This window comes from Parasteatoda tepidariorum, chromosome 5, assembly GCF_982258835.1.
Source record: "Parasteatoda tepidariorum strain Cologne lab strain chromosome 5, Ptep-v5.0, whole genome shotgun sequence".
Taxonomy (NCBI): domain Eukaryota; kingdom Metazoa; phylum Arthropoda; class Arachnida; order Araneae; family Theridiidae; genus Parasteatoda; species Parasteatoda tepidariorum.
This window is the reverse complement of record NC_141759.1, coordinates 3746250-3803101: the sequence shown is the minus strand read 5'-3', so window position 1 is coordinate 3803101 and position 56852 is coordinate 3746250. Positions and strand designations below refer to the sequence as shown.

General features: G+C 29.0%; 1 protein-coding gene across 1 annotated transcript; it reads left to right on the top strand.

Annotated features, from left to right (window-relative positions):
- Nucleotides 1–30628: 30628 nt before the first annotated feature.
- On the top strand, nt 30629–50008 carry schlank (ceramide synthase schlank). The gene is made up of 10 exons (XM_016070780.4): nt 30629–30988; nt 32750–32867; nt 34273–34385; nt 34472–34529; nt 37479–37529; nt 38397–38489; nt 39472–39600; nt 40913–41019; nt 45161–45323; nt 46368–50008. Exons 1-10 carry the CDS (start codon nt 30810–30812, stop codon nt 46479–46481), a joined length of 1125 nt encoding a protein of 374 aa, XP_015926266.1. The 5' UTR covers nt 30629–30809; the 3' UTR covers nt 46482–50008.
- The last annotated feature ends 6844 nt before the right edge of the window (nt 50009–56852 follow it).

Sequence of the window (56852 nt, the reverse complement as noted above, 5' to 3'; positions counted from 1 at the left end):
AATCAAAGGTTTTTGAGGGTAATAGTATCTATTTCACTGCAGCATTTGTTATGCAAAAAAATTTGGTTGGATAATCGAGATTCTGCAATTTTATCTTTAATACCAGCTCACATGAAATAATATTTATCACCTATACTCTAGTATAGTACTACTGTGTTTTTTGAACAAAATCTTTGTTTATATAAAATATATAAACCTGGCTTCTGTTGCGTACAAACATGTTTGTCCAATAGTTTTACAAGAAATATGATAGCTTTAAAAAAGAAAACTTGGTTTGCATGTTAAAAGTAGTCAGTTTAAATGCTCTTTAACATGCTTGTGTCACATGACACAATAAATAATGCAATAATGGCGTCGTTTGCAGCGAACAAAATATTTAATCATATTTTTTATTACATCTATTTTATTATCTAATATAGTTTTTTTTTATTGGTTTCTGTTTTCACTATGAAGCTCATTTCTATGCTATGAATGAATCAACATTTTGTTTGTTGTGTTATACTCTTTCTAACCTTATATTAATTTAGGAAATTTAATATAGTTTTTTTAAAAATTATCTTTTTTTCAAATTTAAAAAAAAAAATTATGTAAATTTGAAATTATCCAATACAAACTTATTTAATTATAAAATACTCCCTTTCTAAAAATTTGTGAAAAATTGGTGCAATTTTTTTATCATACATTTAAATTTTTGCATAATATATATATATATATATATATATATATATATATATATATATATATATATGTTACTGTGGATGTGGATGACCGAAATTGTTGGTTGTTAACAATCACATAATCTCTTTGGTAAATGTCCGAAATATATACTAGGTCTAGTTAAGTACCACTGACCAGTATGCATTTAACCGGTACTCCGAACACTGATGTTTCTCCTAATCTATTCTCAACAGATATTAAAATATCGAATGAATATAATAATATCAACGAATAAATTATTATCAAAACGGACATAATAAATAATTTCAGACATTCACCAAAGCGACTATGTGATTGGTGACTTTTACTGGTGAAAGTCGACATTTTCTTGATTTTGGCCATTCACGGTAACATGTATATATCTATAATATATGTCAAGACCAAACACATAGTTTTTTTTATTTCACTTAAATAACAATTTTTTTCTTACTTAAATATTAACTTATAAATCCCATTTTAATAATTTTATTTTTGCTTTAATTCTTTACGAAGACTCAAAACTATATAATAAGGGTAGTTATTAGGGAACACCTTGTGCTTATGATTAAGCCTTTGAATTACTTTGTAGACCTAAAATTATGTAACTTATTTCTTTACAAATTATTATTATTTTATGAAACGTACACTTTAAGTTGGCATACATACTTTAATTACGCGCTTTGCGTTGTATATAGAAAGAAAAAGAAAAGCAATACTCTGCATGTTTTATCTTGAATTATTATATTAGTCTCTTTATTTGCTCAATGTTGTCACAAATTTTATTTTCAAAGCAAAATGGTTGTGTCTGTTGTTGTTCATTTTTACAATTGGTTATTCTTTATACTCTTTGCAAATAGAACACCAAGTTTACGCGATTTTCCCACTCTTCACACTTTCCTCATTGTCATGGCTTCCTCTTCTTGCTGCCATAAGGGAAAAAAGAGAGAGAAATTTCGCTTGAGGGAGGAAATGGCGTAACCTTGGGTAATCTTACAAAGAGTATAATTGTGTATCTATATAGCTATTATACTTTTATGCTGTGATTGTTTAGCAATCAAATGTATGTATGTATCGATGCTCATCACACTTTTTTCACGTTGATGTACGTCTTTTTTTATTCATATGTAGAAAAAAGTTCTATTTTGATGCAAAAATAGAACGTTCTATGCAATGTAGACTATTTGTCACTTATATAATGTACATGCTTTATGTATGGTTAAAAATTTTATATATGTTCCCATTCCTCTTCTGCATATCCTATATGATGTAAGTTTACTTTAAAACAATATCCCCATATCACTTGAATCTAGTACCATCCATTATATACTGCTTTATATAGGAGAAAATAGAATAAGTGGGACTCGTAAAAATTATTCTTTATAGTACAGTGAAAAGTGGAATAGCGAGAGATATTAGTTTATTTCACTTGAAAAACTAAAAAAATAATATTCAAATAATAATGCAGCTTATTTAAGTTGTTTTGTTTATACATTTATTGCATTTATTATTATTTTTTTGGGGGGAGGGGTATAAAAACATTTCTATTAAAAAAAAAAGTTGGAAATATTTTTTAGAAAATTCAAAATAATAACTTAGTAATACTCACGGAGATTTGAAAAATGATGAAGTAAAATAAAAAATATATTATATTCAAAAGAAGTAATAAAAAGCAATATTTTGTAAGGTAGAATCGGTCATGTCTTAATGAATTTTTTGTTTCAATGTTTATGAATTTTATGATCCCACATGTTATCCACATATGTGGCTCTACAATTATACTTTCATGATGATGTGTTTATATTGTTTGTGTGTAAACTTACATTATTGTGTATTCACACTGCCTTTAATGTTCAGTATTATTTGCATACCTATATTTTTGCTTTCATTGTATTATTTTCTTTTCTTTGCAGTTCTTATTTGAAGTAAAAACTTTTAGTCTGAACAAAATGAATCTTTCAACAACGTTTATTTAAATTTTTTTTTTTACATCTATCCCGTGGCGAATGCCCTTCATCATTATTTTCTAACCCTTTGTAAAAAAATATATTTATATATAATGATTCATTTAAAGAGTTGAGAAAACGGACTTTATTAAACTCTGGTAATTTAATATCTAAATCAATAATGTACGTTTACTCTCAACTGAGACATTTTTACTTCCATCTCATTTGGAAGAATAAAAGCTGTATTCAAAAACCGTCAATTATATATATATATGTTAATATACTTTTTAAAAACAGCCGCACGTCAATATTTTGGCCATCAAGAAGTAAATCCGCTGAAAAAATGTCGCAAATCAAGGAAAATGCAAAAATAAAACAGATTGCCTGATTAAACCTAAAATCGAAATGAACTGTGGTCCATTACAACTAAATTTGACTCGGACTGAAAAAGGAGTTAATAATGCTCCTCAGCCCAGAAATCGATGTAGAAGGCTGATATCGCGGTAGAATCTCAATTATCCGAATTGCTTTAATCCGAAAATCTCAGTTAACCAAAGCTAATTCTGAAGATTTTTTTAAACTCTTACTTAGAATGATAGGCTGTCATTGTCTGTTTGAAATATTTTTTTTTAATTTTATAACCGTCGTTGAACAGCCGACCCAATTTTTTGGGTTTACGACTATTAATGTTCAGCTCCGTATCCTTGTCATTTTGAACCCAATCCAGAAGACAAGGGAATTTCTTAATCAAGTATTGGGAGATATTTGCTTTCTTGGAGGGCTGTCTTGATGGAACTAACCCGCTTTTGCGTTCCGTGGAGAGGAAAACCTCCCACGGTAAGCCTGACGGCAAGGGGACTGTAGCCCATGATCCGTCAACCACTGAGGGTATTTTAAGTTAGCACTAGGGTCGGTGCGAAGTTCGAATCGACCAGCTGTTGCTGGGATCGAACCCGGGTCACCTCATTGGGAGGCGAGCGCTCTATCCCCTGAACCACCATGGCTTGTTTGAATTATTTGTCTTTTGAACTAGTGACTAAATTTTTTTAAGTTCTACCCCTTCTAAGGGTGTTCTAATTATCGAATTTCGACTCCGTTGTTTTTGTTGGAAATCAAGTTGGTTGTTTTCAGTATGATTTCCTCAGTAGTTTTTTGTTAGATTGTGTTGGATCTTTCTATTAGCTTAAACATTAATTTGTGGCCTCGAATTATTTACTCTGTTATCTTCACTTTTGAATAGGATTTTAAAAAGATAAATTAATGGCTTTTTTTGCAGAACACTTTATAATCTATGCGCATTTGAAACGAGCCGGCATCTCACGTTGCTTAACTTTGTTCATAAATAAAAGAAGTTAACCTTTTTTTCACATGGATTCGATTTCGGGTGTTCCTAAAATAAGTTACAATTAATATTTGGTTAAAAACACTCTTTAACTGGCACTTTTAAAGTCATACTATGACGATCGCCATTCCCAATAATACTACTGTCTCAGACAACGAATTGAATAAAGATCACAACGAAATTTTACTTATAAAGATATCCCCGAATTATCCGAACTTGCCCCGATACTTGCAACTAACTGGTCACATGGTTATGTCAACTCACGTAGTTGTGCAAGACTCTACAATTTCTTATCACGTTGAATCATTTTTCAATAGATCTTCCTTATTCCTTAGTGTGTGTTCATTTTAAAGGCTTTTATTTCAAAACTGCATTGCATATCACACTTGTCGCCAAAGCTTATTTCTGTATTAAAACGAAATTTCATATCACTTCTAAAAAAGAATGTTCTATTGATATTGTGTTAAATATTTGCAAATCTTTATTTAAATCATAGATTCATTCCGATTCAGTTGTAAATTTATTCTTGTGTAGTGAGCAGTTCCTCTTACAATATCAAATAAAATAAAATTATATCGATTTGTGTTTTCTATCCTAGATTCTTTTCATGACATCAGAGCTATAAGCAAGACAAGCCTATTATTTGTTGATATTGCTTTTCAGAAACGCTTTGTTGTCATTTCAGTTCGGCAGTAGACTAATCGTAAAGACACGCTTCCCAGTAGAACACCGAAGTCAAGCATCACTGGCTGCTGTCAGTGACACTTTGTCAGTGACCGAAGGTGTGCGGTACCGGTCCTCGTCAAACTGTTCTACCCGTAAAGTGCACAACTTAGCGGGGAGGCCGTCGAGCTACCAAAGCAGGGAAGCCATCCCCTTTTTGCAGAGGATCAAAATTGATAGGCCAGCTTTATTTACGTCGCACTACAGCTGCACAACGGGCTATTGGCGACGGTCTGGGAAACATCCTTGAGGATGATCCGAAGACATGCCATCGCAATTTTGAAGAGATGGCTGCGCTGCTTTGGTTGCCCGACAACTGGCGCGCGAAGTTGAGCACTTGACGGTAGAACAGTTTAACGAGGATCGATGCCGCTCACCCTCGGTCCTTACGCAGGCTGATCAGCCAGTGATGCCTGACTTCGGTAATTTATTGGGAATTGAGAGGAAAACTACGAAAACCTAACACTGTTAGCCTGACGGCAAGAGGACTCTAACCCATGATCCGTTTACTATTGAGGATATTTTAAGTGAACCGGGGTAGTCGTATCGACCAGCCATCGCTGGGATTCGAACCAAGACTACCTCATTGGGAGGTGAACGCTCTATACCCTGAACCACCGCAGCTCTTTAAGAGTTGTTTAACTTTTCTTGAAAATAGCCAACTTGGCAACATTATAAATTATAAAAAATTATGAAACTCACTGCCTTATTCTTAGTTTTTACAAACTTGCAGATAATGCAGCATTGGAGTAAGGTTTTAATTACTAAAAAATTAGACCACAAACACTTTTCATTTCCCCCAAACTCTGGCTTTTCTCCATATTGACGTTTTGTTCCATTTTCTAAATAATAGACAACGCTAGCTTTAGATAGGCTAAGCTTGTTCTAACATTCATGAGTAACTATCGTAAACTCACAGCAATTATGAAATTTGGCAAAAAAAACAGCCTTCAAAACGGGCACACGCTGCCTTGTTTCAAATACAAGTATAAATATTTATACTATTAATATATCATAGAAATTTTATTTTTGAAAAATAAATTATAGATCATTTAGACTACCACTTCATTTTTTGGAAAAAAAACAAATATGTTTTTAAATTTTTTTTGTTTTTAAGATTTCATCACATATTGCTCCACAATAAACTGTTAGTGAGCGACAAGGCCAATGCAAATTCTGAGAGAATATTTTCTCTGTTTAGTGAATATACGATAGTCAGCATTTGTTTGTTGGAGTGAGTCAATGTCACCAATTTAAAGAGATTTTCGTTATTTTTTGTGTCCCAATATTATAATGGATGTTTTGCAAAATATGTTATCAAGTGGTAGAAAAAACAAAATTAGCAGAATTTAGAGTAGGCCGATTTTTTTTAACGTTCTTGACGAAATGGCTGGTACAAAAGGGAGTTAATGAAATTCTAAATTATTTACACGTAGTGTCGAACTATCTAATTTCGTAAAGCTTGAATCATATATTAAAACAGAAATTTTGCTACCATTAGAAAAAAAAATTTTCTCATAGCGAAGCAAATTGACTTGGTAGATGATAATCAAAACTGAAGTATAATAGCACAAAAAACAAGAAAAAAATGTATACATTTTTAAAATAATTTCAAAAACAAACTTAGTATTATTTACGTGACCTTTAAAAATGGAGAAATTATTGCTCATATACTGTATATATGCATGGTCTCATATCTATACAATATCATTAGTATTAACGTAAACTATTCAAACTCGGTTAGGTGTTATGTTATACTCTAGTACCATACGAAAAGAATTTATTATAGACAAATTAGGGGGTCCACAATGTTTAAGTATGTATGTATACATCATTTCAAAAAGCGTAAAATACCATTAGAATGAAAAAATTGTTATTTATATACTGTATATATATATATATATATATATATATATATATATATATATATATATATATATATATATATATATATATATATATATATATAGATAGATAGATATATATATATATATATATATATATATATATATATATATATATATATATATATATATATATATATATATAGATAGATAGATAGATATAGATATATATATATATATATATATATATATATATATATATATATATATATATATATATATATATATATATATATATATATATATATATATATATATATATATATATATATATATAAAAGAAAACACAAAGAAAGTTAAGAAAAACAATAAGTTTCATTTATTGCGCTTAAGCTGCAAGTAAACAGAACTCATCAGATAAGTTCAAAACGAAGAATAAAACAAAGAAAAATTATAGACATATGAAAAGAAGGGGGGGGGATAATAAGTAAAAAATAACAAACAACAGTTTATATAATATATTAAAAAAATATATATATATATTATATTTTAATATATTATATAAACTGTTGTTTGTCATTTTTTACTTATTATCCCCCCCCCCTCCTTTTCATATGTCTGTAATTTTTCTTTGTTTTATTCTTATATTATTTTGTTTTATATATATATATATATATATATATATATATATATATATATATATATATATATATATAAATAAATAAATACAAGAAAACACTAAGAAAGTTAAGAAAAACAATAAGTTTCTACTAAATACTAAATAATTTCCTTTGTTAATCTATACAGTTTTTCCATGTGCAAATCCATTTCGGGCAAATCCGTGGATAGAATTGTTTGCTAAAAATTTCTTTATTTATACAATTTTCCATGTGCAAATCCATTTCGGGCAAATCCGTGGTTAAAATTATCTGCTAAAATTTTTTCTTTGTTAATTTTTCCATGTGCAAATCCATTTCGGGCAAATCCGTGTTAAAATTATCTATTAAAATTTTTTCTTTGATAATTTAAATAATTTTTCTATGTGCTAATCCATATCGTGCAAATCCGCGGCTAAAATTATTTGCAAAGCAGGCAATTTATGTTTCTCTTTTCTATTTTATATTTTTTCTTAAATAAACATCTTTCTTCTAAAACTATTTATGATCAATTTTTAAAATTATCCAGTATAATATTACCTTGCGCACATCCATTTCGGGCCCATCCTTGGTAACTAACAAATCAAAACTTAGAATAACAAATCACTTCAGCAGTGCAGTAAGAACGACACTTTAAAACCCTCTTGTTACACTCAATTTGCGCTTTTGTTTTCATATTTTGTAATCTGGCAATCTTTCTGCGAAAACATTTTTAAATCATTCTTGAAAAATATCCGTCCGTGTAAATTGTTATGATTTTGCTACTCGCTTTATAGTCCCCCCTTTTTAATGTTTTTTCTTTTTATTTTATTTTATTATCTGTTTTTACATGTTATTTTTACTTTTTATGATCTTTCTTTATGTAGTTATTTTATAAAAAAAATGTTTTTTTTTTTAGTGCTCCTCACACTATTGTATTAATATATTTTGCTCTGGCTTTATTGATACAATATCAGAAAGCACTCTGTTTTGCGGATATAATCGTGTGGGCTGAAGAAAAGATTATATCTTTTTTCCGGTTTTTTAATTAACATTTCATATTTTTTTTTTTTTTTTTTAATAAAATGTTGTTTATTATTTTTTTTTACTTATTATTTCCCACCCCCTTTTTTTCATATGTCTATAATTTTTCTTTGTTTTTTTCTTCATTTTGAAGAACCTAAAGAAATAATATGAAGCAAATTTTTGAGCCCGGGAAATAGTTATAAAAAAGAGGGGTGTGACACTTTAAGAGCTGTACTTATTGTAGAAATGGCTCAGTATTGTCCCTTAATATCAACCCATAATATTTTAAAATAATTTCAAGAATGTGTCCCTAACACAGTTACGTTTCATTTGATGTTCAAAAAAATAATAATTGAGAATCCGCTCATTTAGTCCAATCATTTCTCTACGAATATATCTTTTTTAGAGCAACTTTCTTCCACCACTAGAAAACTACCGTTTTCACTAGAAAAAAAAAATTCCCTTACAGCGAGGAAGCAAATTGGTTTTTCTATTGATTGTCACATATGAATTACAATAATACCTCAAAAACAAAAAATTAAAAAAGTATAGTCGTGACAAATTTTCAAAAATGTATAATTGATTCAATAACGTTTTAAGGGTAGGCTAAAAGTTTTTTTTTTTCCAGTTTTTTTAGAATCCATTCATTTTGTGCATTCATTCCTCAACAAACACACATCATTTTGGATCTGCTTTCTTTGGTGACGATTCACGTCATGTAAACAGTTAAGATAAAATAATGTTATCAATGTATTTGTATGTAAATACAGCAAAATCATGTCCCGTCATTAGCGACACACACATGCAAGTAATCGCATACATATGCTTAAGCACTAAACAAAGATAAAATTGCCGAATCATTCTTACATTATCTGAGTTATTCGAAGAATCTGTTCATGCGGATAATTTGATTTAAAAAAAAATCGTCATCTATCATAAGATTTCAGATTTCTCGTGGGTCGTGAAACACCTTTTCTTTTTATAATAATGTTTCCGCTCATGTTTCATCATGTTAACATGAATGATCGAAACAAAAACAATGTCGACTTTCGCCGGTGAATGTCAACAATCACACTCGGTTTGATGAATGTCCGAAATATTTGTTAATTCCGATTTGATATTAATTTATTCGTTGATCTTATTATGATTCGATATTTTAATATCAGGTGAGGATAGATTAGGAGAAACATCAGTGTACCGGTTTAAATGCATACTGGGCAGTGGCCCTCGGTCTTAAAAAAACATTGATGTAGGGCATACCGGGCAGTGGCACTTAACTAGACCTAGTATATATTTAGGACATTTACCAAAGCGAATATGTGATTGTCAACCTTCGCCGGTGGAAATCAACTTCGGTCATTCACAGTAACATATATAATAAATAAATATGAAAGAAATAGTTATCTTTTGGGAAAACAGCTATGTATTTGTGAGCTATGTAAAGAATCGAAGTGATTTTTTTCCGACTCCGAAATCTTTAGGTCCAGTTAAAAGAAGAAACTGATTTTAAGAAAATTACTTAAAAAAATATTTATAATTATTATATGAACAAAATATTAGAACGTTTTTGAGTTTATGTTTGATAGAAAGAACTGTTGAAAAGATACATAAATTCCAAATACAAATTTATTCAGCTCCTTCAAAAAAGTTGTTGATGCTGTTATCGTCAGCCATTAAAGCAGAGAAGGAGCAATTGTTCTTGCTTTCTAGTGGCGCCATCTATGGCCAAGAATTGGACTTTCATCACACCCATACGTCACAACCGTTTATAAGGCAGCCCCATTCATTCATCCACAGATCGTAATTTTGACCTGAACCAGAGAAAGATCAATCTGCAATTCAGTACCCCCTAGAGGCATAATTCGTTATGGGAACATGGAGGACTTAGCGACCTGGCATATTTAACGTGCACTAGTCACCATTTACTATACGGGGAGTCTTCTGCCTGCTGGATTCGAACTCCCGTTCTCACGAACGCGAGTCCAGCCGGCTCCTTCGAAAAAGAAGTTGCAATATATATATATATGCAAATGAATTCTACGTATCATATTTGTGACAGTTTTTAAATATTATCTAATTATTTAAAAAATCTTCTTGTCTTAAGATGTTTATAAATTCATAGTAACTCTTTTCCTGCAACAGTTTTGCACAATTTCAATATTTTAAATAAATACATTTTAATCACTCATTTCTTCAACTATTTTGTAGTAGTATATAATAAGATTGCAAATAAAACATCTTTAACTCTAATCATGCATGAAAAACAAAGAAGCATATAATTTGAAAATAACATTTATTTAGCATTTTTGCTGTGAAAATTTCGGTGAAATTTTTAATAGAGCATAAATTGGAGTTGGACTCCCAAAGAAGTTGAGAGCTGAAAATTTCAATAACTGACTAAAAATGTTTCAGAATAATAATGAATTCCAATATCGCTTAAATTTTTACATAATAAGGGTATAACTAGTGTGTCCTTGTTATTCCAAGATTTATATATAAAACGGAAATAGCGTAGCGTGCAAGATTATTTACAGCAAAAATAGTTTTTTAACTAACTATCTGTGTATGTGTCTGAATTGCGTGACGCATATACCCATTATAATCAGTTAGTCAAACCTTTTGTTCTGAACATCGTACTAAGCCTAATCACATAAAATATATTTCTGCGCGAGTGTTGCGTTTAGACTCGATCATTTACTAGGCTACCATAAAAAACAATCGTTCTCCGCTTTCGAATGGCGTACGCGGTTTTTATTCTTTATTCGTCGGTTGTTTAGAAGAAATAAAAAAAAAAGTAAATGAAATGGAGCTTCAAATTTTATGAATGTCATAAACGTGATAACAGTCATCAAAGATAATGGGACGTAATAATAAAACGTGATTCAGATTTTTATTTTTTTGTTCCTTGTTAAGAAGCAGGACATAAATGGAACCGAAATATTTATCGTCTGCAGCTTGATTTTAAATTCATAGTTGAGTTTGGATTGTTTTTAAGATTCTTTTATACAGCAGGTTTCGTACGATTCTACGCAATAGCTTAAGTGCGCCACACTTGAGACGATTATATATATATATAATCGTATTATATATATATATATATATCATTATATATATATATGATATCGTATATATATATATATATATATCGTATTATATATATATATATCATTATATATATATATATATCATTATATATATATATGATATCGTATATATATATATATATATATCGTATTATATATATATATATCATTATATATATATATGATATCGTATATATATATATATATATATCGTATTATATATATATATATATATATATATATATATATATATATATATATATATATATATATATATATATATATATATATATATATATATATATATATATATATATATATATATATATATATATATATATAATAACAGGGCTACTTCCCTCTTATCATTGTTGTATTCAGCATTAATAATTCTGTCGTAAGCCATAATACATTATCAAAAGGTTTATTTAAAGGTAGGCTGGTGGTTATAACAGTTCACATCCCCACTCCACAAGGGAGGGGGTGTGGACAAAACTCCAGATGGTTCCGGCAGATCTTTTATGGAACACGTTATTCAGCAAGAGACATGCGAAAACCATCGGTCCCGCATTAAATACTTTCAGAGAATGATGTAAACAGGTTCCAGCCGTACATACCTTGTAACTCTACGCATTATGGAAACTCATTTAATGCTTCCTAATATGGAAGTGAAAGAGGGGCAAGATTCTAAAAATTACTCCTGCTTTGAAGTATAAATCTAATTATGTTTTCAGCCTTGAAGTCCCAAAATGGAATATTTCTACACCTATTCTTTACCAAACACATTTTATGAAAACGAAAGAGTTTTAATTTAGTTATTAATACCAAAGTAATAATAATTTTTGTATTTCATCTGTATTACATATATATATATATATATATATATATATATATATATATATATATATATATATATATATATATATATATATATATAATACAAAAATTAAATACTTTTGTATTAATAAAAGCATTAAAACTTCATTCCTTTTCATAAAATATCTTTAGTAAAAGATAAGGGTAGAAATTCTATTTTGGGACTTCAAGGCTAAAAACATGCCAATGAATAATAATTAGATTTATACTTCAAAAGAGAAGTTATTTTAAGATCTTTCACTTCCATATAAGGAAAGATTAAACGATTTGCTATGAGTAATAAATAAATTGATGAGGCGTAAGAATACAGAAAAAGGCATATGACTGGGCCTCTTTACAACTAAAAATCATCCTATAAAATGCAGGAGCAATGCTTTGCGTGACTTTTTGGTGTATAATGTTTACCAACTAAACTTCGTCAGATCTGACTGTAACTCTGTCTCTCCCTCTCCGTCTGGAGAGGGGTTAAACTGCTATTTCACCATCGCAACTTAATAAAAGAAGATTATGCACAATCTGGACTCTTTAATCATGATGCTCTGACTCTTAAATTAACTAAAAAATAACGGCGTGGTTCCGCCGTTATTTCATATATATATATATGTAATGTTAAAACAATTATATATTAAATATAATCCTTAAATAGAGCATTTATCCAACGCGCAAACATTTAAAAACCTTTCCCACAAGAAAGTAATAATATTGATCTAATTATCTCAAAAAATGTGATGATGTGGCTTTAGCAGCTTGGGAAATTGATCAGTCCCACGCTACTGAGACCTATTAACATTTAAATATATTGTCCAGAAATATATAAAAACCCTCTTTCCAAGGTCAAATGTGCTATTCTATACCTATCCACCAGCATGTAAGGTTGTCATTCTGGGGCTCTGGCCCTTACTTTAATAAAATTATATTATGATTCCTGTATTTTCCTGTATCTTTTTCAAGAAGCACCGGCCACACTACGAACTTACAATGTCTAGGCTTTCAAAGCGTAACAGATAAGTCGGCAGTGATAGTTTCCTGTCGTGAAAAATTATTATTGAAAACTGAAAATGATATTTAATTTAAAAATGGAATACATCTTTTAATGATCTACTTTCTCTTCGAAAATGATTCGTAACCTTGGAGTGGGTGTGGTTAAGAAGAACGAGGACTGTTATTTCTCTCTTTGTTTTGTCTTCTTCTCGCTTTAATCACCGATTAGAACTTTATTTTGATGACTTTGGAATTAAGAAACAGAAAAATTAAAAGAATAATGTCTGATTCAGAAGAAAAACAGGTGGATGCTCCAGCACGCGTTAATATTTCTCCGTGTGAGGATAAAAATAATTTTCCCAACTGGATCAAGTATTTCAATAAAAAATGTGAAATCCTACATTTGGAAGAAAACTGGAAAATAAATAACATATCTGAATACCTGAAAAGAGACTTATTTACCTTCTACATTAATGAATGCATAGAAATTGAAAAATGGACCGAACTCGAGGAAAAACTACAAGAAAAATTTTCTCTTTCTAGAGAAGATAAGTATGAACTTTTTCTATCTATGAGGCCATCTCCAAAAAAGACATTTTCTGAATATGCTACAGAGAAGTGGAGAGCGTCGAAGGATCTAAGCATAGACGAGGAGCTGTTGCTAGAATCCATCAAAGCTGACGTACCAGAAAAATTTCGTAATTTTCTGAGTATAGCATCTCCTTCTACTGTTGAAGAACTAATTAAGTTGTGTTCAAAGTTAGAAAAAAATGAAAAGAGTGCCATCAATAGACCTACTCCCCAACGACACAATTGGAATGATAGTCCAAGATACTATGAGCAACCAAGGCAGTGGATACCCCAGCAGCGGTACAGAATGGAGCAGCCAAGGCAGTGGATTCCCCAAAATCAGTACAGAATGCAGCAGCCAAGGTTTGTGAATTCTCTTCGCTATGGAGTACCTCAGCATGATTCCCAGCCTCCGCAGCCCAGCAATAACAACAGCTGACCATCAAATGACTATTTATGTGTGACATCGCGAGTGAACAATAAGAATTTACTAACTATATTGGACACAGGATCCAACATCACTATAATTCCGAAACATTTTATAGGACAATCAAAAAAACATTTGAACTCTACTAGGATTTTAATTTCGCAATTTCAAGGAAATATCAAAGGAAACCTCCAAAAGGTAAGTGTTAAAATAGGAAACATTACAAAAGTAATAACATGCGCCTTTATAGACACCCCTCTTAATTTTTCTATACTTGGACTTAATGAAATATCATTATTTAAGTTACATATTGATTTTAAAAATTTTAGAGTTTTTCAAAAATTTAAAGATGTTACATATGATAAATTTTCTCAGTCTAATAATTATTATAGTGCTAAAAATAAATATCATACTAATATATTATACAACAATAAACAAAAAATTGATCTTAAAAATGTGAATTGTAATGTAAATGATTGTGTTAATAATAGATATATAGAAACTAATAATTTTTATGATGAAAGAAATTTCAATAGTTTAAATATTCATGAGCATAGGCTCAACCCACCCTCAGAATTTCAGGATAAAATACCTGTAACTTTTGAAGAGGATAGGGTAAAGTTAAATTATCTTTTATCTAGTTATGATCATGTATTTTCCAAAAATAATTTTGATATTGGCAACTTAAAACTTCAACCTGTTAAAGTAAAGTTAACTTCTGAACTGCCCATATCATTGCGTCCATATCGAGCATCTGTTAAAGATAATGCAGAAATTAAAAATCAAATAGATAATTTATTACAAGCTAACATAATTAAACCCTCCTATAGTCCATACTCTTCCCCAGTTACTCTTGTTTACAAAAAAGATGAAGGTAATAAAACCAGATTGTGTGTAGATTTTAGAAAGCTTAATCAGATAACCAAAACTGACTCTGAACCTGTACCTAGAATTGATGATTTAATTGATAAATTGTCTAATGCTAAATATTTTTCAACTATAGATTTAAAATGTGGTTACTGGAATTTAACAATAAATCCAAATGATACTGAAAAATTAGCATTTACAACCAATTTTGGCCTTTATGAATTTTTACGTTTACCGTTTGGTTGGAAAAATTCACCCGCTATTTTTCAAAGAGCTATTCGTCAAATTTTACAGAAACATAAAGTTGATTTTGCTTTAAACTATTTTGATGATATTATCATATATTCTGATAACTATTTAGAACATTTAGATCATTTAGAGAAAATTTTTAAAATATGTGAAACTGAAAATTTAAAACTTAAATTTTCAAAATGTCAATTTGCTAAAACTAAAATAAAATTTTTAGGATATGAAATAGAACAAGGTCAATATTCACCTGCAAATGCTAATATTGAAGCTATTAGACAGTTAAAACCTCCAAAAAATGTTAAAGAGTTACAACGATTTCTTGGTAGTATTAATGTATACCATAAATTTATTAAGAATTATGCAGAACTTAGAGTGCCACTTAATAATCTTCTTAAGAAAAATGTTAAATGGAATTGGACAGTAGAATGCAATACCTCATTTAATCAATTAAAATCGTCTTTAATTTCTAAACCTGTTTTAACTTTGTATAATCCTAATTATCCATGTCATTTGTTTGTTGATGCCTCAAAAGAAGCAATTGCTGCTGTTTTAAAACAAAAACATCCAGATGGCTCAATGCACCCAATAGCTTTTCACTCCAGATGTTTATCTCAACATGAAAGAAATTATTCTATTACTGAATTGGAATGTTTAGCTATTATTAATGCTTTAGATAAATATCATTGTTATTTGCATGGAAATAAATTTATCATTTATAGTGATCATTCCGCGTTGACTTGGTTAAAGAAAATAAAAAATCCTACAGGTAGACTTTTTAGATGGTCTTTAAAACTATCTATGTATGATTGTGAAGTAAAATATATTAAGGGTCAAAATAATCATGAAGCTGATATGCTTTCTAGATATTCTGTATTTTTTAGTTTATTTGATAACAATCCAGTTGTGACTCATGATGAAATTAAAGAAGCACAACTAAACGAAAATTTAAGTAATCCTAAATTCATAACAATTAATGATTTGTTAACGATTAAGAAAAAAGGTTTGCATAAAATAGTAATACCATTTTCTTTAAGAACAAAAATATTGGAAAAAACTCATTTTCAATTTGGTCATGTTGGTATTAAAAAAATGATTGCTTTAATCTCACCCTTCTACTATTGGCCTAATATAATAATTGATATCTCTAACTATGTTAAATGTTGTGAAACTTGCCAAATTAACAAAAAATCTCACCAAAAAAGATTTGGGTTGTTACAAAGTATGCCCCCTACAGAGCAACCATTTGAAATTTTATCAATTGATACTGTCGGAGGGCTCAACTATTACAACTCAACTAAAAAATATTTGCATTTAGTTATTGATCATGCTACTCGATATCTTTGGACTTTTCCTTCAAAAAGTGTAACAACTGAAACATATACAAATTGCTTAAAACAAATTTTTCAAATTCAAGTTCCAGATAAAATTTTAAGTGATCGTAATGCTGCATTTACAGCATCTAGATTTAGAAGATTTCTTAGAAACTATAATGTTAAACAATTATTGACTTCAGCTCATCATCCGCAAACAAATGGAAAAGTTGAAAAATCTAATGCGACAATAATCTCTAGGTTAAGATGTAAAATCAACGAAAACTGTAAAAAAATTCCGTGGACAAAGTTATTAGAAGAAGTAACACATGAATATAATTACACCCCTCATTCTGTAACACAATTTCCTCCTGCTTATTTAATGTATGGAAAATTACCTTGTGATTCTCTTGTAAATCAAAATATTTATCCTCCAGTTGATGAAGCAAGAAAAATAGCTGTTCAAAATACCCAAGAGTTTTTTAAGAAAACCAAAATTCGTTATGACACTCATTTTTTGGAACCTAATTTTAAAGTTAATGATTTAGTAATTTACGAAGAATTCCATTATCCTAACACAAGGAAATTAAGTTCACCATATTCTGGTCCATACAAAATTTTAAAGAAATTATCTGAGGTGTCATTTGAAATTGATAAACCTAATTTTCTCACTAAGAAAGAATCAGAAATAGTACATGTAAACAAATTAAGAAAATTTTATCCAAGTCAACAGTTTCAATTGTATGTAAAAAATTCACAATAGCTTTTCAATGCTGGTATTTTCATATGTTTTTCATTTTTATTTTCTGCCCCTATTTTTGGAGTCCCGTTATTTTTTTTAATGCAACTATGTCTGAATTTATTTTTATTACATGATGTTTGAGAGTTACTTCGGAAAATTTAGGTAAATTTCCTAAATTTTATTTTTGCAAATGAAATATATAGAAATGGTTTTTTGAACCGTGGGCCTCCTCACATAGAATGCTTTACTGATGTTTTCTCCTCAATTAAGGATCAAGCATGAGTAAACAAACTTAAAACCCTATTTTTTCCCCCGTCTAGTTGGGAATATTTTACCCAACTTAGACCATCAATTGTTTTCAATGGATAACGCTTATATTTTTATTATTTTGGAATAAAGCATATCATTTTCTACAAAGATTTATAATGCACTTTGTATGTAAATTTTTATGCTACCGAAGAACTTAATTATCATGTGGAAAAGTAAACATTTTAAATTAGATTACTTATATTATTTGTATTATTTTATTTGTATTGATTTCTTCAAGTGTATGTCATATGTTGTGAATAATTCTACACAATATTTGTGAAAACACATAATCATTAATGGGATTATAAGTAAAAACCATGTAAATGATGAGTGAATTTAAATGACTTCATGAATAATAATTGTTTCGAAAATGAAACAATGATGATTAAGAACATAAACTTTTTTTTTTCTTCTGAAATGGATGAATAACTTAATAAATTTAGGCCCGAACAATGAATCCAGTTTATTTCAAGAAAAGAACTTTTCACAAGTTGTGAAATTGTGGTTTGATTTATTTTTATTTTATATATGTCATGGTATATTTTGTTTTAGATATTCTAGATTTGTTTTGATATTTCTTATTCTTTTCAACAGGAAAAGGAAAAATGTACATAATCATTATTAATTATTATAAAGTTATTAATTATTGTTATTCAAAGTTATGCAGAAATATTTAGTTACTTTTATATAAATGTTATTGTTGTAATACTTTACTTATAAATGTATAATATTGGACAATATACCAAAAATAACAAATTTTAATTTGAAATCGCGTGAAAGGGAAGTTCTGACCAATAGGCTAGCATATTGATCAGACCTTTCTTCAGAGGGGGGGAATATTATGTAATGTTAAAACAATTATATATTAAATATAATCCTTAAATAGAGCATTTATCCAACGCGCAAACATTTAAAAACCTTTCCCACAAGAAAGTAATAATATTGATCTAATTATCTCAAAAAATGTGATGATGTGGCTTTAGCAGCTTGGGAAATTGATCAGTCCCACGCTACTGAGACCTATTAACATTTAAATATATTGTCCAGAAATATATAAAAACCCTCTTTCCAAGGTCAAATGTGCTATTCTATACCTATCCACCAGCATGTAAGGTTGTCATTCTGGGGCTCTGGCCCTTACTTTAATAAAATTATATTATGATTCCTGTATTTTCCTGTATCTTTTTCAAGAAGCACCGGCCACACTACGAACTTACAATGTCTAGGCTTTCAAAGCGTAACATATATATATATATATATATATATATATATATATATATATATATATATATATATATATATATATATATATATATATATATATATATATATATATATATGATGGTATGGACTGATCCCCAATGGTAGATGGATCACGGGTTAGAGTGCCGTCCATGGGATGTTTTTGCGGTTTTCCTCTCTATGTAATGCAAATGCGGGTTAGTTTCATCAAAAATAGTCCTCCGGAAAGTCAAATTTGTCCCAATGCTAGATGCAGGATTTCCCTTATCTTCTGGGGCAGGATTCAAAATTACAAAGCTATACGGAGTTGAACAATATTCGTAAACTTAGAATTGGGTCGGCTGTTCAACGCCGGTTATAAAATAAAAATAGAAAAAGTAACTTAATTTGGTTGTGGGGATTTGAAATCTGAAATTAGTTTTGTTCCGTAAACTACAGAATTATTTCGAAATGTTTAGTTTAATTTGTATCTGAATGCACAAATTGATATAGAATGATAAAGCTTTATACCCATACAAATACACATGTCTGATACTCCTATGAAAATAACACTTAAGACAAAAACATATGACCTCAAGGTACAGTATTATAAACAGAAATACTCTTTTTCCTACCACTCCCTAGGCAGCAGAGAAGTGAGGGCGCTTAGTAGTCACTAGATCAAATTAAAAAAAAAAGAAAGAAAACCTAGTTTGGAATATATTACTGTAGTTCATGAGAACCGTAGCTTGTAGAGAGGAATCGATTGCAGAATTTTGCAATATCACCGTAAAAATCTTATGCAACAGAAAAAGAAAAAAAAAAACTGTTCCTCGATGTAATTTTTGCATGTTTCTTAACACCACAATACTTTAATAATTTTTAACGGGTATAAATGCAGATGCAAAATCTCCGGCCATGACTGAAAATGAATGGCAAATAATGTCACATTTATGTCACAAAGCGCACACTGTCATAAAAGTGTCCCACTTCACCACACGATTTCCCTTGTCACATAACAGTAATTGCAGTTATCATTACGTTATGGATACTTTATATTTAACCCTTTCAAGTGCAGCACAATATTTAAACATTGAGAACTGTTCTACAGGGTGTCTAAAAAGTATGAAAAGGGTAAAATATTTCGAGAAATACGCATCGAAACAAAAATCTAAAAATATTTTCAAAATATCCCTTCAATGATATTAACCTTGACCCCCCAACATAATCCACTTAAGGGTGGGTATAGGATATATATATATATATATATATATATATATATATATATATATATATATATATATATATATATATATATATATATATATATATATATATATATATATATATATATATATATATACATGTAAGTTATGACTTGTATATTTTGTAGATATTGACCTCAAAAACCTCTTTTATAAAATTGGTGTTCGGTATAATTGAAAAGGAACTTCCGGTCTTTTTGAATGCCCCTCTGTATGGCATTTCTCCCCTTTACCCCCTCTCTGAACGCATCTGAAAAATCGTCATAATAATTGACAATTCAGTAAATTTCTTAATGATATGGTCAAGTTTAATTTAAAAATAATTCTACTTCTTAACTATTACAGCATTTTTATACTTGATAATATTTTTAAAATACGAGGGAATTATATTTTCATAAAAAAAAACCTTCCCGCTTTTTCTAATTCAAAAATTAAAAGCCCCGACTTCTATATCATATATTATGCGTCATAAAAACAGTTTTACTTTGTTATGCATTTTATTTTTGTTATTATTTCCTCTGAAATGGTCAATAATGAGTATGAAAAACAAGGACTTCCGCTTTTTTTAAAGAGCGCATTGTAGAAAGACTAGACTTCAATTATAGTCCTCATTAACAGAAGAATGAGGGCCTTGAGTTTCTTTAATTTTCTGGCAAAACTTTTGATATCATAACCTCAAACTCTATTTATTATTATTTTATATTATTATTTTATAGTTTCGTTTATCAGTTGGGGTTTCACTGAAATCTTTTTATTATTCTAATCACCCAAGCCTCAAAAATTTGAGTTATGAAAAAAAAAAATGATTGCAATTTAACGACTGGCTTTTATATTATTAGGTGAACTGATTTCAAACAAGGAATCTATATTAATCAGTTCCATGTGAATTTTTAGAATTTTAAGAATTGATGCTGGTTTCCTTGTTAACGACATTATTTCCTCGCGAGCCTTCCATAGCGAGTGGAAATGCATTTTACCCTGGTTTTACCCTTTCGGACACTGTAGTTTTTCTTGTTCTGTTTTTCATATTTTTTTTTTCTCTCGGTTACTGTGGTTTTTCTACTTTTATTTCTTAAATTAATTTTTAGTTTTTCGTTGCAACTTTACATTTTATATTTCAAATCATGTTGATTGTTGTTTCTTTTCATTCACGTGTGGCAAGTCTTGCAAACGGTAGCCTATTTTGAAACATGTCGACTGGCAATTCCAATTTTTATATTTCTGAAGCAAATGAAGTTTTTAATCAAGTAATATCTAATTACTTCAGTTTCTTGAGATCATTTGTAAAACTTCATTGTTGTTATACAATCTGGAATCTGCAACTCTTTAGGTTAATAAATAGTAAATATGATAACTGAACTATAGTCTCATCACGCAAGATAGCTGTCTCATTCTCTTCTCTTTAGAAATGTACTTTTTATATTTCATCATCATTTACGTGACAGCCCAGGGTGGGTCATAGCTTTCTAGAGGAATCTCTTCCATCCTGATGAGTTCCCATCTACGGTTTTCCAGTTATTAGATTTCAGTAAGAGGGAGCCTTATTCTATAAAATCTGGGTCTTCTCGTGGGTCGATTCCCAGATGGCTAGTCATAAAATTTCTCTCAGATGTAGATTCATTCGGTGATGCATGAATGTACATTCATCATTCGATGGCATGGGCTAAATTCGAGCTTTGAATTTCGATGTATTTGGTAATGCCATGTTCTTTATAAAGACGGTAAAGTTAATTGTTGGATCTTCTCCACAATCCGTAACTCTGGACTCCACCGAAAGTGAATGGTTGTCTGAATGTAAACAATAACAATCTTCCTGAAACAGGAAGAAATTTAGAAAACTTCCGGTGTATCCCTCCGCTTATGTTATGTTTACGAGACTATGTGTAAACAAGTTCAATATCCGAGGAAGTTTTATTATTGTGTTTAAATTGACGCATCATTTTACCATTCATAAGAATTTTCTGTAATTTATAAATTTTAACAAGTCGGGAGCTTTAAACAAATTTAACAAAATTAATATCACAGGATAAATTGAGTGCAAGGTTTGCCATGTTTTGAGTGTTATCCATTATTTGGCTATAGTTGTGCAAAATATCACAGCTTGTTATTTTGTGGGATAGCATCATAGCAAGCTTGCAAAGTCTTCCGAATTCATTTGTTGTTTGTTTCGTTGAAAGTTAACTTGAAAGAACGCGTAAAGGCCTGTTTAGACAATCCAAAGTTCTTAGACGAAGATTGATTGATATGGATGGAAACTTGTTTTGCTTTGAGCTTGGATTGTGTAAACGATCATCCCAGTTCTTGGTCCAAGTCCTTGGACGATAGTAGTTCTACTTTCTATCCAAGTTTTTCCTCCCTTAACCAATCAGCGTCTTAAGTTTTGTGACTTCAACAAGCAGGCATCAGATTATGTCATTTTGTTGTCTGTTTTCATATATTTTCGTCTAAATAAACTAATCTGTTATCGACCCTACCGACCAGGCTATCCCGGCCCCACCATAACAGTTTCGTCTAAATAAACTAATCTGTTATTGTGGGGCCGGGATAGCCTGGTCGGTAGGGCGCTGGGCCCAAGTCCAAGAGGTCGTGGGTTCGATCCTCACCGGCCGAAGACTCCCCGTGTAGTAAATGGTGACTGATGCGCGTTAAATCTGTCGAGTCTCAAAGTCCTCCATGTTCCCATAACAAATCAATACCTCTGGGGGTACTGATTCAGGAGTTTCCTTGTCTTCTGGATTGGTTCAAAATTACAAGGCTACGGAGTTGAACATTAGTAGTCGTAAACCCATTAAATTGGGTCGGCTGTTCAACGACGGTTATAAAATAAAATAAAAATCTGTTATGGTCTATTTGTGCTATTATGATTTTATTTGAATTTATTTAGTAATTTTAAACTCATATAAGCATGAATTTATAATGTTGAATATGAACAATGCGCATGCGCAAGTGTTTCTTCCGACTCATCAGTGATATTCAAGAACTTGGATAGTGTCCTTGAATCATCCAATTTCTTGGAGAGAGAAATTCCACCAATTTCTCGGATTCAAGAACTTGGACCGTGTAAACAGGCCTTAATATTGGAAACACTACAAGTATAATAATATTGAATGGTGCGTTTTTTCAAGCTTCGGCGTATAAGTCAGTCGGAAGTAGTGAACCAGAAGTCTTTTAACCCCAACGATATCTGCGCTTAGCTTTACGTAGTCGACCCTCCATACTTCGAAGGATTTTTCTTTCGAATGCACCTAATGGACATCTTGAGGACCACGAATCCGAAGTGCAGAAAACTTTTTATTTTTTCTTAACTGAAAAAATATTGTTTTGTTCTGTTAATTAAAATCGAATTTGATTTGTATTTTTTAGAGTAGATTTATTTGCCTATAAGAACTGTATAAAATTTCCATTATACAACTGTCATAAAAAAATTAAGAAATTTCAAATACAGTCAATATTTTGAATTAGAAACAAGCTCTGTAAAATGTTAAAGTATTATTTTTTTTGCTTTTTTTTTCTAAATACGCAGTTTTACAAGAAATGATGGTTGTTTATGAAAACATCGTAAAAAATATTTTACAAAAATCATCTAATTTAATAAATAAATTTTCTTATAAGTGTCGTTTTAACAATTAATCACTAACATTTTAATCACAGACAGCTTACTCAGAGTCTTGTCATAGAAAAATCTAATAGTGGCAACGATTCGAATCTGAGACAAATTTCGATCATTTTGAAACAACCGCCATGCATTATATGAAGAAAATTTATTTGTTTTCAAATTTCACCCCACCAGACTCTTAAGCGTTAAATTGTTATCTTTTAAAAGGGGAACACCCAAGGACGCCGGCAGAATAATATAAAAGGCGGTGCAACCCTCTAACAAACTAACCCCCCCCCCCAAAAAAAAAGAAATTTTTTTAAAAAAATATTCTGTTATTACATTTTGTTTTGTTATTACATATACTTTCGCCTGTTAATTTTTTTCAACAGACATTTCTTCATTGTTAACAAGATATTTAAAAAAAAGTACGAATTTCTTATACTTGCAAATTTTGCCACTAGAAACTGTATTGATTGCGCTGTCATAGCTACTGATTTTGAAACACAAATAACTACAAACAGTAGTTTCGTGTACTAACGTGTTTGTGCACGCTTAACATTGCTATTTATTGTGTTGATGAAGTTTTACAGTAGTGAGAAGTCAGTTTGTGTTATAGAGTTAAACTAAATAACTTATAGAAAATATATTATTTATATTTTATTAAATGAAATTAAAAAATGTAACTTAGATATCTGTCAAGTTTGTGCATGCTCAGTGTACATGAAAAAAGAATCAAAGATGACTTAGAACTCATTGAAAAAGTTATAAACTGATTTGGACAGCAAACAAGGCGATTACAATTCTTGTTTGATTGAACAATTTTTTTATTGTTATTTATCAATAATTACTTAATTATTTGTTTTTGAATAAGAATATTTTTAATAAAATTTTTTATAACAGAATTGTTTTTCTGTATCTCTTTAATTGTTTTAAAGAAAAAAAGCCAGGGTGGTGCAAGTGCACCCTCTTGCACCCCGCTGCCGGCGCCCTTGGGAAAACCTATTATCATTAATGTGAATTTACAACCACATTTCCCTTTCTTTTAAGAACTGTGGAAACCCTGCTCTGATTTTATCGACAGTAGCTCTACCACAATGTGTCCACACAAGAGATGAGATGGACCTCCTAGAAAAGAGAAGGCCTCAGCACGGGTTAATATACATAAGAAATTTGATGCCTTAGTAGACCATCTTTCACCCCCAATGCGCAGCTTAGTAGCTCAAACATAGTGGCAGCGCAGTTTATGTACGTAACGTGGTTTGTCTAAAACAGGGGTTTCCAACTTACATGAGGGCGTGGGCCACAATTGAAAACACCAGTCAAATGGCTGGCCACAACTTTATCAAAATTTCATCTAGGACTCTTTTATGTTTGAAGGAACTTTAAATATTACTGTCAGATTTTTATCAAGTTGTACAGAACAAAAGTATTGAATTACAAATTTAAAAAAAGTAGTAGATTTTTAAAAATATTTAATTGCATGTTAAAAAATTCTGGCTACAATAACTTTAATGCGCACCTATGTATTAAACAATTAATATGCAACAGATATCCAATTGTTAAGATATAAAACTTAAAAGTATTTAAAACCCATGTAGATTTTCTACGAAAATTGTCCGCAAAAAATGACAACTAATATATTTTGGTTCGCGGGCCTCAAAAAAAGGCTTCGTGGGTCGGATCGCCAGTTGTTAACCATTCGTCTAAAGAAAGAACTCCCCTAGCCATTCGTCTGGACCGGTGACTATGGTAACTGTTTCAAGTAAGTGCTCGGATCGGCAAGAGGAAGGGAATCTTCAGTGTTAGCCCTAGAGTGAAAAGACTCCCTGAAATTCCGCTATACTTGTTTCTATAGCAGCCTCGGGCTTTGTGGCGGGGGGAATTCTTACCGTAGACAAACTATAAATTGATTCGTACTGAGAACTTCCCTCTTGTAGGAAGTGTTGCACGGGCTCGTTTATCGAAAAAAAAGTTTTCGAGCTTAATATAAAATTTTACTATTTTTTTACTACTTTTAAACCAACGTTTGGTTTAGTTATTAAGTATGAAAAATGCAAAACTTACAAAATAAAAAATAAAAACTACTTTGCGCCTTTGTTTTGTGAGGCTTAAGATGCAATCTTTAGTTTAAGATTTAGATTATTTGTTTTAGTTATTTTGGAATTTCTGTTGGCAGTATACGAGGCGTTGAACCAAAGAAATGGGTTGGACGTCGTTCCTTGGCGGGCCTAAGTGAGTGAAGTAAGTGTAGCAAACTGACGGTATTCAAATGAGACAGTGAGAGATTCTATTTTGTCCGGTAGTAAAAAGTAAAATTCAACGGTCACTCTTTGAGGGTAGGTGAACAGAATCTCCAAATATATCACAGCCCTTGTTTGTAAAAGTACGTTCTAACAGAAACCGTAGAGAATTTCTTTCTTTTATTTAATATCACATGCATTTTGCGTATTATTAATCTATAATTATGTTTTTTTAATTTGTTAATCTATATTTTTAAAGATTAGTCATCCTCATACTTAGGAAAGAAGAAATTATCCGACATTTATATCAGGCTTGGGTGGACATGTATCTCCAAATGTCAGCCCTATCTCATCTCTAGTTCACACTACAGCCCTATGTGGTCATTCATTCGTTTAAATTCATAATCAATTAAACAGTAGAGCCGCTGTGACTCAGGGGACAGAGCGCTCGCCTCCCATTGAGATAACGCGGTTAGAATCCTAACGTAAGCAATAATTCAAATTCCGCACTAGACCACAGCGATGACGTAGAAATATTCTCAGTAGTGAGGATCATGGGTTAGAGTTTCCTTGCCCTCAGGCTAACCGTGGGAGGTTTTCGTGGTTTTCCTTTCCATGTAACATAAATGCGAGTTAGCTTCATCAAAAAGTCCTTCACGAAGGCAAATTTCTCCCCCTACTTGATCCAGGAGTTCCCTTGCCTTCTGGATTGGGTTCAAAATGACAAGGTTGCAAAGTTGAACATCGGTAGTCGTAAACTCAAAATTGGGTCTGCTGTTTACGATGGTAATCAATTCAATTTAAATATGTAATAAACGTATTCATTCATAGCATAGTTCCTATTGTTAAAACGAGGAATATAATTTGCCTAAAATTAACAAATTACTTCTCCATAACATAGTTTTACCAATCTGTCAAAATTTACAGAGAATTTTCGAGTGATATATATAACAGAAACATTTCATTTGTCTACCTACACCCAGCACCCTCTTCCCTATTTAACAATTATGAAGGAAATTGTTAGGGACGGAATTTAATAAAAAAATGGAAACCTTTTATTTGATACTAGGAGGTTCCGCCCCCTGCTCGCTAACGCTCGCCAACCCCCCGAGAATTGCTACGCAGTCCTATGTGGTTCACGCCGTGAACCATGGCTCGCTGCGCTCGCTCGCCAATGAACACAATGTTCTAGCACAAAGACATAATATATTATCATCAAAGACATAGTATTTTATCATCAAAGACATACTATTGTACTTATGTCGAAGAATTCTACCAATGTTCTTATTGGCTTTTAAAAAAGTATATTAGCTATTTAGATTGTACATGGTGAAAAAAATCAAAACATTAGCTAAATAAGAAACATATTAGCAAAATAAATTATCAAATATTGCTTCACTAATATTCTGCATTTTAAAGCGTGAAAATTCAATGCATAAATAAACGCGAAATATAAAAAAATTCAATGCATTCAATACAAACACTTAAACGTTTTTTAGACGTAGCTCCCAGTAGAAAAATATCAATTCAACAGCGGCCTATGAAAGCATTCTCACTTCAATTAATTAATTAATTCCTAATTGAGTTTAAATTAAATATTGTCATGTTTTTAGTGCATGAATCTGAATTGAACAACCTGATAATGCTCACTCTGGTTATTGTTATCTGGTTGCTCACTACGTGCTCTTGCGCGCCGAATCCAATCAATTAAAAATGAAAACTGTTGCCAGCGCGAGAAAAGAAATACCATCGGTTTTATTGATACATACATACATACGTACGTATTAGCGTTTTATATAATATGGATTCCGAGCCTAACACTTGTCAGGGAAAACGTAAATATATAATTGTTAGATTCGAACCTTCTATGGAATTATGATGCAGGAGATCATCTTTCTACAACTCATCAGAAGTTTCAATTGTAGATCTGATTTTTGTTAGACTTGAAAACTGTACAACCTCTTCTCCAAATCATAGTAGTAAATAAATAAATTTAAGGAAAAGGGCATATCGCCATCAATCACTTCACCGACAGGATCATGTTGCCGGCACGATCATTTTGCCAACTTGACCAATTTAGTTTTATTATTTTATCTGCCTAATTTCTTTATTACTTATCAAGTTTAGTTTTCTAAAAAGTTTTTGATATCTTTTTTAATAATTTTTGTGCATTGTTTTGCGGGAGTCATAAATATATTTTTATTTATTTATTTAAAATTTGATTACTGATTATAACTGAAAATTTGATTATTAATTTGAGACCTGGGGAAGAAACTATTAAATTAGCTCTCTAGAGAACTCATAAATATGAATTGGAGTGCATATCAACTAAAACTTTCATTTGGTTTTGGATTTACGAAATACATGTTTTAGGAATTCAAAAGTGTTTATCTAAAGTTTCGTTTAAAAGAAAATTGGAAAATTTTCATTATTTAAAACAAACCTGAAAAATTGTAGTTGAAAATAATTGTTTTAAAGATTTTGAGGTGGTGCGTTTGAAACCACTTATCCAATCCCCTTTCTATACATATAATTTTTTTTTAAATCCTAAATATAATTTATTATTTAATTACTTTTTTACGTTAGTCATTTAAAATTCCGCCATAGCAATTTAATTTTGTGAACCCTCTTTGTATACCACACGAACGCTTTGAGTTTATGGTTATGCAACGTAACAACAAAACGTTAACGCTAATATTAATTTTTATATCGGTTATGTTACATATCTATATATATTTTAACTTGATGGATAACAAAAGTAATAATTATGGATGAGGTTAGCTAGTGACACTAAGCTATTAATTTCCTTTTTATAAAGGTTTTTGCTTGCAAAAAAAGAAAAATATGTATATATATATATTCTATAGAAAATATAGAATGTTATGATTTGTTAATAAAGTAAGTAAGATCTAGAATAGTTTTGATACTAGCTGCAAACAAAGGGGAAAATAAAACTTTAAATGCTTCTTGAGGTCTGTAGCATTGATTGTTCAACGAAATGATCATATCGTCATATCATAGCTGTCAGTGAAATGAGCTGTCAGTGAAGTGATCGTATCAGCAAAGTGATATGAACCAAACCCAAAGAAACAGATGAGAGACTTACGAAATGTGGATCGTCACTAAATGTCGGATTTACATTAAATAGTAATAAATCTAAAATATTTAAAAGGAATAATAAGTAAAAAAAAAATAAAGATGGGACTGTGGGGAGAGGAGTAATCGACCATGTCAACCTTCATCTATGAAAAGGTACCCCGACATAGAGTCGAGTTAACATGTCTTATATACTAGTGAATTGTAGTTGTAATTTTGTAGTGGTAGATACGCTACAGTACTCCCCCACCAGAATTATAGCTATGATAGAATTCGATGAATGGATGCCACTAGTTGATTCATTGCTGTTTTTGTGCGAAGCCGGGAGAGCTGTATTAAGATCACCGTATTTTTTTTTGAGTGCTGAATGTGAGAGGTGTATTAATTTCACGGTCTTAGTCGCTCCTCTGTTGCCGTTAGCAGTCGAGTGTATGCAAGCCGACGTTGTGTGTGATCGAGATGAGACTGAGTAGCAACTGCGCGAGGAGGTGGATAATGATGCAGTCACAAGTAGCAAGTCAACTGTTCAATGTGGATCATCCATCGAAGTAGGCGTTACTGTCTAGGTAGGCGTGTTCATATTTGAAGTGGGCGTTACTGCCTAGGTAGGCGTGTTCACATCACGTCCGAAGGTCACCAATGTGGGGAGAGGAGTAATCGACCATGTCAACCTTCATCTATGAAAAGGTACCCCGACATAGAGTCGAGTTAACATGTCTTATATACTAGTGAATTGTAGTTGTAATTTTGTAGTGGTAGATACGCTACAGGACAACAAAGAAGTCTTTTTAAATTTTTCCTCAAAGAATTAATGCCCTTTTAGAATTAAACTTAAATTTTTGTAGTAATGCTGTAAAAGAAATAAAATGAAAATTCAGTAATACATTATTTTCTTTTTCATAGGAACTACTGAACGAACTGATTATTAAATTTGAAATATTTTTCTTCGTAAGTTATGATCAAATAATAATCAATTAAATTGTGTTCTTTGCTGGAAACTTAAAAATCTAAACTATAATATAATGAGATTTCTTGGTCACATTTCAGGAAATACGATTTTGAATTTACCAGAAAACTTGCTATCAGATGTCTTTTCTTTTTCTCATATTTGGGGGGAAAAGATTAATATTTTCTTTCCGAAATTGACGATAAATTTTCTCTCTATAAATGTAGACACATTTCTTGAATTGGTGATAACTGGTCATTTCTAATTTTTGACTCATTAATTTCAAAATAAAAAAAAAGGGAGTGGGGAATTAAAAGAAAAGCATTTAAGTGCAAAATAAAGAGGCCTACAATTTTTTTTAAAGGAAATAATAGTAAAAAATTGTTAGAATAAAAATCTTTCTGCACCATTAGCACATTAAATAAACGTTTTCTTTTTCTTCGTCTGATAAAATGGCTGATTAATATAGAATATATTATAACTAAGTATCAAATATATTATAAGTACTTCACTTGTCTCTAATTGACTATTCAAATAGCTCTAATAGGAGACTAACGATTGTAAAATTTGCTTTCCTGAAAGATGAAACAATTATCTTAAGATTATTGATAAGGCGATAAGTATGCCAAATTTTCGTTTGTGCAACACTTGTTTACCTTGGCAAAGCGTATTGTTTTCGTCTAATAAAACGGAGGAGGAGAAGGACATATTTTACTCAACTCTCTCCTAGTCATGGTTGTGTGCTCTCTTTCGTGTTTGAAATTTGGGCGTTTCTCGTACTCTTTAATTTAATGTATTTCTTTCGTTTTTAAGCATTTAAATGGAAATATTATCAAACATAAACACTTGGTTTTGGAATGACTACGTTTGGTTACCTCCAAATGTTACATGGGATGATATTCGCGATACCGGCACAGTAAAGTACGCGCAATTTAGTGACCTGAATTATGCATTTAATGTAGCTATAGCTCTTCTGATCATTCGATACATTCTTGAAAAGTAAGTTTATAAGTTAAAATATCATTTACTGTCATATTTTCACATATTATCTGCTTAATTTTAATGCATGTTATTACAGTGCTGTCAATTCTTCCAGTAATAGTTGACCTCAATAGACTTGATAATTTCTTTTGAATAATTAGAATGCTATTTTCTCATTGTTTTACAAATTAAGGAGCAGAAAAATATCACTTAAGTTGTGAAATAAAATTAATTATTGGATCAATTATTCTGATGTGTGCTGTATAAACATTTGTTGACATCTCATCATGTTTTCTTTTGGTTAGCCGATTTTCTATTATTTACAAACGTTTGGTTCACTATATTACTTAATTTTCATTAATAAGCTTTTGTGGTGTTAATATATTCTATCGTTAATAATGATTCATATTTGTAATGCATATTACGAGGTATGAAACAAATTATATGTTTACAATAGCAAATTTGCCATGTTCTATGGTTGAACATTGTAGGTAAATATTTTTAAAATTTATGAAATATGTTGCAATGAAATATTAGATATTTACATACTTCAAAACAATTTTAAAGTTCCCAAACCATTTCTAAAATTATTTCTTCTGAATTGTGCTTATGCTTATTGCTTTACTGAAGCATAGTTATGATCAAAAGCAGACAAGAACAAAGCTGCATACTATAAGTTCTATAATAGGTATAATGTATTTTAATAATATCTGTTATGAATGTTTTCTTTATTATTTAATATCCATTAATAAGTTTTTGTGTGGTAATTATGTACAATCATTAATAATAATTCATATTTTTTATGCATGTTACAAGGTATAAACAAAATTATGTATTCACATTATTAACTTTTCTATGTTGAGCATTGTAAAAATATTTTTAAAATTTACGGGGGATGTTTCTCCGGGGGATCTGTCACTCCAACTACAATTGCCAAGGTGCCAAATAGATTTTAAACTTGCAAATTTTTAAAAAACAAAGCATGTAGATGTTGCCCGGGGGTGGCTACGAGTTATACATTTCGAGTTAGTCCCTTTCTGTGATGTTTTTTTTTAAGTTTCTCGCGGGTCCCTGTCAGGAAGCTGCCAAGACTTGGCGAATATTCTGCCACAGATCACGATGTGGAAATCTCCCCAATTTATGAAATATGTTGTAAAGAAATATTAGATATTTACCAAAATAGTTTTGAAGTTCCTGCTCCATTTCTAAAATTATTTCTTCTGAAATGTGCCTATAATGATTATTAATTTACTAAAGCATAGGTATGATCAAAAGCAGACAAGAACATAGCTGCATACTATTGGGTCTTTAATTGGTATTTTGGAAAGATTTGTTATGAAACTAGCATTACCTAAAAGAGGATTATCAGTATCTATCATGTCAACTGAAATTATTAAGGTGTTTAACGTCACTGTTACATAAATAGAATATATTTAGTAATTTTACCTCTGAACTACGGTAGATTCTTTGATTTTTTTTTTTTTGTTGAGTTTGTTTTTTTGCATTGTCACATTGGTTATTGTTTAGGTCAGCTGTTCTTAACCTATGGGTCGCGACCCAAAATTGGGTCGCGGCTGGAAAAAAGGTTAAGAACCACTGGTTTAGGTTACCAAAATATTTATTATTATTTTTTAAAATTGAGATACTTTAGGGTCAGAAATATTGAAAAAGTGTAATTTTTATAGATTGCCTCAACTTAGGACTTCTGACAATCACGTAAACCGTAATATTGTTTAATATCCGTTATTTTCATTTTTAATGCTTTTCTTAAATATTTAGATCTATCTTTGCTCCCATTGGTTGTTATCTTGGACTCAAACCAAAAACCTATAAATTGCGTGATAATCCAGTACTTGAAAAAGCTTACAAAGAAAATGGAAAGCTAGAACCTAAACAAGTAAGTATATTTCTAGTTATTGATTCATTGAGTTATTTTTATTTTAAAGGAGTGAAATTTAGCTTAAGTACAAAAAATATATTTGGAAAATTTTAAAAGGACATACAGTAGACTTTCCTTTTTACGCAGTTTCGTTTAATATCGATCATTTTACTAATCTTTACACTGACCTACTAAGTTTGGCAGTATTAGTTTGAAGCAGATCAATCTTAAAATACTTTAAATTATTTTTTCAATGCAAATAAATACTACTTAAACATAAGTATGCATTTATTATTTAAAGAAAAAGTTGAAATTTTCTTGGGTATTAAAAGTAAGTAGAAAGGGAGTAATTAAAAGTTCTTAGCAAATAGTTAAATGTGAAAAATTCTTGCTTAGTAACAAAAATTTCTTAGCTGTGATTTTCATTATTTACACCCTCAAAGTTAATGTTGTTTATGGAGTATATAAATTTTCTACTGTGTTTTTCTACTAAGTTTGGCAGTATTAGTTTGAAGCAGATCAATCTTAAAATACTTTAAATTATTTTTTCAATGCAAATAAATACTACTTAAACATAAATATGCATTTATTATTTAAAGAAAAAGTTGAAATTTTCTTGGGTATTAAAAGTAAGTAGAAAGGGAGTAATTAAAAGTTCTTAGCAAATAGTTAAATGTGAAAAATTCTTGCTTAGTAACAAAAATTTCTTAGCTGTGATTTTCATTATTTACACCCTCAAAGTTAATGTTGTTTATGGAGTATATAAATTTTCTACTGTGTTTTTCTTGAGGTTGGCTTGTTATTTTTCATTACCTTATTTTGAATATTTGTCATTCTAAAGCTTAGCTAACTAATAAATATGTGAGGACTCTGGATTGTCTAAATAATGAAATTTTTTCAAGTTTTTTAAGGTGCTTATTTTTTATATGTTTTTTAAAAGGCCTTAAAGCTGCTTTTTTTTTAAATTCGGGGTTTTGTAAAAAGTGCTTAATTTTCTATCTTTTAAAAAGATTTTTTCTTTGCTGTGTCGATTCCCATTCTAAATTACAAAAAATGCATGATTTTCTCTGCAATATTTATAAGAAAATAGTTATTTTTTTCATGATTTTGCAAAGTTTTTGAAAATGTGTTTGAATTTTATTGATTTTTTGTTTATAAATTAAGAACTTTAAATGATAAAAAAATAATTTTTATTACTGCACAGATCTTAATTATGATTTTTTTTTGGAAAGTGATAAAAAATATTTTTTGAGTGCTTAAAAAGTGCTAATTTTTTGTTGAAAAATCTGGCTAGGCAGCCGGAAATAAATATTATGTAAGTACATTTATCTTTTAATTATTCTGTCTTTGACCTAACTGGATTCTTCGTGCTATAATTGGATTTGTGTTAGTTTGTGCTGATTACTTTATTTTTTCTGACTAGTTACAAGGTTTAGCCAAACAAACAGATTTGAGTGAGAGAGAAATTCAGCGATGGTTTCGTAAAAGAGTCTCTCGCAATAAACCATCCACCCTCAATAAGTTCACAGAGAGCGCGTAAGTAGAATTTTAATTATTTTTAATAAATTGTTTTTATCTATTGTTTTATTTTCAATTCTTGCAACTTTTTTTTTAATCAACAGATGGCGATTTACTTTTTACCTAGGTGCTTTTTCATATGGGCTATATGCCTTATGGGATGTGAGTATTATGTGTTATTTATTCATATGTTACTGTAGCACACTGTTTTTTTCCATTGTTTTTTTCTCATTAAAATATTTTTCCCTTCTCTGTAATATCTATTCTCTGTGTTTTAATTTTTAATTAGTACACACTCTTCAGTATTTACAATCTTTTTGTGAAATATTTTCCTTAGTAGTAATAAAGAACTAAAGCTTTACGAAAATAAAATGAGTTTGTCAATTGATTATTTTGATACCTTATGTGCATATTTAAATTTTTTTCGGGCATGAAATGAGAGAGGGGGATAAAAAGTCTGAAAATACTTAAAAACTCAAATTAAAATATAAAATAAATAATAAAGCACAAAAAACCATTTTACACAAAACAAACACATAAATTATTTACATACTTATTTAAAGATTTTTATTTTATTACATGCGTTAATTGACAGTCCAACAAACTGTTAAGCTTTGATAAGTCAAGATTAAGAAGAATAAAATTATAATTATGAGGTAAAACAACTAATATACAGATGGAAGAGACATGTGACATTTTCTTTTATTATTTCCTCTCTGAAAAATTCCATTACAATTTTTAATGCTTGTATAAATCTGAGAAATCCTGAAGAATCTCATATTTTACATTGTAGTGGTCAAAATTTGCTTAAATCCAACTTATTTATCAAAGAATAAAATATTAATGTATAACCCTTGCTATATTTAAGAAAAATCTTAGGGAATGTTAAGGAAAATTTTAAAACAGTTAATGGAAATTTTTTTAAAATTTACAGAGAACAATTTTTATAATTTATGAACTTATATGTCCAATATTCAATCTTTAGCAAGTGTTTTTGTAATTTAATAAACTGTTAGTTAATTAAAAATGATGTTAGAAACCCCAAAATCACTGCTTTCAGGAATATGAAATGTGTAGATAAATGCGATTGATCCACTTACAATAAAGAGGCTCCTATCAACTTTTATTTATTTTGTGTGTGGACATGTATTCTTTGAATAAACTTTTTGTGTTCACTAATTAGCTTTGTTTTACGGTTTAAACTTGTTATTGTAAAAATAAATAGTTATAACTCATTTACCCTTATTGATAATATTTTACTTAGATTAATCTTTGAACTTCTTTATCCTAGAAATTTTCTGCAATGTTTAAGTGTACTAAACACTTAATATTCTTCTTATGATAATTCATGAATTAAGAAATAAATGCTCTTTTAGTTTTTAAGATTCTAACTTTTAATAGCTGAATGTAAAAAGCAAAATTTCTTAAGGGACATTATATTTTAATTGTGTCACTTGTAATAATAATGAATGCAATCTTTTGCTAATTTTTTATATAGAAGAAAAATAGTTTGTTTTTTGGCAGCCATATTTTAGTTTTCTCTTTGAAAGGTTCTCACTTTATTAAAATTTGTTGCTAATTTAACAATTAAAATCCCCATGGCAGAATCATGACGACATTGTTGTGGAGCGTTAAGAGTTCTTTCAGAGATTTTTCCTTTGGAAAGTAAAAAGTTTTAGTTTCTTTTCTGCGGAAATTAACTGAATCTTTGAAAGATCCTTTTTATTCTCCAGAATTATATTCAAAACATGCATTTTTCGCACATCAAAGTTGAAAGAAATGTTTGTGATTTTTCTATTGTATTAATTTGAGAATAGTGAAGTATAAACAGTTATGAAGTAAAGCATTTGTTTTTCGTTCCTGCAGAATTAGTTTCAAAATGTGCGCTTTTCACGCATTAGAGGGAAAAAATGCTTTTTTTTTTTAAAAAAAAATTCCTTTTTTACCCATTGGCAAAATGGGTGTTGTTTTGTTCTTGATGGCGTCTGCACCTTATTTGGAAGTCATCGCACTTTCCAACTGTGTTTAAGAGTAATAATAAACAGTGCACATGTGTTGCTATGGCAACTGCTGCTGTTTGATAATTTTTTTAAAATTTTTTCTTTTTCTAACGTGGTTGAAATAAAATTGTCCAAAGGTTTCAATATATTACGCATTTGAGAATTTTAAATCGCACATTTGAGTCTTTACTGTTTTGCTCACAACTCGCACCGATTCCGTCGTAAATATATGTAGTGTTTTGATCATTTTTTCTGACAATCAGGCCAAGTTCGAAAATTATTCTGGCAAAATTAATAAATAATCTGGCAAAATAATTCTGGAAAATGATTCTCGAAGTTATTCTGGCTAAGTTCGAAATCGCAGTTTTAAATATTTAAGTTTTTTGGCAGTTATTGCTATTGATTTTCTCATAGTTTCTATAATCCAATATTTTTCATACGATATTATTAATTACAATAACCGAATCTTGAGACTTGTTCCATTCGAGTGTTTTTACGGTCCTTTTTTTTTTGTAGTTACTGCTATGGATTTCACTATTTTTCATTTTTTTTTTAATGTGATGATTATTTACAGAGTGTGAAAAGGAAATAAGTTTTCCAAGATGCAGAATGTCACCCATACCATTAGAGTAAAAATATCATCATAATCAGTTAAAAAATTAGATACAATTTTATTTTATTTGGATAGGTTATTCCCCCCTTTTTTTAAGCACAATGCCTCCGTTAATCCAAATTAGTAACATTTATATTTGTTATTATTAAAAGTATCTTGCAGAAAGATATTGGTGCTAAAGAGTTTTGCCATTGAAAGCTGAAAAAATTATGCCACAGGGATTGAAATTTATGCAAGTTGATGAATTTAATGGAGCTGTTCATGCTAACATCTGACCATCAATGATTAATAATTTAAATCTAGCAATCAGCAGCAATATGTTTCTGTTGAGAGAGAATATGAGTCGTCTAACAAGAACGGTACAAACAACGATTGATTTATTCTGTTCAGCTTCTTGTTTGGACATCTCTATTTATATATCAATGAGTTTTTTCATTTTTTAATTTGATCAGCAAATTAAATAATTTTCTGAAGTTTTTTTTTCTTCTCCCTTCATAGAAACCATGGCTTTTAGACACAAATTTTTGCTGGTATGATTACCCTCATCATGTAAGTAATATAATTTTTATTTTATGAATTTTTGATATGTTTGTTATGACATAAAATGTTTTTGTGCAAGATAATAGGTATTTTTCTACCATATAAGTGTCAGGCAGGTATAGAAACATTGTTAGACTTGGTTGAAAGTTGTTTCAACTTCTGGCTAATATTTATCATCATATTTTGCCCTTATAATACTCTGCTGTCTGGTTTCCTTCTCTATTTAATAATGGATAAATGAACAGTAAATCAGTGCTGATTTAAATTCCACGATCATGTTAAATGGTTAAAGTGAGGGTTGCCAAGCCTGCAACCCTATTGCTAAGTATGAACATTGAATTGTGACACAAAGCAAAATTATTTTTGAATATATGGGGAAGAAATATATAAACATTTACCAGTCATTTATAATTTTTATTTGTAGTGACAATTTTTGAAAATATCTTCTTACTTTGCCATATTTTTGTGTTGATTGTTCAATATAATTTTTTAATTTTCACAAATTATGTCTAAATGTTTACAAAATAGGTTCCTCTCATAAAAACCTAGACAGACCCTTGTTAATGTAAATTTTATCTTTCATTTTTTTAAATTTTTATTTAAATTTATGATTATTACTGGAGGTTAAAGTTGGATAAAAATATTATCCTTGAACAATACTAAAAATATTATACTATCAATGTACATATAACTATTGTGTATATAATGTTAGAATTAATGTTGCATAGGGTTTAAGAGGTAATATTTAAAAATTGAAACTTATTAGAATAAGAATAAACGAAACTTAAAAATCGTGATTCTTTTAATCTGTCTCTTCTAATTTCTTTTAATTATCTTCAATATTTTTTAACATAAAGTTTTTTTTAAACTTTTCAGAGTATGACAAATGATATTTGGTGGTACTACATGCTTGAGTTAGGTTTCTATTGGTCTCTAACTTTTTCCCAGTTTTTGGATACCAAGAGAAAGGTACCATATAAATTATTCTCATTTTACCATAATACAACATTTTTTTAATAAATTTTAATATGAGTGTTTTTTATTTTATCTCTGTTAATATTTTTCACTATATTTTTTATATATACTTAAGTGTTGATATTTTTCAGTTGAATTCTTAGACTTTTTTTATGAATTTTTTTTTATTTGTTTCTGTTTAATTTGATTCTGAATTAATAAATAATAATTATGATGTGTCATTTTGATGACTTGTGCAAAAATGTGCAATTTGCTCATTATAGCAAATGCCTACATTTTCGAAATGCTAGTTTCAAACAGTATTTTTTCTGATATAGTAGCCATTAAGTAGTTAACATCCATGTAGCCAGTATGTATGTTTTCCATCCAATTTAAAAAATAATGAAAGGGTAAATTGAATTTGCGGAATTTTGGTCATACCTTAGATTGGCAATGGTATGCTTTTTTCAAAAGTAACAAACTATCTTAAACTTTATTTTGACTTTTTCTACCAAATTAACAACACTTATTTTAATGCTGCTGATGTGTATGCAAAAACAATATTTTTCAAAGATTTAAAAACAATCAAATGTAAAAATATCAATACCTTTTAACAAATGTTGGTCGCAGAATTGTTTTGCTTTAATAGTGTCAGAAATAATCTGTAGATTTTAAGCGAGGGACAATTTTTTGAAAGATATAATCAAAGTTGAGTAAATGGTAAATGGCAAACATTAGTTAATTGATGAAAATAAAATAAAGATATTGAAGTTATAGTTTACCATCCCCCTTTCTGCTTACACCCCTTTAACTGTTGAACAGGAAGGCGACTCTTTTTTTCTTCTCGCATGCCAATCAGTTCAAAGAAGGATAGTAAACTCATTAAATTTTGAGTTATTAAAGTGTTCTGATATTAAAATCTTTTATAAAGGTTCTTTGAAATTGCATCAACTGATTATAAATCTTTATTTAATATAATTTTGCTATTTTTTCTTAGGATTTCATGCAAATGTTTGTCCATCATATTGTTACTATATTGTTGTTGACTTTTTCATGGACATCAAATTTGTTCCGTGTCGGCAGCTTAGTACTCGTAATCCACGATTTTGCTGATGTTCCTCTTGAAGTAAGTATTTTTTATTGTTCATAATCATACTTAATTCAATTTTTATGAACTGGGAGAAATAACTTATTTCTTATTTCAATACATCTCTAGTTTAAGTGTGTCTCATTTATGAATTTGAATGAAATTGTAGTTCATTATTTTTGATGCAGAGAAGAAAGTATTAATCTAGCAATATTTGTGTCATATTTCTTAAGTTGATTGCTCCTCCCCCTCCAAGAACTCAAAATAGTTTAAAAACAAGATCTAATGTGTTCTCTGAGATTTTAAAGTTTTTTATTTTATTTTTTAAATGCAGTGAATTTACAAATATACTACATTGTAAAATTACAAGAAGAGTAATCCTTTGTGAATAAAATAGAAAAATGTTTAAAAATCACAACTAGTTAAATATTTTATTGAAACCCATACACTTTTGCAGTGTTTTCATCACAGAAAAAAAATGGGTGAGAATTTCTCACCCTTTCTCAAAAACAGGGTGAGATTTCAAAAAGTTAAGTGAGATTACTAAAAACTAAAAAAACACAAAAACTCTTTGAAAAAAAATCAGTTCTTTAATTATAATACATTTTTAACGTCTTCTATTTTTTAAAGCATTGAATATTTTTGGTGCATCATCATAGAAGATTTTGCCTTTACATGGTATTTGTCCATGTTACATAAGTGCATAAAACATTTGAACGTCTTACATGAAGAAACCTTACCTACGGTAAACAAGAGGTTGCAGAGAAATGTGTTCTGAAAAGGGTTCCGTGGTTGTGTTCTGTAGTTCGAAAAGGTTCTTAACAATACTGGTAAATAGGGAAGCTAGATAATGGGGCAGATGTTGAAAATAATTAAAGATCCAGGAAGAAAAGTGAAACGGATTTTATTCTAAATAGCGTAATTCGAAGCTTCTTCCAAAATGCGAGAAATTCGCGAGTTTTGAAATTGATTTATAGAATGCGCGAATTTCTCGCGGTAATAATTTTTTAATGCGAGAAAAGGAAAAAATATGCGAGATTCTCGCGTTCTCGCGCTGTAGTGAAAACACTGCTTTTGGTGTTATATTGGTTTACCTTCATCAGTAGAATAGATGGTAAAACAGAGATAATATAAATCAATTGTGGTTATCTCACGCTAAAGAGATGAACCTATAGTTATTCTAATTTTGTATACAATATATTGATGAATGCAAATAATTTTTATTGTTATAAGACAATTAGTAAGCATTTTTGAGATATTAGTGTCTATTAAAACTCCTATTCCTATAAATATCTATTTGAATGGATTTGATATTCATTTTTTCTTTAATGAACTAAAAATGTTTTTGTAGGCTGCAAAGATGGCAAAGTATGTTGAGAACCAACGTGTGGCAGATGCCAGTTTTGCAGTTTTTACAGTGGCCTGGATCATTTCAAGACTTGGCCTTTATCCTTACAGGTGAGTACTACTTGTCACAAATGACTTGCAACTAACTACCCCAGACTGTAGGGTTACTAAAACAACTCATTGCCAACTTGTTCCAAACAGCAGATGAATATTTTTGAGTCTTTTAATATATGATTCCCAGCTTAGTAAGTTCGGTTTATAAGGTTTTTACTCACCACTGCTTCTGTATAATTCAAAGGCTTATGTCATAAATCACTTAGTTATAGTTAAGCCGCTTTGAGCCATTTAAAAAGTTATCTTTCATTTTTCAATGAATAACTAATAACATTCAACTCATTTTTCAATGAATAACTAATAACAATAATAAAACAAATAAATTCGTGATATAAATAAAAAATCGTCAAATAAATTCATAATATATAAATTCGTGAAAACGCTTTCGACAAAATACTAAAATAGAGATCTATCGACAAAGACTACTCACTTCTGCCTAGCTTAATAGTATGAGATTGCCACAGCTGATAGGGTGAATTTCGGAAGAGATCACATTTGATTATGCTCTCTCTCTGGTTATTTCAGTTTCTGTTTTTAAAAGTGCTATATGTTGAGTCACCTCACTAGATTTGGCGCGTGACATTTTTAGCGGTCGATTATCTAGGTTTTATGGTCGATTTTCTAGCGTTGCCATTCGGGGAGTTATAATTAGGCTTTTTTTGTCGCCGTGTAAGAGAAATATATATATATAGATATGTGTAAGGACAAGAACAGTTCTTATGAGCTCTCTCTCTCTCTTTTTTTTTATATGCATTTCAAGTGAAATATTTTCATTTTCAAAATTCCTAATTATAAATTGTCCTATTTAAAAACCGAATTAAATATGATTATAATATCGAAAACAATTCTAAGTTTTCATCATATACAAAAAAAAGGCACAATTTTAACAAAAAAAAAATAAGTACAATTTTAAAAAACAGTTAAATATTGTGCACAGTGATCTCAATTTTAAAAATAGAGATCACTGTGCACAATATTTGACTTAATTTTTTTTTATTGCGTGCCTTAACATAATATAATTATAAATTCTTTACAAAAAGTTAGGTACTAAAGTTTGAGAAGGAAAAAAATGCTTAGTTTTGTAGACAACTTCTGATATGATTAGATAAGAACAAAGTTGTCAATTTAAATCATAATTTTGGCTACACTGATATCTAGGTATGAAGTATGTTTTAATTTTTTTTATTTCACATTATATATATATATATTTTTCTTTTTAAATGGCCATTTTTACTGATATATTTGAACAAATTTTTCTGAGAAAAACCATAAGTTAATCTATGTTTTGAATTCTGAAACAGAATCAAAAGAAGTTTAATGGCTGTAAGATTTGTTTTCCAAGCAAAATGTGATATTTTTTTTTTCCTTCTAAATCTTCAATTTCTGTAAATTTAACCTTTTCCCTTGTCCTAAGTGTGTAATGTTTTTAAAAAGTGCTTAAAGGTGATTATTTCGATATTCATTTTTTAAAAGCCTTTGAATCTTTTTCCGTTGGGTGTTTTTAAAAAGTGCTTAATTTTCTCTTTTCCAAAATAAGATTTTCTCTCTTTCCCATGAATTATTAAGAAAGCATTTTAAAATTGTTCCATTTAATATTTTTACATTTCATTCAGCCACAATTCATTTTGGTGTATTCTCGACCCATAGCGTATGAAGGCACCAGTCACTTTACATGTTTCATTAAATCATATTTTATTTCAAAAGTGCTTAATTTTCTCTTTTCCAAAATAAGATTTTCTCTCTTTCCCATGAATTATTAAGGAAGCATTTTCAAATTGTTCCATTTAGTATTTTTACATTTCATTCAGCCACAATTCATTTTGGTGTATTCTCGACCCATAGCGTATGAAGGCGCCAGTCACTTTACATGTTTCATTAAATCATATTTTATGTTGTGGGTCCGCATGTGCATACACTGAACTGAATTCTGTGTGACTGGATCTTGAACTCTCATGTGCGTTTCTGCTGCATTTCACGATTTTAGGCTTCATTTTCCACCCTCTGAAATTGAACCTAAAAGTTTCTAAAATTTTTGCTGAACATGAGGACAAATTAAACACTGCCAAATTTTTTTCTCCCTTATCAAAGGAAAATTTTATTTCTCTTTTAAATTTCATCATTGGTGAAGCGCCATTGTCTTCGTCACTGACAAGCTAATGATGTTCTATTTATAGATCTGTACCATAATCCTTGAAGTTGACTTGGGGTCATTCTTTAATTTTGTCTTCTCATGCGAATTCATAGCAATCAACAATAACAGAAGAATTCATTGAAATTTTAATCGTGGAATTTTTTACTTAAGGAATAATTTCATAAAATTTTTTGAACTTTCTATAGTACTTAATTTTTTTACTTATTACTTTTTAAATTTTTACTGCTTTTGAGATATTTTTTGAAAGAGAGCAAGATTTTACAAAAAGTGTGAAATGAGGGGCTTTTCTCTATTTTGACATATAGCAAATCCTGTAAAAAATCTTATCTTATTCATATTTATCATTCCTTAAAAAATTTAATCTTTTAATCAACAATTAAAACAATTGAATTGATTTAAAAACAATTGAAGTAAAAAATTCAATAATCCTAGATTTGTTAAATATTATGAATGAAGGGACCATACAATAATTTACTTATGATAAAAAAAAATTTACGGTTCAATACTCATTGTTAAAATTTTTGAAAAATTTTTTTTAGTTGTTTTATTAGAGAAATATTGAATTACAAATTTTTATAAAAATGTAGTTGGCACCATTCACTTATTTACTTTTGTAATATAAATTTATTAGGGTTTTCTTAGTTTGCTTAATTCTTTGCACATTTTTATTAATTCAGTATGATCAATATTAAATTTTGTTAATGTTTTTATTGAATATACGTTTATAAATTATCTTTTATTTAAATCTAAAATATTCACCCAATAACTTTCTTAAATATAGCCTTAGATATAACTATTAATTACATAGTTTTTATAATTAATCTTCCTAGTTTATGTAATATCTTTCTTAAATTTAATTATTTAGTTTATATAATTATTAATTTAAATTAAAATTATTTTTTTTACATATTTAAGTAAAATAACTACTAATTTTAAAAATAGAATAAGCGCCTTAATATGAAATATATTTAAAAAAGTGTGCATGAATTGTTATTACCTTGGCTAATATAATCAATAAAAAGAGCTCTTTGTCAGAAACTAGTTATTTTATCATGATCATGTAAAGTATTTGAAAATGTTTTTCCATTTTGTTTATGAAAGAACTTTTAAACAATAGGAGGGAAATTTTTTATTTATTTGTGTAACCTAAATTATGTTTTTTCTTTCTTTTATTTGAAAGAAGTGCTTAAAAAGTGCTTTTTTTGTCGGTGAAAAATTTGGCTACACGCCCTGTTGTCTTATTTGAAAGTATCAAGGAATTTCTTAGTAATAATAATTAAAGCAATTTATATATTTAAGGTCAATTTGTGCACTTACGAAATATGGTTGTTCTTACAAGTTTTATAGGATTTCTTTCGCAAAATTGAAAAAACTACATATACAGTGCAAGTGTCTCAAACAATTGAGTTTGATTTACTTTATGTTAAAGCTTAAATATTGTATAAATATGTTAGACTATTTTATGCTTGTGGAAGCTATTTTGATAGATTATTTTTCATATTTAAAGCAACTAGCCCTTTTTTCTTCTTTTTTTTTTGTATTTACTTAAAACATTAAAATTTCTGAATGCATTACAATGAATTTAATGAGTAGTTTTTTTAAATGTGATTAGAAAATATGTGATAATGATCAGGTTTATTAAATCTACTGAAAAGACATTTTTTTAAAATGTTTAAAAAATATCTGTAAAGACTTTCATTTTCATTCAACATTTCCTTCCCCCCCCAATAGATTTTAATATTTTCTGAAACATCTCAACCTAAATTTAATGTGCACATTGAATTCAACCGTTTTTCAGAAGAAGACAACATAAAATAATAAAATTTGGCCTTTTGTTAGCTGCCATTGCTATTATTAGATTAACTTATAATCTGGGGTTTACTTTAGTTATCAATTACTAAAAACTAGTCTGTAGTTTGTTTAATGAAACTGGAACTGAATTCTAAGTTAAAAATGCATTTATTATTTGAACATGTTTCATTGCAGAATAATCTACAGTACAATGTATCAAGCTTTGTTGATTGTACCCATGTTTCCTGCATATTATGTTTTTAATACATTGTTATGCGCCTTGCAAGTTTTACACATTGTTTGGACTTGGATGATCGTAAAAATTGCCTTGAGAGCTGTCTCTGCTACCAATCCGGGTGTAAGTAATTTTATTTTTTTGCCAGTTAACTTATATTTATATATAGTACAGTAAATAAAACTTATTATTTTTCTTTGTTAATATCTTTTCTTTGATATTTTTGTCTTTATTATGTTATATATATGTGTGTGTGTGCGCATAACAAAATAGTTTAAAAATGCCTGTAGAAGCACCAATATGTTTAAAGGTGTTTGCGAAACTTAAAACGTTCTTACTTATAATTGTCAAATAAATTGTTCTATAGTCACTACCTCAGAAGGCAAAATTGATTTATATCACATTGTATTGTGTGCATAGTAAATAACTACTAGAATGATTTTGCCAAAACAAGGCTTTATCTTGGTAAAAATTAGCTAACTAGCGGAATAATTGATAATAACATAACCTTTTTTAAAAATTTCAAAACGTAACTGTGCCAATATTGCCAACTTCTCTCGCTTCAGATTTATCTTTAGTGTTTATGGTAGTAGTAAATCATTTGTATTGTTGATTTAATATTTGTTAACTGTTAATTTTATAAACTTAATTTATAGTAACCGCCACTCTAAACAGTTGAAATAAATATGTAAGATCTTGCATCAGTGCAGGCCAAATCAAAGCTCAGACTTCTATTTTTATTTCATTACCGCTCAAAATATTGTGGAAGCTAAAACTTCTGATTTAGTATCAAACGAAACATTTATTTTTTTGATGAAATATATCCTGGTTTTGAGCAATCATTATTGATAAATAACATATATACAGATTGTCAGGAATTTGGAATGATTGTTTATTTAAAAAATATTTTTTGGTTATATATCAGTATGCATTTTTTGTGGTTTATATTTGTATAATTTGGCATTATTGATATTTTAATAAAAATTATGCCTCTGGTTACAAAAACTAGGCAAATTCAATATAATCAGTCTAAAAAAAATCAGGGATTTTTTTCCCCTTTGTGTTTGTGGTAATCACATAGTGGTGTCTATTAAGAGCCCAATTTTTTTTCTCTTAAAAAAGACTCTTATTTAAAATAAGCTAAATATTCATATTCTTTCTTGTTAGGTGAAAGATTTGCGCAGTGATAGTGAAGAGAGCTGCGAAAGTAGCAGTGAAAATGAAGCCAAAGACAGATCTAGTCAGGATGGTAACTGCTCTCTGCCTTCTCGGACATCATGATTTAACTAACATTCATTGCATTCCACTGTTGGGTAAATACAGCCTGAAGGGGTTATTCCAAAGAAATTTTTTTTTCAGTATTTTTTGCGCTTATATTTTTAAAGAATTTTTTCTTTTGCTTTATCAGTCAGGGACACATATATTAGCTTTTTTTAGTACATGTGGAAATACTCTGCTTCTACTTTTTTTAAGATTAGTTGCATGATTACTTGTGCTCTTATTTCGCATCTGTGTTTTTCAGGATGAAGTGAGATAAAGCTAACTGTTATTGACTTGTTATTGACTCGTATCTGTTAATAGGTAGCTGGATCCGAGTACCGTAACGTCTTCACTGTAACTCATGGTGAAAAGTAATTCTTTAAAATATTGGTACTCAATTTTTTACTACTCTCCTTTTTAAATGTTATGCTGCCTCATTTTCATAATGACCTTGTTATGCGAGTCGCAAAATTAATTGGACATTATCGATTGACTTTTGTTTACAAATCTATTAGGTTAAATTTTTTCTAATTAAACTTATGTTATTTGAGACTGAAAACGTCTTAACTGATTGTTCAACACAATTATAAATATCTTCTTTTCTAAGTTTATTACTAGAAAATGAGTTTTGATCTTACATCTGGCTTTTTCATATTGATATAGAGTTTTAATATCTTAAAATTATAAAAATATTTTCTTGTAATGGATTTATGGGCATTGGTGAAAATTTGTTAGCTATATTTCTAAATTTAACTGGTAAGCCATTTAGTAAATTCCTCAAGGTCTTCTATTTTAGATGCATAACATTTCATGTGTTACATGGTACTCGTTTTCAATGCCTGTGTAATTGATAAGTATATTGTCTGTTAACGATTGTGTGGGACTTTAATTTTTTTTAGGAAAACTTTTGTGATGTAAAGAAAGATTTATTTATGTAGTTATTTGAGCTTCAAGCTCTTCATTTGGTTATGATTTTTATTTTTGTGTTATTTAGAGCGCTGTACTTATTTACATATTGCAAAAATTTATTTATTGCTACTTACATTTGTGGTGATGTATCATTCAAAAAACGATATAAGCAATTATTTGTAAAAATTATTTTTATATGTTTTGCATTCCATTATATTAATTGTGGACCGTCCGCTTGCCAAATGTCTGATGTTATAGCATTATGTATATGATCTGTAATAATTTTATGAAATTATATGAATTTTCCAAAACCGCACACACTGTTTGAGTTTTAAAATAACATTGAATGCTTAAAGCAGTCTTAGTGTAGCTTATTTTTTTATTATGTTTGATAGTTTATTTACAGTTTCATGTCAAGAAAATTGCTTTTGGATATTTGTAAAATACACATTATTTGTAAATTTTTCACTGATTTCTATGTTAGTTGTAATGAAAGTTTTTTTGTGTTAAAGATATTTACTCACAAACATTTCTTAAGGATGCTCCGATTGATCTCATTTTTGTTCTTCTTATAAAATAATGTCCCCTTCAACAATGTTCTTGTAAATACTATGGCAATTATTACTATTGCTTCTTAACTTTGAAAAATAAATTTTTTCACGTCTCCACCTTTAAACAATGCATTATTACATTTTTATAAATTTTTTTTCCTTTTTAACTCTGTACATAGAATTTGAAAGACAAAGCTACATTGCTATTTCTTTCATACCCTATTGCACTGCCGCAGTATTTATGAGAATATTATGCTGAATTTCTTAAATTGACTGTCAATTTATTTTTCACAGTGTGATCACATGCTCATTAATATCACAACTTTTATTCCCACACTTTTTTTCCTTTCTATAATTAAATTAAATTTTCAATTATAAAATTTTTTACTGCCCTGCCCCCCTTTTTTTTGTTGAAATAAATCTGGTAATTCTATGTATTGATGAAGTAGGGATCATTGATTTGTTTCTTTGTATTGCAGACAGTTAAAAATTCTTTTTTTCAGTATGAATCATTTTCTTCTATAAGGCACTTAAAATAATTGCTATGTGTAAAGAGGAACTAATTTACTTTTTGTACCCCTACTTTCTAAAAAAGAAGATGAGCACATTATTGTGAAATTATGCTTATCAACTGACTTTTATTTCTAAACAAAAGATTTCATTTCAGGATATTTTTGAAAACCTCTCCCTTTTTTTATTAACTTTTACAAATTTTTTTTTTCCCATTTGAAGATTAATTTTTATTTCTTCACCCACAAGTTAGCAAATTTATTTATTCAGTAATTAAATTCAAAGAAATTTATTGGTGCATTTCGTAAACTTTAATAATTATCTTTATTCAATTGAGATGCATTGGAAGATTTTTGACTATAGTATAAAAAAGTAACTCCTGTAATTTCAGTTAAATATTTTATTTTAATATTAATATTGATATCTATTAATGAAAAAAGAATAATTACCACCCATTGAAAAATTTAGGCACAAGTTACGTCCTTTTTTTGTTGTTTTTTCATCTGAAACATCTATAGATCTGTCTGATTGTCATTTGTCTTTAGATAAAGAACAAATGTTTCTTGATTTCCCATAAAAAAATGAATATTTTTACGTTGGTGTAAATTTTGAAATTCTTTTATGTGAGCGTGTTATATGATATTGGCTTTGTGTTATACAAATGTTATATATGCTTTGAGTTGGTGTATAAGTCAGGGAATTTAATACTTATGAATTATTTTTTCATACATTTAGATTTATTATTTTGTATATTTTCTTTTTGTGATTCTAATATTTGCTGAAGTTATTTTGAGCTTGTTATTGTTAGAGCTTGTTCTAAGGTTTGAAAATAGTTTCTGGTTTTCTTTGTATTAATTCATTCAACATTAACTGTTGACCCATTCATGGTTGGGTTAATTGTAATAATGTTGATTATGTCATCTGCATTTCTCTAGTTTAATCTTTTTTTGTCCTTAAAGCAACTTTTTCCATAGTTATCAAAATTATATTTTTACAATGAAAAGTTCAGCAATACAGTTAACTTTTGGTATATCATGCTTAATATTTTAGATAATCATATTTAAACAAATGCAGTAATATTGTGAGAAAAAGTAATTTACATTTCTCTCTTAATATAACATTGATTTTAAAATTTGATGTAATAAAACTAATCAAGCTCAAAAAATTTACAAATTTTTGCAAATGCTTTTTATTAAGTTTTGAGTTTAATTTTTTTTGTATCTATTTAATGTAAAAACCTAAAAGAATATTTTTTGTTATTATAAAAGAATATATTTATTTTCATTTCACAATCTCTTATCTGATGTATTTGAACTTGCAATGTATATTTGAACTGCTTTTATGTGCTTTTTGTAGATTTAATGGCTTTAAAATGGGTGTTTTTATTAAGCTGACCCAGTCAACCAAATTCATTTAAACTTTTTTTAATGTTTTTCTGTGATATGACAGTTCTAAATTATAAAAGCTTTTTATTTACGATTAAAGCTAATCTTTATTGAAAACTTGGTATAAGTGTTGTGTGTTAAAAGATATGAAAATAGATAAATTTATGTCCATAAAAAGGCAGCTTTACATTTACCGGTTTTTTTATTTATCTTTAACTCTATAAATTTAGGAAATACATTACTTTTTTTTATTTAAAATCTGCACAATAGAGCTGAAAGATGTCATAGTTTTAGTGTTATATAGCATCAGGAAATATGAAACACATCACTGATTTTTCAAAATTTCACTATATAAAGTGCCCCTTAAGCCTGGAACCACCCTCCCAACTTTTTAATGTCTAGGTATAGTAAAGTGGCTATACACTATTTGAAAAGACTTTACAGCATCACCTGGTGGAAAACTGAAGAATTAGAAATCTCCAAAACTGTACTAGATAGGAAAAAGATGAATTATAAAGTAAGGTAGTATCAGCTTTGTAGTATCCACTTGATAACATCTATTTTGCAAAACTTTAGTAGACAACAAAAGAAAACTTAGAACTCTCCTTTATTTGTTCTAGATTTCCTAGACGAAGAGATTTTAGACAGAAAATAACTAGTTACCGTATGCCTCTATTTTTCATACATACCATAAAACAAATAAGAGTAGACATTTTTTAATCAAAAGATTTTTTTTTTTTTTTTTTGCTTTCAAAAATTTAGATATTTAATGGTGTAGGGAGGGAAGAAAAAACAAATGTTTGATTTAAGTGTTCTTTTTTCTTGTTGCCACTAACTGTTTATTTGTACTAAATAAATGATGTCATGAGCCTTAGTACTCTACTTTTTCTTCCCATCTATTTTAAGGATGGTTGATTTTCTGTTCAGTTTTCCACCAGATGGTGCTGCATGGCATTTTTTTAAAGTAGGTTTATAGCCTTTTTGCTTAACCTAAACATTACTTTTATAGCTAGAGCTTAAGCTGGCAGTTAGGGTGGTTCAAGTTTTTATTGACATCTTCTCTGTTGCAAAATAGTTAGTCATTGTTGAAGAAAATAGCACCCAAATTTACTAACTATTGATACATATATATATATAAAAAAAAAAGGACTTACATTTATTTAGTTTGAGATTTCCTTCCCTTTCATTTTTTTAGTTTTGTAGCAATTCAAGGAACACAAATATTTCAAATCTAGTGAAATGATCTGTTCAAAACATAGTGTCTCTGTATGCATTCAATGTATATACAAGAGATCCGGACTATGTAAATTATTAGAAATTTGTCTAGACTATTATAAGTAGCTCGTAAAAATTCATTTGAGTAATTAGCTTTATATCTTAAAGGGAAAAAAGCCATTAGCCATATAAACGCTTGAAAAACGAGCGGTAAAAAATTAGAATTATGCATATTACTCAGATTTAATTGCTAACTTACCTTTGAAATTTAACTTTCTCACTATGCTAATAAAATCATATAGTTTTTGAGTAGGTTCAAACACTCATTATGTAAGATTAGAGTTGGGTGAATAATAAGTATGTAAATAGCGAAAAAAAAAATTTTTTTTTAATGCAATTTTGTGAAGGCATTCATTTCAAAAGAATTACAGAAACATTTTTCATATTTAGCCCAGTATATAATTCCATGACTGAGATAATTATATTTGATTGTCGCGTATGACTAAGATAATTATATTTGTGTGTCCAGTTTATGGAATTTTGAGTCAATTCAAATTTAAACATACTTGATCTGCAATATAGTTTAATACTTTGACAATAAATTAAACTTTTTTTTTAATACGATAAAAGAAAAGCTGTTAATGTTATTTTGTGAATGTTTAAGAAGATAAATTCACCTTTTCCAAATTTTTCTTGCTAACACTATAAAAATTATCGAAGAACAAATACAATTAAAATCTTTCCTTTTCTTAAAAAAAATAAATAAAAATGATTTTATTCATTTTGCGGTATTGTTACAGGTAACTACAAACAAACTTATTTATAATGAGACAAAGACCTAAGGAATTTTTTTTTGTTTGTTAAACTCAAACCTATTGAAAATTTTAAAATCATGAGACAAAGAATGGACCAGAGAGGAAATAAATGTTTTTATAATGAATGAACAAAATGCAGTTCTGGAATGTAATTCTGAAACATATTCTTAAATTCAGAACTAAATTTAAATTTTATGGTTTTCTCATTAATTAGAGTTAAGGGGTATGGCAACTTCATCCTTAAAGTGGCTAATTCATTCATTTTTGTGGTAATCCTTGCATGAGCATTGGACTTCACCTAATGATGAGATAGGTAATTTACTGTTTATTTTCGTTACATGATAGAATTTGCAGCAAATCAGATTAAGGAGAGCTTTTTAAACCTTTCCTCAAAGAGATTACCAGAAATGATCTGAACTTATTTTCAGCTAACAGGAAGCTTCTTGAAATCTAACACTGCCAAATCTAAGTTATGCGTGACAAAAAAATAAAACAGCTTCATGTGAGTGCTCTGGTTGTAAAACTATTCTGATTTTTTTTACTCTTAACATGAACAAATGTTTCTATATCAGAATTTATTTTTGCGATTTACTTACTCTTAATAGAGATACACAGTGCAGTAACTAAAGTCATTTTTACTTCCTGAAACGCAGAATATAAACTATTATTTGACTATAACAGTGTCTGTCTCTAAACAGACGTTATTTTAACTTCCTGAAATACATAACATAAATTATTTGCCTAACTGTTTTTACTGCCTTAAAGAAACATAATTTGTCCGCAACAGGGATTTTACAAATTTTTACTTTAACTGATCCTTAAATAGAGTACTTTAAAGTCTCATAATCTAGTATGAAAAAAAAAAGCCACAACTTGATATGTTTGTTACCAGCAGAGTTAGAAGTGTTTCTGAAGAAGAAAAAAAAAAAACTCAGTTTATTTTTTAAAAGAGGGTGCAACTCTGAATCGCTTAAATAAAAAGAAGTCAGTAAGTTTTGCAACTGGAAGACTTATATTCTTAGCATTTAATCAACCAATTTTTAAATATTTTCTCTTTCTACACCTAAATTAAGTCAGGTCCCATAATAGAGTGCAATATGCCATTCACTATGGCACATTGAACTAGATATTGATTTATATCTAAAATTTTTATGAAGTACCTGGTTAATATCTTATATACCTTTTGCTGTTACAACAGCTTTTTAGCATGCAAGACGTTAATAGGATAAAAAGGAATTCGTTTTTTTTCCTCTCTCCTATTTCATTTTAAATAGTTTCTAAATTTAGGTTCATCATTCAGTGCCTTCTAACACAACACTATCGTGTGTTCGGACTTATAGCTTATTCTTCTACATAGATGCCTAAAAAGTTGATATTTGTTAAGAAATTTAAAAATGAAATGATTTGTTTTTATTATAAAAAAATTGTGTTTATAGAATTGAAAAATATATATATAGATGCGTGTATAAGTGACTCATAGCATTACTTGTTCTGAAACGGGTGTTATGTTTTTAGTGATTCAATAGCCATGTTTCAACCAAGCCTTTTCTAGTGTCTTTGAAATTTTACGAAAGTGTCATGTCTTGAAATAACACGATTGAGCATGTCAGCTCACTTCAGAAACTAAAAAGTATTTTATCTTGTGCTTCTGTTTAAAAATTTATGAAGCTGGTTGTGTTTGTGCTTAAAGTGCTGTTTATATAGTCGTGAGCCTCATTGTTCTAGTTCTCATTGTGTATAAAACGTTTCATTTAAATTATTTCCTTCGGGTTTCGTTTGTTTTTTTTATTTAGCAGGATAAAATTTATCTTTAAAAAATTCTGATATTTTTAAAATTGTTTACTGTTGAAAAATAAAAGCTGACATTTTTATCGCTTTCAAATTACTTTTGTGTTTGAAATCGAGACTTTTTGAGTAAATTAATATACCTCTGTAAAAGTAAGCACTAACCAGGAATGCCAACTTATTACGGGTTTTAACATAGTTTTTTTTATTGTATCTATTTATTCCCTTACCCTATTAATTTGCTCATTTTTAAAAGCAATAAAATTGAAGCGAAACAAATCTTTCAATTAAAGGAGAAGACCAATAATTATTTTATTAGCCAATAAAAATAAGTGAGCGTATTAAAAAAAATTCATACCTTGTAAATGCATGAATTATTAAATCTTTATTTTTGTCCCAAGTGTTTTTCATTCTAACACTTCCTTATTTTAAGAAATGTGGAACCTATTACATACTTTCTTTTTTTAAAAAAAATACAGTTCGTTATATTTGAAGTTATGCTTTAACATCCTTAATTAAAGATTAGATTTCAATCACAAACAGTCCTTATAATGTGTTATTTCATATGAATATGCATCAATTACGATGCATTTTATATTTATAATAATTTATTGTAAGGTTTCAATTTTTAGCTAAAAACATTTTTTAAAAAATATTTGCCAAACTTTTAAATGCGTTATTACTCTATAAATAAATAAAGTTAGAAATTGTAATTCTTGTAATGTTTATAGCAGTACAAAGTGTAACATAAACTTAATGATGCATCCACTAAAATAAGTGAAAAAAGAAAAGCTGCCAGTCATACAGCATTAATGTGCTTTTCAGATATATTTTCCGTGGAAGTTCATTAGATAAGGTGCTCTCGTTTTATATTTTAAATTTTATTTTTCAATGGTCTTAAAATTTCAATTTTATTTAACAGTCAGGTTTCAAACCTGTATATTTTCGTTAAGATTTCTACGAATGTTTTCTAAACATAGGTCACAATTCAAATTCCTCAAAATAATTGTTCATATTTTTTTATTCTAGTGAATTTCATTTGTATTGTTCTTTCTTATTTATTTCAATGATTTAAATAAAAAAAAAGTATCAGATTTAAAAATTGTGATGTCATAAATATGTACTAGATCGTTCAAAAAGTATAAAGTCAAACATCTAAAAGTATAAATAATTAGGAGCACTTTAGAACACACCCTAATTATAATCAGTTCGTTAAAAGTCAATGAAACGAAATGAGATAAAAACATGACCTGTTACAAGTTGGCATTTCTGTGTAATTCCACTTTGCTACAACTCACCTTGTGGGTCACTTCTTTATTGCATATTTTCTTGGGAACTTCTTTAATAAAAGGTGCAACTCATCTAGTCCTGTCACGGCTCCTGTGTATATGTATTTGAAACAGTAATAAAAGATTTTGATTTCTACCTTTTTTTTTCTTTTCTAATTAATACTCATTCTAGTTTAACTTGTATATTATCAACTTTAGCCTCAAACTAATAAATATATATTTATATCAAATTTCAAAAAAAAAAAAAAAAAAAAAAAATATTATACATAATTTTGATTTTAAAAGACTAATTGTTAAGTTGGCTGGTATATATATTCTTTTTAGTATCGCTACTTTTGAGTTTTTTACAAGCTTCAAAATTTTATGTTTATAGGGTTGACAAAAACCATGTTAGCTTTTAATAATGTATATTCAAAACTTTTCCCCCTTCAGAATAATTTGGTTTTCAAGACTTTTTTATTTTTAAGAAATGAGCACAAAATTACAATTTGAATATACCTTACCTTTAATGTTTGATTTTTCTTGCTTTTTTTATGGAATTTACATTTACACATTTTGAAGTATTTAAAGTTTTGATTCCAAATTTTAATAAATAAGCTACAGTTTCAAATATACAGGGGTAGCAGCAAAGTTTTTTAAAATTTTAGGAACTTTTTTCAAAAAATTTTAGGGGTAATATATGATATTGTTAGGATAAAAACAGATCACACGGTAGTTTATTACATAACAGAAGATTATTACAATTCATCCACACATATCATAAATAATTGCAAGCCATAAAATAAAGCTCTGAAATTTATTAAGTCAAGAATGAAATCTCTAAAGTGTAAAAATGAAATTTCAACTTTACATATTACCTATCAGAAATTAAGTGCATAATTCAGGAACAGGCAAAAGTGAGAATAAACCAAGAGAAAAAATAAATTAATACCAACTTGGATTTTTATTTAATTTTTACCTTCTTAATCAAAACTGTATTATTACCCTTTACCTTACTTTATTAAGAAAAACTATTGTGTGATAATATTAGATTTCAAATCAGCAATTTATATTAGAAGTTAGAGAAAAACAAATTAATCATGATCATTTTTCTAACATATTCTTGATATGATTTGTGAGATTCTTTTACTGCTCTCAATAGTGTTGTGGTGATCTTCAACACTCCTCCATAATTTCAAATGGTATCTTTGATTAGTCTAAGAGACATAATAGTATTCTCATGGTGACTCACATTAAGCATTGCTTTATTTATCGAAAAACCTCTCTCAGGATCAGAATTCCCATGTGGCAAAATTAAAACAGTTTTAATTAATGTAGTTAAATTCTTATATTTTAGATTATTGCTTTTTTATTTATATTTAGCCTATAACTCTAATTTTTTTGGAACACCAACAAAATCTTATCAGATTTTTATGAATTTTAGGGTTTGCACATACTTTTAGGAATTTTATGAATTTTAGGGGGAATGCGACCCCTGAATATAGCACATCTATTTTGCAAACAGTGAATTTCCATACATTGTCCCCCCTTTTTTTTAAGAAATAATGAATGTTTAAAATAATTTCATAATTCTACTAATTTATATTAAATCTTTAATTTTTAATAAAAATACAATTCAACAAAATAATAATTAATGTAAGAATATTTTTCATTTACAGTTTATAAGGATTTTATTGAAAAACACCCTAAAATTCTTTAATATAATTCAGCTTATGAACTTCTTAAAACAGGTTATTGGTATAGAATGTGCAATTCTCTAAAAATAGAAATCTTGTTAAAAATTAAAAAGTCATATTTAAACTTTTTTTTATTTAACTAAATGACAAAATATTTAAAAAGAAATAAGCATCAGTAATCAAGAACAGCTCTAGCACTAAAGAAATATAAATTATAAATAACATAACTGCCAATTTATCCTATTTCATCCGGGAAG

Bases quoted from the DNA above. Each gene is read 5' to 3' on its own strand.
- schlank (XM_016070780.4), top strand. From the start codon at position 30,810: ATGGAAATATTATCAAACATAAACACTTGGTTTTGGAATGACTACGTT. The intron at 30,989-32,749 runs GTAAGTTTATAA...TTAAATATTTAG, and splicing joins ATTCGATACATTCTTGAAAA to ATCTATCTTTGCTCCCATTG. The intron at 34,386-34,471 runs GTAAGTAGAATT...TTTAATCAACAG, and splicing joins AATAAGTTCACAGAGAGCGC to ATGGCGATTTACTTTTTACC.